Raw genomic sequence first — 62,950 nt, 5'->3', positions numbered from 1 at the left:
CCCCAATATGGTGTGGAATATGGTGTCTATTTGTTTGCAATAAGAGAACTTCAAATTGTGAGGTTTGAACCGTATGAGAAGGAAACAGCATATTTGGTGAGAACCACAACATAGGGTACAAAATAATTTCTAGCTCTTAAAGGGCCAGTAGCCTATTCTAGCTCTTAAAGGGCCAGTAGCCTATTCTAGCTCTTAAAAAGGGCCAGTAGCCTATTCTAGCTCTTAAAGGGCCAGTAGCCTATTCTGGCTCTTAAAGGGCCAGTAGCCTAGTCTAGCTCTTAAAGGGCCAATAGCCTATTATAGCTCTTAAAGGGCCAGGTGCCTACATTGGGTGTATCATTTTCAATTAAAGCATCATTTAATCTCCAGTTATTATTCTGCTATTTATACTGTCCAACTTTTTGGCAACAGTTTGGGAAAGGCCATTTCTTGTTTCAGCATGACAATGGCCCCCTTGCACATAGCGAGGTCCATACAGAAATGGTTTGTCAAGATCGGTGTGAAAGAACTTGAAATGCCAGTAGAGCCTTGACTTCAACCCCATCAAACACCTTCGGGATGAATTGGAAAACCGACTGTGAGCCAGGCCGAATCACCCAACATCAGTGCATGACCTCACTAATGCTCTTGTGGCTGAATGGAAGCAAGTCCCCGCAGCAATGTTCCAACATCTAGTGGAAAGCCTTCCCAGAAGAGTGGAGGCTGTTATAGCAGCAACGGGGGGGCCCAACTCCATATTAATGCCCATGATTTTGGAATGAGATGTTCAACGAGCAGGTGTCCACATACTTTTGGTCATGTAGTGCATGTCTAGCTGTCCGATAACACGTTCTGATGAAATGGCTTGTCCTGCACTTTATAAAAACCCAAGAGTGCATTGAGTGAATGTTATAAAAAAAAAATCTGGGTTCCTTTCTAAACATAGCAATGCGAATGCAAAGAGGATTAGGACCCACAAAATAGGTGAAGTGAACTGGCAAATAGATTTGAATCCTCATCCAAAGGGAAGAGCATTCATTGTGAACACAAAAAATATGTGGCGCAGTGGTTAAGGGCGCTGTACTGCAGTGCAGTGCAGCTGTGCATCAGAGACTCTGGGTTCGCGCCCAGGCTCTGTAGTAACCGACCGGGAGGTCCGTGGGGCGACACACAATCAGGGTTAGGGAGGGCTTGGCCGGTAGGGATGCGGGCTGTGTTAAGAAGCAGTTCGGTTGTGTATCGGAAGACGCGTGACTTTCAACCTTCGTCTCTCCCGAGCCCGTACGGGAGTTTTAGCGATGAGACAAGATAGTAGCTACGAAAAAAAAACTATTGGATACCACGAAATTGGGGGGAAAAATATAATAATTTACTCGAGTTCACTTTAATGAGGACAGATCGGATCTTTTATAAGAGGACAGATCAAATATTTTATGAGAGGACAGATCTTTTTATGAGAGGACAGATCGGATCTTTTATAAGAGGACAGATCAGACCTTCTACAGGAGGACAGATCAGACCTTCTACAGGAGGACAGATCAGACCTTCTACAGGAGGACAGATCAGACAGGAGGACAGATCAGACCTTCTACAGGAGGACAGATCAGACAGGAGGACAGATCAGACCTTCTACAGGAGGACAGATCAGACCTTCTACAGGAGGACAGATCAGACCTTCTATAGGAGGACAGATCAGACAGGAGGACAGATCAGACCTTCTACAGGAGGACAGATCAGACCTTCTATAGGAGGACTATATGTGAAAACACCCTGTCTCAGCATTACTGGAACATATGTAATTAAATGGATAAATTAAAGGGGAGAATGAACGGATTAATGAATCCTGTGGCCTAGTGTAGTAGTGTGAGTACCTACCGGTCCCCTCCGGGGTTGGGTTCCCCTACTATAGTGATCAGTAGCCTGGGCATTATGCCAGCAGGGAGAGGCAGTTCGTAGGGCACTGGCTGAAGCTGATGGTGCATAAACAGTACAGGTTCTGGAAGGACAATAGTAAAGGGCTTACATGTGTTACATATATATATATATATATATACTGTATGTTTCATTAAAAAGACAAAACTAATAGAAATTGCCTTTCTCAACAACAGATCCAATAGAAGTACACATTAAAATATTAATAAGTACACATTTCCATATTAATAAGTACACATTTCAATATTAATAAAAGAGGTTTGGATAAAGAATTGGTAAGAATATTGAATATATGAGCTTTATTAAGTGACATTGTATCAGGTTTCAAGAGAAATTGACCACTATCCAGTGTTGCCACTAACACTGTCACTTAGTTATAATTAAGACATAGTAGATACATCCTTAAGGAAGAAATACAAATCAAGCTTCCTGACAAATTCAAAACATTTCCTTATTGATAAAAAAATAATAATAAATTCTCTCATGATGAGTAATGAAACGACTATGTTGGCTAACTCTAGAACCTCGCCTACATTCCAAACGCCACTGGAAAAATGAGTCACCCCCCCCCCCCCCTCCCTCCCTTAAGAAGTCTCCACTACGCCCTACACCAAACAAAACAGAACCTGACACTCTACATGAGCCTAATAGTGCCGAGTCTCAACAGGATTAACTGGATGAGTTGAAACGTCATTTCCTTCAACCAGTGGTACCACCTGTGTATATATATATATATATATTAAATTAAATATATATATATATATATAGCATCACCTCTTGATTAATTTAACTTAACCGGCCATACATCCCAAACTACTTCTTTAAACACTGCGATGCAAAAGAGAAAAAAAAATTATAATCAGAACACAAGTGATAGAATTCTTTATTTCAAATATTTAACACAATTGGACATTTTATCAACGTTGGCAAAACACACAAGTACAGGACGATTACTACCCAAATGATGTTTGGCTTTTTTTTTTTTTAGAAAGTAGAAAATAAATGTTATTATAAAAGATAAGTGTGACTTTGATGAAAGTTTAAGAGTGAACTAATATAAAATGTGATGTTTCACAAAAAGCCGAGGCTATGTATTGCACTTGAATGACAGCAAACATTATTGCCCCCCCCCCCCCCCCCCCCCCCCCCCCCCCTCCTCCCTTCCCCCCCCCCCCTCCCCCAGGTATTAGCTAGTAAAAACCTCTTCAACTGAATACATGATGCTGCTGCTTTCTTGTAGTTCTTAAACCAAACCACAAGGTGATTTTTTTCTGTGGCTGGTGTCCTCATCTGACTGAAAATCTGAAGAGTTCAGTGCTTTCAAAAATGTGGTGGATATGGTATATTATGTCTGGGCTGAAAGACAAGAATACATACGATATTACTGTAAATGATACATTGCGATATTACTGTAAATGATACATTACGATATTACTGTAAATGATACATTACGATATTACTGTAAATTATACTACGATATTACTGTAAATGATACATTACGATATTACTGTAAATGATACATTACGATATTACTGTAAATGATACATTACGATATTACTGTAAATGATACATTACGATATTACTGTAAATGATACATTACGATATTACTGTAAATGTTCTGTTGTTTTGCCTTGCCTTGTCTTTTGCGGTTTGCGCCCTGCAGAAAACACCTCAGACCAGTATAATGTTATTGCAGTGCTGTTTTTAGGAGACAAACACCATTTTTACAGCCCTGCAGCAAATCTCTGATCCACCATCCTGACTGCTGCGCTTAATGTAAGCTTGCGAAATCAGGAAGGTAAAACGAGGCAAGAACCCCCCCCCCCCAAAAAAAAAGAGCCACACCACGTATACACAGATCCTCCGGTCAAGACTAGGACAGAAGTGCACCAGGAAGGAAGCAAGCAAGCAAGCAGCAACGTGTGGTATTTTAAAAGCATGTATTTACTCACCAGCATGCCTCCTGGAGCTGCTTGCCCCCCGTATGGTCCCATGGGCCCTGGGTGGCCGGGCTGGGAAGGGAAGCCTCCACCACCGCGAGGACCCCATGATCCAGGGGGGATGGGAGGGAAGGCTCCACCAGGGAAGGTGCCTCCTGCAGGAGAGAAGGCAGCTCCTGGACCTCCAGGCCCATACATCCCCCCACCAGGCTGGGCTCCTGGGTAAGGCACATTGGGGTAGGGTCCTGTTGGTGCTCCGGGGCTAGTTTGGAAGGGTCCAGACGGGTACTGCATGGGGGCTCCAGGGAACTGTCCAGGTGCTCCAGGCCCGGGTGGGTATTGCCCCGGAGCTCCTGGCCCAGCTGGGTATTGCCCCGGAGCTCCTGGTCCAGCTGGGTACTGTCCTGGGGCTCCAGGTCCAGCTGGGTACTGTCCTGGGGCTCCAGGTCCAGCTGGGTACTGTCCCGGAGCTCCTGGTCCAGCTGGGTACTGTCCTGGGGCTCCAGGTCCAGCTGGGTACTGTCCTGGGGCTCCAGGCCCAGCTGGGTACTGCCCCGGAGCTCCTGGTCCAGCTGGGTACTGTCCCGGGGCTCCAGGTCCAGTTGGGTACTGTCCCGGGGCTCCAGGTCCAGCTGGGTACTGTCCCGGGGCTCCAGGTCCAGCTGGGTACTGTCCCGGGGCTCCAGGCCCAGCTGGGTACTGTCCCGGGGTTCCAGGCCCAGCTGGGTACTGTCCCGGGGCTCCAGGCCCAGCTGGGCACTGTCCCGGGGCTCCAGGCCCAGCTGGGTACTGTGCCGGTACCCCTGGGCCGGGTGGGAACCCACCAGGGGCAGAGGGAGCTCCAGGATACTGCCCTGGTGCTCCGGGACCGGAAGAGAAGGGTCCTTGACTTCCAGGGAACTGCCCTGGGGCCCTTGGACCAGACTGTGGCCCCCCAGGGAATCCCCCAGGAGCAGAGGGCTGTGTGGGGGCTCCGGGGGCCGCACCAGGCCATCCTGGGTTAGTGGGCGGAGGGGCGTTGGGGGCGGCTGGGTTGGGGTTAGCCGCTTTCTCAGCTTGGCCCGGGACATCGTCAGCTATGGCATCTGCCAGCTACATACAAGACAAAAAGGGAGGTTGCTACCATGATCTACACCAACACATTTACCATCTTAAAACAGGCATACCTTGATAATAAACGTGATTAATAAAAGTAGCTAACTCACCGAGAAATCCATGTCCTGAAAGGTAATGGGGGGGTAAAGTTGTTAGGTCTGAAGCATAACCTATTATAGCCTATTAGCTACTTTAGTTATAACAGCCTGAAGTAAATAGCAACATAGTTAAGATATCACAAGCTACCTATAAACTTTAAATTAAACTGGATTGCAGGCTGGTTAGTGTTGTTCACATGTAGAAAGCTAGATGGCTCGATGTACAGCTAACATTATCTAACATTAGCTAGCAAACATTAGCCAGCTACCAACTGATTCTACATGTTTATGCTGCTCAAACGATCAAAGTACAATAAAGAAATGTTTTTAAAGTATGTTAGGCTTTTCAACATTACCTCGACAAAAGAGGGACGTCTTTAACTAATTCTAAAGTTAGAAACAACAAGAATTTGCCAGTTGAGAGATAAAAATTACAAATAATACTGTACAAAAAACTCCTGGAATAAAGGAAGTGTACCGTCTGCACTCACGCCTAGAATATGACGTCAACATGGGGCGGAAGGAAACGGGGTTGGAACCGAATGGGTGCGTTCCAGAGTCACAGACATTTTTCTTAGATTGCAGTCGGGCAAAGGAAGATGACAAAACATTTTTTCATTTTTTTTTAAAATAAAAGAACATCTTACCCTTTCTCTCTCAAATTTGTATGAGTAAAAATTCAACTAGTACTAGTATGATGTGATACGAAAAAATATTCCCAAATAAATTATTTTAAATTGGTGTGGGGGCGGGGATTGGTCAGATCAGAGTCACAAGATTATGTGGGGGCGAAAAAAAATACTGTTCTGCACTGCCCTCCTCCGGTCTAGACAGATCAATTGAGTCTGCGCTTCAGGGAAAAATGGTAAGTTGTTCCTGAGATGGGTTGAAAAACCTTACTAAAATGTATTTAGCCAGAGATTATTTTCAAGTTGCAGCCGTTTGAGATCCTCTGTCTGCATAATCGCCTCTTTTTAATTCGAAATGAGTTTCGCTTGTTTTTAATTAAATATGCAGTTGTTCCACCCAGCTCGATGTGATATACTGCAACATGTCACGATATGGAGCATAGATAGCTAGCTAGCTAGCTAGCTAGCTGGTTAACGGATAACTCCATGCATTGTCTGAGAAAGTTAGCCACATCAAATTCCCGTGTAATTACCCTAGCTACTCGATGAAACTAGCTCATTTCAGATCGTCAAAGTGCCTTGACTATTCTATCAGATTTTATGCTCTTTGTGTACAAAATGCATGCCAGCCAGCTATCTAGCTAGATTCGCATTTCCTGTAGTTTTCGAGACCTATCTAGTTAGCTAGCTAAACTTGGCTTCAAGACAAATTAAACTCGGCATTGTCAGGGATGCGCATCTCTCATATTTGAGAGTACTAAAATATTTGTATAACCCTGTAGTTGCTCAATCGGTGCACGTCGTTATTTCCTGTTACCTGTCAAATCACATCCAGAGTAGGCCATTGAACAAAGGAATTTAACCCATCATGAATAATGATTCAGAAATGTTACGTAAATGAAGATCCCTGCTCATTCCAAGACACATCAATTATCAGGTGTGGCTGGTGGTCAGATCATTGATCGCAAAAATGTATCACAAGTTAATAGAATTTGCAAGTTCAGAGATATATCTTTATATCTAATGACCATCTCAATAATTATTCTGTAGGCTGTCATTAAAAGTTCCCAATCATGTGTTAGAGGGATCTGATCTCCTTTGAAATGAGACATGACAATTCTTATTCCTGGCCCCCATATTCATTGAGCATCTCTGAGTAGGAGTGCTGATCTAGAATCAGGTCTCCCCTGTCTACGTAATCAAATTTTATTATCATCAAAAGCATAACTGATTCTAGATCAGCACTCTCAACTCTTGAGAGGCTTTATGAAGGCTTTCCTTTCCTTCTATCCATTACTTCTAGAGTGAATCACTGGTTGTGTGTGACGTTGATGGAGACCTAGTTAAAAAGCTACGGGAATTCCGCTTCCGGAAGGAGACTAACAATGCTGCTATCATCAGTAAGTATCCTATTAATCACAACTCAGTAAGTATCCTATTAATCACAACTCAGTAAGTATCCTCTTAATCATAAATCAGTATCCTTTGACCATAAATCAGTCAGTATCCTCCTAATCATAAATCAGTCAGTATCCTCCTAATCATAAATCAGTCAGTATCCTCCTAATCATAAATCAGTCAGTATCCTCCTAATCATAAATCAGTCAGTATCCTCCTAATCATAAATCAGTCAGTATCCTCCTAATCATAAATCAGTCAGTATCCTCCTAATCATAAATCAGTCAGTATCCTCCTAATCATAAATCAGTCAGTATCCTCCTAATCATAAATCAGTCAGTATCCTCCTAATCATAAATCAGTCAGTATCCTCCTAATCATAAATCAGTCAGTATCCTCCTAATCATAAATCAGTCAGTATCCTCCTAATCATAAATCAGTCAGTATCCTCCTAATCATAAATCAGTCAGTATCCTCCTAATCATAAATCAGTCAGTATCCTCCTAATCATAAATCAGTCAGTATCCTCCTAATCATAAATCAGTCAGTATCCTCCTAATCATAAATCAGTCAGTATCCTCCTAATCATAAAGAATCTAAAGTTGACAATGTTGTTTTTTTTGTTGCTTCTACATACATCCCAAGTGCTTGGGAAGGACCAACATATTGACTGTTGAGGAACATTTTTCCTAAAAAAAAATTTGTTGGGGGGGTGTGTTTTCTCTTTCTCAGTGAAGATTGACAAGGACAAGCAGCTTGTCATCCTTGATGAAGAACATGAGGTAAGTTTCCAGATTGGTTATTGTTAGGATGACGTCAGTGTTGATACGTGTCTTTATCCACACACCTCTCATAGTGTCTCGTATGATGTAGCGTGAACCTACAGTACATATTTAACCTTGAATACCTTCTCTCTCTCATTCTAGGATATTTCTCCTGATGATCTGAAGGATGAGCTGCCTGAAAGACAGCCCAGATATCCTTTGATCTATACTGAACAAAAAAATATGAACGCAAACATTTCAACCATTTTACTGAGTTACAGTTCATATAAGGAAATCAGTCAATTGAAATACATTCATTAGGCCCTTTTTATTTTTATTTAATTTGGCAAGTCAGTTAAGAACAAATTCTTATTTTCAATGACGGCCTAGGAACAGTGGGTTAACTGCCTTGTTCAGGGGAACAGTGGGTTAACTGCCTGTTCAGGGGCAGAACGACAGATTTGTACCTTGTCAGCTCGGGGGTTTGAACTTGCAACCTTCCGGTTACTAGTCCAATGCTCTAACCACTTGGCTACCCTGCCGCCCAAATGTATGGACTTCACATGACTCGGTAGGGGCACCACCATGGGTGGGCCTAGGAGGGCATAGGCCTACCCACTTGGGAGCCAGGCCCAGCCAATCAGAATGAGTTTTTCCCCACAAAAGGGCTTTATTACAGACAGAAATACGCCTCAATTTCATCAGCTGTCCAGGTGGCTGGTCTCAGATTATCCCCCAGGTTAAGAAGCCGGATGTGGAGGTCCTGGGCTGGCGTGGTTACACCTGGTCTGGGGTTGTGAGGCCGGTTGGACGTTCTGTCAAATTCTCTAAAACAACGTTGGAAGCGGCTTATGGTAGAGAAATGAACATTAAATTCTCTGGCAACTGCTCTGGTGGAAATTCCTGCAATCAGCATGCCATCTCCCTCAAAATGTAGACTAGTGGCATTGTGTTGTGTGACAACTGCTCATTTAAGAGTGGCCTTTTATTGTCCCTGGCACAAGGTGCACCTGTGTAAAAAAAAATCATGATGTTTAAATAGCTTCTTGATATGCCACACCTGTCAGATGGATTGAATTATCTTGGTAAAGGAGAAATGCACACTAACAGGGACGTAAACACATTCTCCCATTTGACATGAATGTGTGATTTTAAGTGAAATTAAAATTTGTACCTTTATTTAACTAGGCAAGTCAGTTAAGAACAAATTGTTATTTTCAATGCCGGCCTAGGAACAGTGGGTTAACTGAACGACAGATGTGTACTTTGTCAGCTCGGGGGTTTGAACTTGCAACCTTCCGGTTACTAGTCCAATGCTCTTAACCACTAGGCTACCCTGCTGCCCCAAAGGGCTGAGCACAGTCAAATCTCTCTTATTTTAAAAGTTCTCTTTAACCTTCTGCACATTTGTGGTGTACAGCTACAAGTACGAACATGATGACGGGAGAGTCTCTTACCCTCTCTGTTTCATCTTCTCCAGTCCAGTGGGTAAGATCAGATCTGGTCCTCAACATCCCTGTAGCGACTATACCTGTAACAACAGGTGTTGGCCCATTCTTGTAAAAATAAAGATGAATTCAGTCAGCCATTTTAACCAATGAGGGCATGGTAACTAAGATTACCTTACTATTATTGGATAGTAAAATATGTTTAATTTAATACTTTAAAAAATAACTTTATTTAACCAGGTAGGCTATTTGAGAACAAGTTCTCATTTACAATTGCGACCTGGCCAAGATAAAGCACAGCAGTTCAACACATACAACAACAACAGAGTTACACATGGGATAAACAAAACATACAGTCAATAATACAGTAGAAAAAAAGTCTATATACAGTGTGTGCAAATGAGGTAAGATAAGGGAGGTAAAGGCAATAAAATAGGCCAATACATGCATATAACGGGTATTATTTTTCCCCGTAGAGAAACATATCATTGTACTTCCTCGTTCTATTTCTCTGGTTTTATAGTATTATTATTTTTCTGTCAGGATGTAAACCCGAGCAACAGATGATGTACGCCGGAAGCAAAAACAAACTGGTGCAAACTGTCCAGTTGACCAAGGTTAGTGTTTTAACTGTTTCATTTATTTATTCGTCTTTGGGAGCTCCATGCCATCTGTATTTATTTAATCAACTAGTACTGAAACACAGCTGCATCCATAAAGATATTACTATGTGTTTTACATGAAATTGGTTTCAAGATGTTGACTTATTTCTTGTGTAAAAAGAAAGAAAAAATAGTGGGCAGTTATCAATCTTCTATCGGCTCTTCCTCGTTTCTTCCTCAGGTGTTTGAGATCAGGAACACGGAGGACCTGACAGAGGAATGGCTGAGAGAGAAGCTGGGCTTCTTCGGTTAAGACCAGGCCGTTTTTGGTGATCTAATGGACTGAAGGGTTTAGAGGTGGAACGAGACACTTGGAAAGAAAAACTACATCATTCCTTACGTTTCCCTCCTCCGATGTACCTATTCCCATACACCCCCCTCCACTCCTCAACATGTGCCAGTTTCCTGTGTCCTTAATGAAATTAGCACTACCACTCCTTCTGAGATGGACAGAGCTTTCCTTGTCCTACACAAGCAAAATTCAAGGGAAATTGAAAGGAATTGTCACGGTGGCCATTTTATTTGAGTTTTGCTCGTTTAGTAATAATTAATAATGACATAATTATGACCTGATAGATTAGATTCTAACCACTTTTTTTATTTTTTTTTACTGGAACCAAAAGGATAGTTCTGATAGTAAGAGGTGATCTGTGATTTGGGGAGCTGTTTTAATTTGTTTATTAAGGCATAAATATATGACTTAATAGGAGGACGCTGGGTTGTGAAGATACAATATTGCTTTGATTCTTCTTTGTACATTTTCAAGATGGAAGTGCCTCCAGGCTTGACGCACTTTTGACCTTAAAATCACACAATCATAGCCATGAATTTGTACATCCAAATTCAATGGAGCTTTGACTGTGTTGTGTGTACTTTCTCCCTCTGCTTGGAAAGGTAGATCAGTATAAAGAAATACATTCATTTATTACAACATTCACTCACTGATTGAAGTTTATATGACACCATATGACAACAAAGAATATGAACCGAAATTACAATACTCAAAAAAAGGACAGCTTAAAATACAATTCACCATCTTGTTTCTGGATCTATATATTCTTATTGCAGTTGATCCCCCTGGGAAAAGGAATCATTGATGCTCTTGGTCGATAAGTAACATTTTAAGAGCCTGCAGCTAACGTCCTTGAGAGTGGCAGACTGTTTCTGAGTGACACAAAGGACAGTTGGTTATCTCTGTTCATCTTTTTTTTTATAGAGTAGAATCGTTGTGATTCTCAGTGAGACTTTGCAGTGATGTCATGGTACACTATTCCCTACATAGTGCACTACTTTTGGTCATGCACTATATATGGAATAGGGTGCCATTTGGGACAAGAGTTTTACCATTGAACTGTGTCCTTCAAAGTGGAGCACCTGTTTCGCTTACAAAGATTTTCATTGATACATTCATGAAAGAAACCTCGTGTTTTGATTTATACCCTGATGAAGACAGCTTGTCTGTTGGACATAAAACATTTTTTTGCATCTGAGCTGGAGTTTGTTATCCTATTTATAGTGTTCCACTCCGCGAGCCAGCACCTCGCCTAAATAGGTGTGCGTTACTTTCGCGGCGAGAACATTCTTGAAAGAAACCTCGCGTTTGATTTAGGACCAGTTTGTCAAGACGTAGCTGAATAATCCTAGTCCTGAACTAGAAAGCGATTTTTCAATAGAGACTCAGTTAATGTGTGTCTGGGGAAACCGACCCTAGAAACATCCGTCTGTGTCCCAACCTTGGACAGATGTGAATACACTGGGAGATTAGAGAATCATATTTTTGCCTTTTTTAAATCTTTTATTTTAGCAAGCGTTAAAAAAACTAAAACTTGAAGGACCAGTTTCCTGGGCACAAGGAAGACTAGTCCTGGACATTTAAAAAAAACAACAACACTTTTGCCCATTGAACATGCCTGTTAGTCCAGGACAAGTCTTAATCTACAGTATGATTGAGAAACCACCCTAAAAATATAGTGTATTGCATCTAAACTGATAATATGCCTTAAGGCTGTCTCTCTTTCCATCAGAGTATTCTTCTGAAGAACAGATTTAAAATGTAAACAAACAATGTGTACATCCCAAGTTACACTCTTTTTTTTTCCCCCCTCCCCCCTGTATAGTGCACTATGGGTCCATGGGACTGTGGTCAAAAGTAGTGCACTATAAGAAGGGAATAGGGTGCCATTTGGGATGTACATTATGACATGTCTTCCCATCTGCTGAAACGTGACATTGAAAAGCAAAAATAAGACTACAGCTTTAAACATCGCCTCATAGTCCGTATATCTGAACTGTACTGGAACATTCCTGTTTTTACTCTGAATTGTGCAATCGGCTAGTGTCGATGTGAAAAATGAAAATGCTTAATAATCTGTTCTAAAAAAAAATATATATATATATATAACTTTGATGTGGTAAGCTACTTTCATATACAAGTGCATGCTTTCGTCAGTGTGTCTTTTGTCCCGACAGTTTGCGTTATGACAACAACAACAACAATCCCAAACAAACCTTCAATAGTGTGTCAGTATGTACTGCATGTTCTTTGTTTTACACCGTGAATGTATCCTCCAATAATGAATTTTAAAAATTGCCGTACTTTAGTTGACACAAGCAATAATATAGAGAACATGCATGCAAATGGCAATCCAAGGGGGAAATTGCTGACAGTGTGTTAAGGTTAAACACTACAGTAGTTTGATAATTATCAACATGTTGTTGTTTTTTTTGATAATATGGAATGTATTCCAAATGGCACACTATTCCCTTTTATAGTGCACTTCTTAGTCCTATGGTTTTATAGTGCACTTCTTAGTCCTATGCTTTTATAGTGCACTTCTTAGTCCTATGCTTTTATAGTGCACTTCTTAGTCCTATGCTTTTATAGTGCACTATGAAGGGAATAGGCTGCCATTTGGAACTGATACATGGAGATAATCAGCCTTGGGAAGAATTCTTCAACCTGCATTCATGAATAAGATATAGCTATATCCTTGTAAAATCATGTGGCTTATTAAGTGTCTTGATCGCTCTGAATTGATGTATTTTTCCTATAATAGTTCTGTACTTTCTCAGATCAACAGCTTTTATTAATTGTTTTCTTAACCAAAACAGCGTCTCAAACATGTAACATATTCAGCTACCCCAATGGTGTGAGTGAAACTTGTGAAATAATTGTATTTTTCCATGCTTTATACACTTGTCCCAATAAAACAAAACAAAAATAAGTTTAATGTTGTTGCCTGCATTAATATCCAAAATCACCTTGTTGAATCTCTTACGTGTGTCTAGTTATAATATATGTCCGATTATAATATGGCAATTAATTACATAAAACTGTTTTTCAGGGTGAGGGGGTCTCAAATGCTTATTCTTTCGTGAAACTCCTATGGGCTGCCAAAATCGCGCCTGTCGCGACACTGTGGAACGCATCCGGAAGTAGGGGAAATATGTGCGCATACTCTGTTTCCTCTTCCTTCCTGTCTGAAGTTCCTCTGCAGTCGCAGCGTTCTGTAGTTTCTGTGTCAAGCTACACAACACAAAAATGGCGTTCACATTCGCGGCCTTTTGTTACATGCTTGCTCTATTGCTTACGGCCGCTCTTATTTTCTTCGCCATTTGGCACGTAAGTATAATGATGTCTTAATCAAACGGTATGATTTTAAAGTGAATGTAGGTATTATATAGAGAGAATGTTTTCTTCTAAACTAGTGGCAAACGGGCTTTTGGCACCCGTTAACCAACCAAGAATGAATGGCACACACACCAATTCGTGTTGTTGGACCGAACATACTCATTCGTTTATGTCCACGACCAGAATATGTGTCCTAACTAGCTATCCAGAAACAAATGGTTAACTATTTATTTTACATACAATACGTAGCTAGCCACCCGTTAGCATTTAGCTAACTTTGAATGGTAACATCAGCGTATGATTGCCATAGTTAACGGTAGCTTCCTAGCTATATGGAGGTATCTAAAATAGGGTGTAACACAGTAACATTAGTTGGCGAAATAAGATAAGCTAATACACTAATTAACCGGGGGCCTCGTCGAAACATGACAATCCTCTGACTTGATTACTGCCATTTTCCATGTTTTCTGTTTGTCCCAGTCTTCCAGATTCTATACTTTCTATTTCTTCTCGGATAAAAACTCACTTTCGATGCCTCTGAAGTCTCCTGAGTTAGACTGTTATTGGGATACCAGTTATTAATCCACATGCCTGCATAATGTATTAGTCCCTGTGCTGGCTGTTGTTGTAGCTATTAACGTTAGCTAGTGCTTGAGGACGTTGTAAACAAACACTGTAGTACAACAGTATCCTCCTGGGGATATTTGTTCTCTAATTTCTACAAAGCTAATTTCTCCTCACTGCTAATGACCACAGTGGACGTGTCCTAATACCCATAAAACCTAGCGGTCGAACAGGGAAATGGTTCCAATCGTTTTTCCACGATTCATTTTTCCCCTTTGGGAATTTTTTAGAAACATTTAAAATAAGGCCTGTGTTTCATATTGGCTTACTTTTGCGTGATGTATTGATAACCGTGTAAAACTCTCTCGGACAATGTTGATTTAAAAAAAAACTATATTCGACTATTTACGTTCACATTTAAAAAAAAATGCCAATCTTGATGATTTGCAATCGTTGTTTATGTTCAATGATGCAGTTGTCTCTGTCATACAAGATGTGGGATGAAGTCGTTTGCTTAAACATACATTCTCTTTCTCTACAGATAATTGCATTTGATGAACTGAAGACTGATTACAAGAATCCTATTGATCAATGTAACACATTGAATCCGGTGAGTAAAACATGTATGGTTGTAGGTGACATCTTTCTCCTAGCTTCTTTGACCCAATACTGATTTGCTTTCTATAATGTATGTATGTAGTAGGATGGATGAGGTTACGGCCTAGTAGTCACACTAAGGAGGGATGAGGTTATGGCCTAGTAGTCACACTAAGGAGGGATGAAGTTACTACGGCCTAGTAGTCACACTAAGGGGGGATGAGGTTATAGCCTACTAGTCACACTAAGGAGGGATGAGGTTACTACGGCCTAGTAGTCACACTAAGGATGGATGAGGTTACGGCCTAGTAGTCACACTGAGGAGGGATGAGATTACTACGGCCTAGTATTCACACTGAGGAGGGATGAGGTTACGGCCTAGTGGTCACACTGAGGATGGATGAGGTTGCGGCCTAGTAGTCACACTGAGGAGGGATGAGGTTACTACGGCCTAGTAGTCACACTGAGGATGGATGAGGTTACGGCCTAGTAGTCACACTAAGGATTCACACTAAGGAGGGATGAGGTTATGGCCTAGTAGTCACACTAAGGAGGGATGAGGTTACGGCCTAGTGGTCACACTGAGGATGGATGAGGTTGCGGCCTAGTAGTCACACTGAGGAGGGATGAGGTTACTACGGCCTAGTAGTCACACTAAGGATGGATGAGGTTACGGCCTAGTAGTCACACTAAGGAGGGATGAGGTTATGGCCTAGTAGTCACACTAAGGAGGGATGAGGTTATGGCCTAGTAGTCACACTAAGGAGGGATGAGGTTATGGCCTAGTAGTCACACTAAGGAGGGATGAGGTTATGGCCTAGTAGTCACACTAAGGAGGGATGAGGTTATGGCCTAGTAGTCACACTAAGGAGGGATGAGGTTATGGCCTAGTAGTCACACTAAGGAGGGATGAGGTTATGGCCTAGTAGTCACACTGAGGGATTTCTCTGCTGTTATGCTTAATTCCAACCTGAGTATCTGACTGTTAATCTACAGTGATCTTGTCAGTTGTCAAACTCTAACACATTTTTTTTTATCTACAATTTTTTATCGGCATAAAGACAGTTGAAAAGGTCAAAAAGATTAAAAGAGTCAAAATTGCGTTGAAGGTTTGTACCGATCTTCGATATAAAATGCCAGTTCAAGTTCAGTCTCCAGTCTGTCATTCTGCACGGGGGGGGGGGTGTTTGCAAACGTCTTTTCAGTGAACAATTCTCAGAATAGTTGCCCTCATTGGACTAATTTACATCAGGGTTATGGATTGGAGTCTCAGCTTTCTGTGCTGATTGATATTACAAAATGACTTAGCATAGCCAAACCGGCTCTACGCAGTTTATAGGATGTTGTTAGACCCTGACTCGGTCGAACATCCTCAAGAGTTGAGTCCTATGATGAAGTTCAACTGCCAGTTTCCATTTCTCCTTTTTTTTTGTTGTTTTGGTTCTTTCTCGTGCCTGAGCCACTAGCATAGCAGTCATGTACACATGTTACTACGTTGCATTGCTTCCTGAGTTGTGTGCCTTCTGTATCACCCAGCCCATTTCCCCCTGTGAGATATATAGATCCTTCGTGATTGGAGAGTACAGTAGCTCATAGCATAGACTTCATTTCAACCACTTTTAACAGGCTGCTATGTTTCTATGTCTGTCACTGGCTCTTCAGTGCTTCAGATTTCATATATCAAAGTGTAAGGAAATGGGGGGGGGGGGTAAAAACTGGTCCAAAATGTGTTTGTGTACCCTTTTATTTATAATCATTTTAAAGCTTGTATCCCAAAACAGGCACCCTATTCCCTATTTTAGTGGTGCACTACTTTTGACCAGGGCCACCATAGGGATTAGGGATGCCATTCGGGACGCTCACCAAGAGGGGTCTTTGGTCTGTAGGAGGTGTAGTTGTTGTTGTATTACACTGGACGAGGTGTTCCTCAAAAGCATTGGGATGTGTGGAAGACTGCATCAATGCAGACACCAATGTTATTGACCTGTGTAGCACTACGTACAAACGTTAACTGAAAAGACTTGCAAATGCTCAGAACATGCATGAATCTATACAACCTACCCTTTGTTTCCACATAGTGCTGTGATAAGGACACGTCTGTAATATCCCTAATATTAAAATGACCTATTTATTCACTAGTTGGCTGAGGATTTAATGGGAATACTATTTTATTTTTTATTTTTTTTCCCCCCAAGGAGATATTTTAAGTAGGGCCAAGCCTACATTTTAATAGGTTAGGCTATAATTCAATATTTAAAGAGTGAGTATTATAGTTCCACTGACGGGTCTCCGACAGTTTAACATGGATTTTGTGTGGACAGTGACAGGAGACTCCTTAAACCAGGCGGTTAATCTGTGTTTTATTACTGTGGATCTCTGGACTGGTTAATCTGTGTTGTATTACTGTGGATCTCTGGACTGGTTAATCTGTGTTGTGTTACTGTGGATCTCTGGACTGGTTAATCTGTGTTGTGTTACTGTGGATCTCTGGACTGGTTAATCTATGTTGTGTTACTGTGGATCTCTGGACTGGTTAATCTATGTTGTGTTACTGTGGATCTCTGGACTGGTTAATCTATGTTGCGTTACTGTGGATCTCTGGACTGGTTAATCTATGTTGTGTTACTGTGGATCTCTGGACTGGTTAATCTATGTTGTGTTACTGTGGATCTCTGGACTGGTTAATCTATGTTGTGTTACTGTGGATCTCTGGACTGGTTAATCTATGTTGCGTTACTGTGGATCTCTGGACTGGTTAATCTATGTTGTGTTACTGTGGATCTCTGGACTGGTTAATCTATGTTGTGTTACTGTGGATCTCTGGACTGGTTAATCTATGTTGCGTTACTGTGGATCTCTGGACTGGTTAATCTATGTTGTGTTACTGTGGATCTCTGGACTGGTTAATCTATGTTGTGTTACTGTGGATCTCTGGACTGGTTAATCTATGTTGTGTTACTGTGGATCTCTGGACTGGTTAATCTATGTTGCGTTACTGTGGATCTCTGGACTGGTTAATCTATGTTGTGTTACTGTGGATCTCTGGACTGGTTAATCTATGTTGTGTTACTGTGGTTCTCTGGACTGGTTAATCTGTGTTGTATTGCTGTGGATCTCTGGACTGGTTAATCTGTGTTGTTACTGTGGATCTCTGGACTGGTTAATCTATGTTGTGTTACTGTGGATCTCTGGACTGGTTAATCTGTGTCGTATTACTGTGGATCTCTGGACTGGTTAATCTATGTTGTGTTACTGTGGTTCTCTGGACTGGTTAATCTATGTTGTGTTACTGTGGATCTCTGGACTGGTTAATCTGTGTTGTGTTACTGTGGATCTCTGGACTGGTTAATCTGTGTCGTATTACTGTGGATCTCTGGACTGGTTTATCTGTGTCGTATTACTGTGGATCTCTGGACTGGTTAATCTGTGTCGTGTTACTGTGGATCTCTGGACTGGTTAATCTGTGTTGTGTTACTGTGGATCTCTGGACTGGTTAATCTGTGTCGTATTACTGTGGATCTCTGGACTGGTTAATCTATGTTGTGTTACTGTGGTTCTCTGGACTGGTTAATCTATGTTGTGTTACTGTGGATCTCTGGACTGGTTAATCTATGTTGTGTTACTGTGGATCTCTGGACTGGTTAATCTATGTTGTGTTACTGTGGATCTCTGGACTGGTTCATCTGTGTTGTGTTACTGTGGATCTCTGGACTGGTTCATCTGTGTCGTATTACTGTGGATCTCTGGACTGGTTAATCTATGTTGTGTTACTGTGGTTCTCTGGACTGGTTAATCTGTGTTGTGTTACTGTGGATCTCTGGACTGGTTCATCTGTGTTGTATTACTCTGGCCTGGATCATTCAGACCTGTTGTTGTACCACAACCCTACTGCCTTTGTATGTCTTAACTAGTCCAAGGTTGCCAGTTTTTTTTTTTTTTTAACACCGGTGTAAGAATCAATTCTAAATTGTCAAAATAAAGTAGTGCTGTAAAATGCTGAGATTTTTTTTTTTTATATCCCCAATTGCTTGACCGTCATGCTTTCTAGACTAGCGTTTTGAGTTTAATAGTTGTTTGTAAACACAACGACAGTAGATTTTTACTAGACTTTGGCTCAAGCCTATATATGGTCACCTGGGGGGGGTTTGGAACAGATGGCTGTAGAATCTAACACCCTCTAGATCAACATTTTGTAGGAATCACTGATTGAATAGTAAAGATGGGTGGAGTTAATTTACATGAAACATGAATTCATCTAGGTATAGTGTGAATCCAAAATGGAACCCTATTCCCCATGTAGTGCACGACTTTAGACCAGGGCCCTCGTCAAAAGTAAGGCACTATGTAGGGAATTAGAGTGCGATTTTGGGTTTTCATCCTAATCTCTAGTTCTGTTCAAGATGGGCGCCGCATCACAGACCTGCAGATTTGAGTTTCACAGGTTTAATCTTAAGTAATCAAATTTGCCCTTAATAGTTTCGTTTTCTCTTATGGGCAACGTCATATAGCTTGTGTCCCAAGGGGGGCACCCTATTCCCTATGTAGTGCACTACTTTTGACCAGTGTCCCTATAGGAAATAGGGTTCCGTCTCCTTCCACATGTAGCAGTGCAGGGATAAAACCCACTGTGTCCACCCCCTCCCACCCCACCCCCCTTCCATCTGTGGGCAGTGGCGGGTCATCCTGAACCACCCCTCCCACCCCACCCCCCTTCCATCTGTGGGCAGTGGTGGGTCATCCTGAACCACCCCTCCCACCCCACCCCCCCTTCCATCTGTGGGCAGTGGCGGGTCATCCTGAACCACCCCTCCTTGATCAAATGCATGGCTTCCATGTAGTGATTCCATCTGCCCCCCCCTCCCTCCCTCCCTCCTCCTCCTCACAAGCCAGAGCCTACACCAGATGACATCACAGTAGCCCTGTCCTGCCCTATGGGACAGACAGACAGGATCACTCACCCCTGCGTCCCCAAAAAGGCACCCTATTCCCTACATTGTGCGCTACTTTTGACCAGGCCAGGGCCCATAGATTAACCATAGGGCTTTGTTCAAAAAGTAGTGCACTTATTTTTTTGTTAAATAGGGAATAGAGTGCCATTTGGACGCAGCCTAGGTGTGAGTTGATTCCTCCGGCACTGGTGTCCTCTCTCTGGTCCAAACGTATATGATATGATGCATGTTTCACGTCGTATGTCTCTTGGTAGTGCATGAATGGTGAAAGGTGCGTTCTGTTCTCTGCCCTGCCAACCACCCCCAAGGTCTTGTGCAATGAGCATCTACTGTATGACGTAATGTCAACGTGTGTTAAAATCATCAACAATGTGTGTGTGCTGAGGGGGGGGGGGCTGTTTCTTCAAAATGTTGATGAAATCTGACTGTTAGTTCCATTATCTATTTAATTCCTGTTCATGGTGTCCTGTGTACTTTATTGTTATGTTCTAATTATTAACATAAAGTCTAAAACAATCTGAGAGATTTTGAGATGTCTATTTCCTGATTTATAGGTGTATTCTACAGTCTATTTCAGTTTGAGTCAGTTTAATTTCTGAAATCTGAAGACCGGTCTGAGGCAGCCTTCAGAGACTCCTCCTGACTCTTGTCCAGTCTGTAGAATGGTCTGAGGCAGCCTTCAGAGACTCCTCCTGACTCTTGTCTTGTTCATATGACTCCCTCCTTATAAGGCTAATAATGTGTTGTTTACTAATGTTGTTTACATGCTCCTCCCAGCTTGTGCTCCCGGAGTATCTCATCCATGTGTTCTTCTGTGTGATGTTCCTGTGTGCTGCTGAGTGGCTCACCCTAGGCCTCAACATGCCACTGCTGGCCTACCACGTCTGGAGGTACGTACACATCTAGAACAACCTTGACTTTGACCGGGATTCAACCCTTGGAGTGCTGTCGATCAATGTGCTTTTTTTTTAAAGGCAATGTTTCCGCGTTAGCATATATCACGTTAATGGTAAATGCTGCAGATGTCAACTCAATCTGAAATTCACCTTTAAACGTCGAGCGCGATATAACGCTGGATCAGATTGAGTCTAAGCCTTACATTAAAACATTCTAACCCAGGGGCCTCCCGGGTGGCGCAGTGGTTAAGGGCTCTGTACTATCAGAGTCCCTGGGTTCGCGCCCAGGCTCTGTCGTAACCGGCCGCGACCGGGAGGTCCGTGGGGCGACGCACAATTGGCCTAGCGTCGTCCGGGTTAGGGAGGGATTGGTCGGTAGGGATCTCCTTGTCTACATCGCGCACCAGCAACTCCTGTGGCGGGCCGGGCGCAGTGCGCGCTAGCCAAGGTTGCCAGGGGCACGGTGTTAAGAAGCAGTACGTCTGGTTGGGTTGTGTATTGGAGGACGCATGACCTTCAGCCTTCGTCTCTCCCGAGCCCGTACGGGAGTTGTAGCAATGAGACAAGATAGTAGCTACTACAACAATTGGATACCACGAAATTGGGGCGCTATTCCCGCTGCAACGTTGACCCTTACAACTGCTTTTTTTTTTTTTTAACGATTTGTTGAAAACAACTTGATTTAATCTCGACCTGGGTGACGGATTTCTGCTTGGTTAATGCTCCCGTTTGTAATGCTGCCTTTCGGTGTTTAGTAATGTTTCTACAGAAACCAGTGTAGTTGACTTAGAAACCAAGCTGAACACAGCTATGTGTCCTGTCTTAATGCTGGAATGCAGAAATACTTTATTTTTCCCCCCTATAAGTACATGTTTAATGTGTTATGAATAAATAGCTGTGTTTGAATACTGTTATTCGAATCTGGTATCAGGATAAATATAACAATGAGTCACCGATTTTATACTATGTATTTTTTATTAGCTAAGTAATAAATGGCAAAAGCAACTTTCGTATATACGGGCTCTCTGTCCCACCTCGCAGGGCAGAACAGAGAACTGACAAGACGTATGTAAAACAGTATTCTTTATACTGTGATAGACAGTTCCAACCCGTCTGTTGGCCTATCACAGTAGAGACTGGGCGTGTTTTAAACTTGCTCAGCCTATTGCAGGCGCTCAGGCGGGTCCCCGCCTCTTGGCGCTTCTGTTGATAGATGTAACTGTTGCTTGTGAAGAACATCCAGGCTCTCATGCTCCATACCGTTATCTCGCACCTGGCTCCGTTATCTAACAAAAGACTGCTTGTTCTCGCAACACCCCGCTCTGAATGTGCCCCCCTCCCAACTAATTTGAACAGTTCCTGTCTTCATGCTTCTCTGTATTTTTCCATCATGAGAAAGTCCCCTGGCCCTGACACTTTTAACAATGTTTCAAGTCAGCTATGTTGCTTAACACATACATCCACACAAGCCAACAGCAGATAATATTCAATCATATACATGGTAATGGCTATAATGTAAAACACAGGATCCAACAATACCCAAACTAACATACTGTATACTACACACTTAATGAGTAGTTCATTTTAGTATACTGTAAACAAACAGTATCCATTCAGTTGAGTATACTAGCACTAAGTCTGTCTACCGGAAGTTGATACTGTTGCTATGCAACCTCTTGCTAGCTTTTTAGCATCAAATTACTAGCTATACATTTTATGACTTTGGGTGTGTTTGTAAATTCAGTCTGAAGTGCCAGAGTGTGCTCTGGGCATTTGTAAATTCAGTTTGTCCGTTCCTTCTAGGCGAGAGACTAGTTACTTCCAGACACAAATGACAATTTTACACTCTCTAGCAGAGCTGGTTAGGCTGTTTCAATGTCATCCAGATCGTTGGTGACGATTTGCTGCTGCAGGCAACAATTTAATTCAGCTTTTTTTGTTGACGTTTGCCGACACCGGCCATTCAACTGGTGTTGCACGTTCGTAAATTCGTCAGTTATTCTGCGTTCTGGCACACTAAGGCGAAAGTGGTCTGAAATCAGAGTAGATAGCCAGAGCTAATTTATGTCCATTGAGAAAGCACAACGACTATACCACTTAGCCTAGAATGACTTGAATAATCACGTCAATGAACTTTGTGTAGTTAGTTAGGTATCATCTAGTTAATATACGGGCAAGTTCCATCTTTTAGTAGCTTTTACACCTGCATTGCTTGCTGTTTGCGGTTTTAGGCACTTTGAGATATCAGCTGATGTTAGAAGGGCTATATTAACACATTTGATTTGGATTTAGTAGCCAATTAGCGTTAGCTAGCTGCTGTAATGATATGCTACGCGTAAGGATAGCGTAGGCAACAAAAAAATGTCCGCCAACATAACGTGTAGCTTAACTTATTTGAAAAGTCATTACTTTATTACACTGCTTAACCTTTGTCATTAGTTAAAGCAATTAATTTGTATCCGCTCTCGTCGGACTTCGGCTTCATATTTTCCGCCATTTTCTTCAATTCTGAAACACTATGAAGCCACGCCCATTTTCTGAAGAATTGCATTATGGGCCCTAAAAGCATGGAAATCGTGTCCACTGCTTGTATACTTCGTATTTTGGCGAATGTAGTACGACATCTGGGAACTTTTAGCATACTATCTATACCATACCATGACCAAAAAAGCATACTACGTACTCAAATTACATCACAAATAGTGCTGTTTGTATAAGTATTCGAACACGGCTAATGTCTTGTGTTTTCATGCAGGTATATGAGTAAATGTTTCATATGTTTCTAAAGGGTAATCATACATTTTTGTCTCATATGTTTTTCTGCAGGTATATGAGCAGGCCGGTGATGAGTGGTCCAGGCCTCTATGATCCAACTACGATCATGAACGCTGACATCCTGGCCTTCTGTCAAAAGGAGGGCTGGTGCAAACTGGCCTTCTACCTCCTCTCCTTCTTCTACTATCTCTATGGGTATGTTATTATCTCTACCTCCTCTCCTTCTTTTACTATCTCTATGGGTATGTTATTATCTCTACCTCCTCTCCTTCTACTATCTCTATGGGTATGTTATTATCTCTACCTCTACTATCTCTATGGGTATGTTATTATCTCTACCTCCTCTCCTTCTACTATCTCTATGGGTATGTTATTATCTCTACCTCTACAATCTCTATGGATATGTTATTATCTCTACCTTCTCTATGGGTATGTTGTTATGTCTACCTCTACTATCTCTATGGATATGTTATTATCTCTACCTCCTCTACTATCTCTATGGGTATGTTATTATCTCTACCTCCTCTACTATCTCTATGGGTATGTTATGTCTACCTCTACTATCTCTACGGGTATGTTATTATCTCTACCTCTATCTCTATGGGTATGTCATTATCTCTACCACCTCTACTATCTCTATGGGTATGTTATTATCTCTACCTCTACGGGTTTGTTATTATCTCTACCTCTACTATCTCTATGGGTATGTTATTATCTCTACCACCTCTACTATCTCTATGGGTATGTTATTATCTCTACCTCTACTATCTCTATGGGTATGTTATTATCTCTACCTCTACTATCTCTATGGGTATGTTATTATCTCTACCTCTACTATCTCTACGGATTTGTTATTATCTCTACCTCTACTATCTCTATGGGTATGTTATTATCTCTACCACCTCTACTATCTCTATGGGTATGTTATTATCTCTACCTCTACTATCTCTATGGGTATGTTATTATCTCTACCTCTACTATCTCTATGGGTTTGTTATTATCTCTACCTCTACTATCTCTATGGGTATGTTATTATCTCTACCACCTCTACTATCTCTATGGGTATGTTATTATCTCTACCTCTACTATCTCTATGGGTATGTTATTATCTCTACCTCTACTATCTCTATGGGTATGTTATTATCTCTACCTCTACTATCTCTACGGGTTTGTTATTATCTCTACCTCTACTATCTCTATGGGTATGTTATTATCTCTACCACCTCTACTATCTCTATGGGTATGTTATTATCTCTACCTCTACTATCTCTATGGGTATGTTATTATCTCTATGGGTATGTAATATCATCTGCCTATTCAAGGCTCTGGTTTTCCTTTGTTTTCAAGTGTTACTTGCCATTTATAGTAAATACACGGAAGATCTTCTCTGGCTCAAATAATTATCCTAACGAATATCACACCATTAGTCATTTTTGTGTATTTTTTTTAATCCAGTCTTCACTCCAGACGATATGCCAGAGAATCGATTTAAACATCGCCACCCTAAACAAATTATCTTTATTTTCCTGATTTTATTTTTTTCTCCCTCTCTAACAGGATGATCTACGTGTTGGTGAGCTCTTAAGAGTGGTCAGAGGAATGATCTGCATGTACGAGATGAAACGCTGTGGTTTCAGTGGAGAAGCTGAAACCGGGACCTGCAGGAAGACTGATTATTTACCACAGAGTGATACAAGATGTCTGCCGTTTCAACAGGATGGACTAACCTAACCTCCCCTACCCAGAGCAGACATTACAAACAACATTTCTCCCTTTTTTTTATTTTTATCTTCAAATTGGGTCACAGCTTTCCTCTCGTTCATAGTTTTAGTCAGTCCACTGAATGCTTTCTGAGAGGAAGACTAACAACGACAGACATTTGGACCCCCCCCACCCCCCCTCATTAGGTGGTTATCTGATGCTTTAAAATTGATTTCAAATAGTTTTTTTGGACCCCCACCCCTCCCTACTGTTTACAAATTAGAAGAGATTCTGTTGTGATCAACACCGTCAGTTATATTCAGAGCTGTGTTGCTTATTATCTAATAAATACTGTATTAAGGATGTGAATTATATGCCAAGCTTGTGAACATTTTATTTTGTGTTGGGGTTGTCATAATTACATGCTTATTCAATTGTAGAATATTGAAAACTCGAACTCACCTAAATAGGTGAATAAAGGGTTGAATGAGTCTTATCTTGATCACCTGATGGGAAATGTGTTGCACAGACAGGGACAATCAGTACGGTTGTCTTATATCAAACTATTTGATACATTTATTTTAGGTTTACTATGCTTTCTGAAAACGTATCATTCTACTTTTGTGGCCCCTCGTTATACATACTTGCTTTTAAGGGGCGTTTTTGTTTGTAGATGCTAATAGGCTATTTTGATGTGACGCTACAGCAATCCCGAGTAGACATTTCTGAAATGTGTGATCATAAAAACGTTCCTACTGAGGCATGTGTGTAACCATTTGAACCTGCTATGTACTCAAAAACAACCAATTCCATCATGTACCTGTTTAGATTTGACTTTACTGCATTGGTTTAAAAATGTATATTTCAATTTTGGCTACCAAAAAAAATATCAATTTTTATTTATTTGAGAATGTGTCTTTTGCCAAGTTTCACACTCCTATTACATTGTGACAATTTCAGGATTTTTAATCAGGTTGTCTTGATTTGATTTCCATTTGCAGGAATTTGACTACTTTCTAAAAAGATAAAGAATATTTATCCCAATGTCTTCTGTAATTGACTTTTTAATCCAACCTGTAAAGTCATCAGGAAGTAAATTGTTTCTTCACTTCCCACATGTTCATACTAGAGAAGCTAATTTCACCAAGGAAAATATTCAAATCTGAACACATTCATGGTAAGTGCTGCATAGAATCGGCCCAATCGGGGGGGGGGAAAGTCTTTAAAGCGGATTTTCCACAGTACAGATTGAATCTAGACCCAAAATCACAACTAGACTCCAAATAAACCTACACTAATGTGCACCAGATTGGTTTAATTTCCTGGCTCAATGGACAGAGCTGATCTACCATTATGCTGTACAAACATGGCGCTCACGCCTCAGACAACAGTCCCACGTAATAGAAGCCACTGTATTGGGATTCAAATAGTTCTTTCATAATGGAAAGCAGATATCAGAGCATGGCAACACGATGATCTCTTAAACTTTTAGTTTAAGAACAATAGGGCTTTAAAAACAAACATTCTTTAAAAAAAAAGTGCTTTAAGAGAACACATACAATCATGTCAAACCATCTCTTCTTGAGAGCGGTTAATATTCAATGCTTTTATTACTCCCAATTAATTTAAAAAGGACAGAGTTCAGTTGATGTTGAAGGGGAATGGTATCACCGCGACACCGATCGCTCTGTTGAGACTGCCTTGGTTTCTTGGTAGGCAGAGTATTTTTCCCGGAACTCATGCAGGAAGTTGTATTGCTGAAGGAGGAAAGAGGAAGTTACAGCAACATTATAGAGAATCTGGACAGACAATACATTAGTGGCTCCAAATCTGTTTCTGCTCTCTTGACAACAATGAATTTATGGCTCAGCAATGGAGCTGGCAAGAGCAAAAACAGATCTGGGACCAGGCTTCTACAATAAGAGATTTTTGATAAAGATTAGAAGTGTCTCCTCACCTTGACTGTCTGAATGGCCCCACCCCCTCTGTGCTCTCTTAGGATCTCGATGGCTTTGTTGGGAGTCATGGAGACGGACAGTTGAAGCAGCAGACAGGCAGCAACTGTTGAAGACAGAGACACCCGTTCAGAGTCATGTTGTTGAGGCAAAATGACTGACTAGCAAAACATTTTTTATAATAATAATAATTCGTACTTAGTCCAGAGCGACCCAGACCTCCATAACAACTGGCGAGAGAAGCACAGAATATATTAGTAGTTAAAACACGTGCTCGTTTTGTGAAGACAGGAACGTGCTACCGGCACTTTAAAACGACCCCCATCTCAAATATTTTGAGATTGCACTAATAGGGGCTAAAAATTAATGCATCAAGTCAAACGACGAACTTGTCAAAAGCACGATTTTATTGCATGACACCGTCAGTAATCCAAACTAACACTTTCCTACTCACTGGATGACAGTCTTCCGGTTGTTGTGTAGGTTGGCTTGCAGTCCCTCCAGTATCTGGCAGCACTGCTGCAGATCAGGGGTGCCCCCATCAGGGAAGGGCAGGTGGTGCACCACGAGCCCCTGCTGCCTGTAGGTCTCCAGCAGGCTAGGCACACGGTACTTATGGAGCTCTCCTCTGGTACAGAACACAAACACATCCTGCACCCCCTGGTTCTGCAGCTCACCTGGACAAAGAAGATGTGAAGATACTGTAGGCATGTGGACCAAATGTCCCCCTATTCCCTTATAAAAAGAGCACCCATAGGTAACAGGATGCCGTTTGGGACACAATGTCAACAAGCGGATTCAGAACAACACTACAGTCACGTCGGCCTTGACTGCACCGAAAGACAGAGAGAAGATCCCCCCCCCCCCCCCCCCCTCTCCTCCCGCTGACAATGATTACCCATGATGACAAAGACATAACAGTTCACAACCCATCCAATCTCACCATAGCCCTCTCAGGGCAATTAGCCTACTATTAGGACACTTGATTTCACAGAAATAGGTCAACTTACCAACATCTCTCAGTAAATTTCTTCTGATATCTTTGAATTTGCACCCTGGCAAAGGACATATTCCAAGAAACAGAGAACAGTCCACTATGGACAAGGGCAACCTGTCAGGGAGAATGGTTGATCAATGTACTACCAGGTCCGCTAGGCTATGTATAGATACATGGGTCACCTACTTGAGCAGTGACATGTGTAACCAGGCCAGTGACCTTTGCCCTGAGTCATGTGTCAGTTAGCAACTTGCCAGGAGATCTGGAAAGGTGTCAGATGCTCTTCACAAACTTCCTCTTCATCCGAGGATGAATCAAACTCACTGGTGGTCCTCATTGTTTCTGGCTGAGGCGGGGTTGGAAGGAAGCTATGTCAGTCACACACATTTTTAAACGACATTAACCGATAGCTAGCTAGTTACTGTAATGACAGAACAAGTAGGTGCACTGGTCCACTGGCGACCAAACACACACACTCCATGTCTACATGACCGTCTTGGTCAAGTGCTGTTTCAAGTTAACGTTAACACCTGTAAGATCTCTCATATCTGTGTTAATATGGAATCGGTGTTAGACATTAATTGTTAGCTAGCTAAATAATACTTTGATCTGAATGATACACAAGCTAACGAGCGTTAGCTGTCTGACCTAGCTATGGAGTTACCATCGTGCTAGCTAACTAATGGAAAGCAAATTATTATTATTTTTTAATAGCATCGTGAGAACATTGCCTGAAGTTAATCAGAAGCTAAAAAAATAAATAAGACTTTCTTACCAAATACACAATGAATTGACGTTTTTTTGTGTACAAATTTTGACAGAGAGTTCATGAACGCTTGTCAGCTACGATTTAAAAAAAACACCGAGTGTCCAAACCAGCCAATCAGATCCAGGCTCGACTCGTCCACGCCCAAGAGTGCACTCGATTTAAGGCTCGGAGTAGCCCGGCAGGTCAAAACTACTTATTCACATGATTTAACGCAGGCTGCTCGTCTTGCGTGGACGCACCCAGGTAACGAACTGCATCAGGTATCCGTCGGTGCATCCCTTGCACAAATGCACCTGCTTTCAAAGGTTCAGGGCGCCGCCACGAGTGCAGTGGCAATGAATGAAATGTCAGTTTTTGCTCAAATAAGTGGATTTGGATGGAGAAAATTTCACTTGATGAGATATTTCTTGATGATCTGAATGGCGGTGGCAAATAACGGTAAGATAACATGTATAGTTTCATCAAATTGTTGGTAGAATTTCATATGAAGATGTTTCATCATTTAATATGGGTAGGTTGCCTTGATTTTAGATGTTTCATCATTTAATATGGGTAGGTTGCCTTGATTTTAGATGTTTCATCATTTAATATGGGTAGGTTGCCTTGATTTTAGATGTTTCATCATTTAATATGGGTAGGTTGCCTTGATTTTAGATGTTTCATCATTTAATATGGGTAGGTTGCCTTGATTTTAGATGTTTCATCATTTAATATGGGTAGGTTGCCTTGATTTTAGATGTTTCATCATTTAATATGGGTAGGTTGCCTTGATTTTAGATGTTTCATCATTTAATATGGGTAGGTTGCCTTGATTTTAGATGTTTCATCATTTAATATGGGTAGGTTGCCTTGATTTTAGATGTTTCATCATTTAATATGGGTAGGTTGCCTTGATTTTAGACTACAGTTATTATTATAACTTTTAGATGTAACTGTTATTTTTAAAGAACAAATGGGATATATTGTAATTTCATATTAATCAGATTTCACTTTTCTTTCCAGTGAACCTAATATATTAAAATAGAATAGAGAATATAATTACTTATCAACTTATCAATCATCTGAAGACTTGTAGGAATGAACTGGTGTATGGGCTGTCTTTATGTTTTAATACTGTATCTGATCTGTCCTTCTGCTGTTAGGCTTAGAAGGAGGTAGTTTGGCCTCTGTCTTTCGCCCCTGCAGTGTAGAGCTGTTTGGCAGGTTAGTCACTTCCCCCTCACCAGGGGAATTGCTGGCAGGGGCAGTTCTAGCTTGGGTACTATAAACAGACACTGTCAGACCACTGACTATAGTACAATAAGTATACTACATTTATGATTTGGTGCAGGTTTCCTTGAAAAATATTTATCAAGACAGGACAGCCGGACATAACATTCAGTCAGGTTGTCAGGACTAACAACTTGTTAATGTTTCACTTCGTATTTTATAAGGAAATACAAAACTTTCGATCTATGTTTTATTGGGTCAGTCAGTGACTAGGTGAGTCAGGAGCATAGAAACTATTGAAAGAGCTTTTAAACCCTGGCCATTTGAGTGGTACACTCATTCTATAGATGATTTTTCTATGGTTAGGAAGAGGTTACCATGACTACAGAGAGAAAGGAGGTTAAATGCCGAGTCTTTGTCACCATTGTCTGCCTTCCTGATATCCAATCTGGTTTGGAGGATAGGAAAGATTCCTTCCCAGAGGAATTATGGAGCTCTGCTCTCTGTGCCAACCTGTGATCTGAGAGGTAAAGCCATGACGAAGAGGGTAAAACCTCTGATTATGTATTACTGGTGTGAAAGACATGGAGATTGTACTCTGGGTAGAGGGACACTTGGAGAGAGACTGTTCCTCGGTTTACTGATCTTTAATCTTGATGGTAGGTTTAACATAACGTTCGGGCTTTCATTAGGCTGCAGTTGTCCAATGTTGTGTGTCCATACACGGTGGTCTGAAAGTGAAACGATTAAATAGAATCAATGCAATGGTTTGACATCTTAGAATAAGGCACATATTATTTAGCAAATAGCAAGCACTAGAGCTAAACAATTATCCTCTGCTAGGATAATACAGACAGACAGACAGACAGACAGACAGACAGACAGACAGACAGACAGACAGACAGACAGACAGACAGAACCAGTCAGAACCAGTCAGAACCAGACACACCTGCTCATTCAAGGGTTTTTCTTTATTTTTACTATTTTCTACATTGTAGAATAATAGTGAAGAAATCAAAACTATTAAATAACACATATGGAATCATGTAGTAACCAAAAAAGTGTTAAACAAATCTAAATATATTTTATATTTAAGATTCTTCAAAGTAGCAACCCTTGATGACAGCTTTGCAAACTCTTGGCATTCTCTCAACCAGCCTCATGAGGTAGTCACCTGGAATCCATTTCAATTAACAGGTGTGCCTTGTTAAGTTAATTTGTGGAATTTCTTTCCATCTTAATGTGTTTGAGCCAATCAGTTGTGTTGTGACAAGGTAGGGGTGGTATACAGAAGATAGCCCTATTTGGTAAAATACAAAGTCCATGTTGTGGCAAGAACAGCTCAAATAAGCAAAGAGAAATGACAGTCCACCATTACTTTAAGACATGAAGGTCAGTCAATCCGAAAAATGTCAATAACTTTGAAAGTTTCTTCAAGTGCAGTCACAAAAACCATCAAGCGCTATGATGAAACTGGCTCTCATGAGGACTGCCACAGGAAAGGAAGACCCGGAGTTACCTCTGCTGTAGAGGATAAGTTCATTAGAGTTACCAGTCTCTCATGAGGACCACCACAGGAAAGGAAGACCCAGAGTTACCTCTGCTGCAGAGGATATGTTCATTAGAGTTACCAGTCTCTCATGAGGACCACCACAGGAAAGGAAGACCCAGAGTTACCTCTGCTGCAGAGGATATGTTCATTAGAGTTACCAGCCTCAGAAATTGCAGCCCAACTAAATGCTTCACAGAGATCAAGCAACATCAACTGTTCAGAGGAGACTGCGTGAATCAGGACTTCATGGTCGAATTGCTGCAAACAAACCACTACTAAAGGACACCAATAAGAAGAGGAGACTTGCTTGGGCCAAGTAACACGAGCAATGGACATTAGACCAGTGGACATCTGTCCTTTGGTCTGATGAGTCCAAATGTGAGATTTTTGGTTCCAACCGCTGTGTCTTTGTGAGATGCAGAGTGGGTGAACGGATAATCTCTGCATGTATGGTTCCCACTGTGAAGCATGGAGGCAGAGGTGTGATGGTGTTTTGTTGGTGACACTGTCAGTGATTTATTTAGAATTCAAGGCACACTTAACCAGCATGACAACCACAGCATTCTGCAGCGATATGCCATCCCATCTGGTTTGCGCTTAGTGGGACTATCATTTGTTTTTCAACAGGACAATGACCCAACACACCTCCAGGCTGTGTAAGGGCTATTTGACCAAGAAGGAGAGTGATGGAGTGCTGCATCAAATGACCTGTTCTCCATAATCACCTGACCTCAACCCAATTGAGATGGTTTGGGATGAGTTGGACCGCAGAGTGAAGGAAAAGAAGCTCAGTATATGAGGGAACTCCTTCAAGACTGTTGGAAAAGCATTCCAGGTGAAGCTGGTTGAGAGAATGCCAAGAGTGTGCAAAGCTGTCATCAAGGCAAAGGGTGGCTACTTTGAAGAATCTAAAATATATTTTTATTTGTTTAACTCTTTTTTGGTTACTACATGATTCCATATGTGTTATTTCATAGTTTTGATTTCTTCACTATTATTCTACAATGTAGAAAATAGTAAAAAGAAAGAAAAACACTTGAATGAGTAGGTGTCCAAACTTTTAACTGGTACTATATATATATATATATATATATATATATATATGATTCAAAACGAGACACAAAATGGAAACAACTTAGTTAGCTAGCCAGCTAATATGACAGGAAAAGTTACTTAGCAGGCATAAAAACAAGCGCATAAAATAGCACATGACTAGAAAATGACCAAAATAATGACTTCTCTGTTCAGAAAACATGAGGAAACAAATGCTGTACTCACAGTTGTTGCATTCACGCACAGGGAAGGGTTAAACAGTTGGAAATAAATCTGAGATTCCTCTCCACAGCCGCAGCCCTTAAGAAAAAAAGATTGCAGTTATAGTGTAGTATACAGTGCCTTGCGAAAGTATTCGGCCCCCTTGAACTTTGCGACCTTTTGCCACATTTCAGGCTTCAAACATAAAGATATAAAACTGTATTTTTTTGTGAAGAATCAACAACAAGTGGGACACAATCATGAAGTGGAACAACATTTATTGGATATTTCAAACTTTTTTAACAAATCAAAAACTGAAAAATTGGGCGTGCAAAATTATTCAGCCCCTTTACTTTCAGTGCAGCAAACTCTCTCCAGAAGTTCAGTGAGGATCTCTGAATGAGCCAATGTTGACCTAAATGACTAATGATGATAAATACAATCCACCTGTGTGTAATCAAGTCTCCGTATAAATGCACCGGCACTGTGATAGTCTCAGAGGTCCGTTAAAAGCGCAGAGAGCATCATGAAGAACAAGGAACACACCAGGCAGGTCCGAGATACTGTTGTGAAGAAGTTTAAAGCCGGATTTGGATACAAAAAGATTTCCCAAGCTTTAAACATCCCAAAGAGCACTGTGCAAGCGATAATATTGAAATGGAAGGAGTATCAGACCACTGCAAATCTACCAAGACCTGGCCGTCCCTCTAAACTTTCAGCTCATACAAGGAGAAGACTGATCAGAGATGCAGCCAAGAGGCCCATGATCACTCTGGATGAACTGCAGAGATCTACAGCTGAGGTGGGAGACTCTGTCCATTGGACAACAATCAGTCGAATATTGCACAAATCTGGCCTTTATGGAAGAGTGGCAAGAAGAAAGCCATTTCTTAAAGATATCCATAAAAAGTGTTGTTTAAAGTTTGCCACAAGCCACCTGGGAGACACACCAAACATGTGGAAGAAGGTGCTCTGGTCAGATGAAACCAAAATTGAACTTTTTGGCAACAATGCAAAACGTTATGTTTGGCGTAAAAGCAACACAGCTGAACACACCATCCCCACTGACCCCACATTGATGGGAAGATGGATGGAGCCAAATACAGGACCATTCTGGAAGAAAACCTGATGGAGTCTGCAAAAGACCTGAGACTGGGATGGAGATTTGTCTTCCAACAAGACAATGATCCAAAACATAAAGCAAAATCTACAATGGAATGGTTCAAAAATAAACATATCCAGGTGTTAGAATGGCCAAGTCAAAGTCCAGACCTGAATCCAATCGAGAATCTGTGGAAAGAATTGAAAACTGCTGTTCACAAATGCTCTCCATCCAACCTCACTGAGCTCGAGCTGTTTTGCAAGGAGGAATGGGGAAAAAATGTCAGTCTCTCGATGTGCAAAACTGATAGAGACATACCCCAAGCGACTTACAGCTGTAATCGCAGCAAAAGGTGGCGCTACAAAGTATTAACTTAAGGGGGCTGAATAATTTTGCACGCCCAATTTTTCAGTTTTTGATTTGTTAAAAAAGTTTGAAATATCCAATAAATGTCGTTCCACTTAATGATTGTGTCCCACTTGTTGTTGATTCTTCACAAAAAAATACAGTTTTATATCTTTATGTTTGAAGCCTGAAATGTGGCAAAAGGTCGCAAAGTTCAAGGGGGCCGAATACTTTCGCAAGGCACTGTAACTCCAGTATGCTGTAAATACTGAATCCAAAATATATATCTTTTTTTTTACTGCAGTAATTTTGCAGTGTAACTGCAGTTAGAGTGCAGTATAACTGCAGTAATTTTGCAGTATAACTGCAGTAATTGTACAGTATAACTGCAGTAATTGTACAGTATAACTGCAGTTAGAGTGCAGTATAACTGCAGTAATTTTACAGTATAACTGCAGTAATTTTGCAATTTCTGCGTCCAAAATACCACAGTTACTGCACTTTCAAAAATGTCAATCTTGTTTTTTGTTAAGGGCTGCTGAACTTAGGGATGAGTGAACACATCTGCTGAGCTGACAGAGGGGTTGTTTATAAATGTTTGCTCTTCTTCCCACAGAGGTTATGAAGCCTCAGGAGGGAGAGCTAGTCAGTGAGATCTCCAAGGTAAACCTGTTTACTCCCTGATTATCCTCTCTCACACATTAACTACCTCGGTGTATTCCCCATGTTTAAAACACACCCAAAGTCTGGCTTGTGTCCCAAATAACACCATATTCACTATGTAGTGCACTACTTTTGACCAGGGCCCTTATAGGGACTAGTGCACTATATTGGTAATAGGGAGCCATTTGGGATACTAACTTCCCTGTTACATTATAGACCCTCTCTGATGTAGCTGCCTCTGATCGTTTCCTCGGCTTCATGTTGTAGCCTACACTGTATTGTGTTGTTTGTTTGTTGTTGTTGTGTGTTATCTAATTGAATGTTGATCTTTATGTTGACAGGCTGTGGAAATACTTTTCCTTTCTGAGGACAATGGCCACCTACACACCCAGGTTGTACAACTGATGTATAACACACAATTTGACACGATGGCTGTAATACAACTGGATAAATGTGTTTTGTTGTTGTGAAACAATAGAAAGAGTTTGTCTGCACAATTATCTCTTCTTTTTTTTTACTCAACCATTCTGTAGTGTCTCCACAACCCTTGTGTGGTTACTTGTGTGTGCAGTAAAACTCTCCGTTTGTGTCACAACGATTCGTTTACAAATGTGTTGTAAAATCAGTTGTACAACTTGAGTGTGTACAGGGCCAATAAAGTATGCATTGGGGTTGATACAACGATTTATGATTGTGCAATGGAGAGTTTGTCTGTTACACAAATCTTTACACAACCGTTGTGTAGCCCACCGTCTCTCTTTATTTATACAGAACAACAACAAAAAAATATATAAAACGCAACATGTAAGAATTTCAAATATTTTACTGAGTTACAGACAAGTCATAGAAGGAAATCAGTCAACTGAAATACATGAATTAGGTCCTAATCTAAGGAATTTCACATGACTGGGAATACAGATGTGCATCTGTTGGTCAGAACAACGTTGGAGGCGGTAAAGAAATGAACATTCGTTCAACATGGGCTCCCGAGTGGCGCAGCGGTCTAAGGCACTGCATCTCAGCGCAAGAGGTGTCACGACAGTACCTGGTTCAAATCCAGGCTGTATCACATCCGGCTGTGATTTGGAGTCCCGTAGGGCGGCGCACAATTGGCCCAGCGTCTTCCAGGTTTGGCCAGAGTAGGCCGTCATTGTAAATAAAAATGTGTTCTTAACTGACTTGCCTAGATTAAATAAAGGTTCCACATTCAACTCTCTGGCAACAGCTCTGGTGGACGTTCCTGCAGTCAGCACGCTCCCTCAAAACTGTGGCGTTGTGTGACAAAACTGCACATCTTTAGAGTTTCCTTTTGTTGTCCCCCAGCACAAGGTGCACCTGTGTAATAATCATGCTTCTTGATATGCCACACCTGTCAGGTGGATGGATTATCTTGGCAAAGGAGAAATGCTCACTAACAGGGATGTAAACTAAATTGTGCCCAAACATTGAAGAGAAATAAAATGTTTGTGCGTCTGGAACATTTCTGGGATCTTTTATTTCAGATCATGAAACGTGGGACCAACACTTTACATGTTGCATTTATATTTTTGTTCAGTGTAATGTTATTTTGCCTTTAATTAACCAAGGAAAAACGGGTTTCGATCCGATCGCGCCTAACCGACAACGTCGCTTTTAAAGTTCCCTCGTGCGCGGAGACTGTATTCACGGTAAACACTGTAGATGTCGTCTCAATTAGAAATTAGCCTACATTTAAAAGCCGCGTTGTCGCGAACCCACAATCTGATTGAATCCTGGCCGAAGTAATTGAGAACATATAACTCTTTACCTATAACAATCTGACACTATCTATCCATGTCCTGTATCTGTTCATCCATCATCCATCCATCCATGTATCCATCCATCCATGTATCCATCAATGTATACCTCCATTCATGTATCCATTCATGTATCCATCCATCCTTCCATCAATGTATCCATCCATCCATCCATGTTCCATCCATGTATCCATCCATCCATCCTTCCATCAATGTATCCATCCATCCATGTATCCATCAATGTATACCTCCATCCATGTTCCATCCATGTATCCATCCATCCATCCTTCCATCAATGTATCCATCCATCCATCCATGTTCCATCCATGTATCCATCCATCCATCCTTCCATCAATGTATCCATCCATCCATGTATCCATCAATGTTCCATCCATGTATCCATTCATGTATCCATCCATCCATCCTTCCATCAATGTATCCATCCATCCATGTATCCATCCATCCATCCATGTATCCATCCATCCATCCTTCCATCAATGTATCCATCCATCCATCCTTCCATCAATGTATCCATCCATCCATCCATGTATCCATCAATGTATACCTCCATTCATGTATCCATTCATGTATCCATCCATCCATCCTTCCATCAATGTATCCATCCATCCATGTATCCATCCATCCATCCATGTATCCATCCATCCATCCATGCACCCCCCTTCCATCTCTCTCTCCCTCCTCCAGCTCCAGGGTCTGGTGTCAGAGCTGAAGGTGGGCTTCTCCAGTGCTCTGTATGAGCTGAGTCAGATCCAGCATGGAGACAGCGATATCAGGGAGGAGGTAGGAGAAGCCCGGAGGAGCTGTGAGAGAAAGGCCTTGCGCATGGAGACCCTGGTTGAATCTCTCAGGGTGAGATGGAGTTCAAGCAGGTCATGATACCAGAGAGATGGGTCCCCAGGAACATTGGCTTTAAATGGTCGACAACGCTCTAGAAAGTGTGAGCGGATTTAATCTCGGCCGAGGCTTTTATAAAGAGCATAGAGACTGGGGATCCCGATCATGATGTTTTGAATCAATAATTTGCTAAAACAGCAACCCAGAGAAGATGAAGTTAACATTGAACAATTGTTTACCCCACAGGATGAACTGGGAGAGATGCGTTGCCAGATCCTGCAACTCTGTGGTAGCAACAGGCAGAGGTCTCCAATACAGCAGGAGGTAAAGGTGACACAATCAGCTCTGGCAACCCAGAGAGACAGGTAATCAGTAAACATCCACTAAAATAGACACCAATAAATAATGTGTAGATAGTAATGATTGATTAATATGCTGGTCTTTTAGAAAATATTGGACTGTTGTTGTCATTATTGCATTAGATCAATAGTGTCCAGTAGCTATCTAGCATGGGTACCAGTCTGTTTCTGCTATCATTCCACTCCTTGTCGTCCCAAATGTTTGGCAATGACACGGAGTACAGAGAGTGGAATGGTACAACACACAACAGGTTCTAGATTTCAGACTAGCAGCTATCTCCTTGTCTTGCCAAAGTGCGTTTTAGGAGAATCCGGGCACCCAGATTGATTTCTGATTAACTTTTTATTTAGTATCTGTAAGTAATACAGGTCTGTACTCTCTGGTCTGTACTCTCTGGTCTGTACTCTCTGGTCTGTACTCTCTGGTGGTAATACAGGTCTGTACTCTGGTCTGTACTCTCTGGTCTGTACTCTCTGGTGGTAATACAGGTCTGTACTCTGGTCTGTACTCTCTGGTCTGTACTATCTGGTCTGTACTCTCTGGTGGTAATACAGGTCTGTACTCTCTGGTCTGTACTCTCTGGTGGTAATACAGGTCTGTACTCTCTGGTCTGTACTCTCTGGTCTGTACTCTCCGGTGGTAATACAGGTCTGTACTCTCTGGTCTGTACTCTCTGGTAGTGATACAGGTCTTGTGGTGAATGGGAGGAGCCACTGTGAGTGCAGTGCCAGCAGCAGCACATCCTCCTCTTCGAACCGGGGCAGAGTCCTGCTCCACTGCTACCTGCAGGGGCTCAAAGCAGGGATGTATGAGGGGACAGGTAGGTCCACACTGTACAAATACACTCTTTCTGTAAATCCTTTACTCAACGTTCCCCAACCAAGGGGCTGCATGTCACGTTCGTCATAATGTCTTTAGACCAAGGTGCAGCGTGAGTAGAGTTCCACATCATTTTAATAAACTGAAACTCACCAAAACAACAAACGAACCGTGAAGCTATACAAATAGTGCAGACAGGCAACTATACATAGACAAGATCCCACACCAGAAAGTGGGAAACAGGGCTGCCTAAATATGATCCCCAATCAGAGACAACGATAATCAGCTGTCTCTGATTGGGAACCATATCAGGCCAACATAGAAATACAAAAATCCCTAGACATACAAAACCCTAGACATACAACACTAGAGTACCCACCCTAGTCACACCCTGACCTAACCAAAATATATAGAAAACAGAGATATCTAAGGTCAGCCCCCCCCAACCCTCCCGCCCAAAAGGTGCGGACTCTTGGCTGCAGACCTGAACTTATAGGGGAGGGTCCGGGTGGGCATCTACCCTCGGTGGCGACTCCAGTTCTGGACGCAGCCCCCCCTCCTTACGCTGATCCCTCCGCCTTTGTGGAACCGGACTGCGGATCATCGCCGGAGGCCCCGGACTGGGGACCGTCGCTGGAGACCCCGGACTGGGGACCGTCGCTGGAGGTTCCGAACTTATTGGACTGTGGAGGCGCACTGGAGGCCTGATGCGTGGGACCGGTACAGGTGGCACCGGGCTGATGACACGCACCTCAGGGAGAGTGCGAGGAGCAGCAACAGGACGTGCTGGACTGGGGAGGTGCACTGGAGGCCTGATGCGTGGGACCGGTACAGGTGGCCCCGGGCTGATGACACGCACCTCAGGGCGAGTGCGAGGAGCAGGAACAGGATCCTAACCTTCACAGGCATTTGGAGAAATGTTGAATCCTAACTATCACAGGCTGTTGGAGAAGGTTTGAATCGTAAGCAACCTGCCTATACATAGTTTGAAGTACAATACCAACATAACTACTGTAGTAGGTCAAAGCTGTGTGCTGTAAAACCTTGGTGGAGCATGGGTGGAGTAGGCGTTGTGGTGCTCGTGAATTTCCTTTATTTTTCAGCTTCAGACCAATGCCTACTTCTCACTTAAAACGTTTTTATTTTTATTTTTAATTTCCATGGTTTTTACGCTGGCAGGTAATGAATGTTCTGTTAAAAGTGCATCGTACATTTCCACATACAAAGACAGATGTGTTTTGATCAATCAAAAGTTTGCTATTGGCAGTGCTATTGTAACCTTTAATTTGGCCTCTGACAAAAAGGTCTGGGCCTTAATAGCACAGGTGGTGTGCTGGCATAACTACAAGGGTTGCTGGTTTAAACCCTGCTGACTGTTGCCTTCTAACAACTGTACATACAGTTGAAGTCGGAAGTTTACATACACCTTAGCCAACTACATTTAAACTTAGTTTTTCACAATTCCTGACATTTGATCCTAGTAAAAATCCCCTGTCTTAGGTCAGTTGAGATCACCACTTTATTTTAAGATTGTTAAATGTCAGAATAACAGTAGAGATAATTATTTATTTCAGATTTGATTTCTTTCATCACATTCCCAGTGGGTCAGAAGTGTACATACACTCAATTTGTATTTGGTAGAATTTCTTTCAAATTTCCATCTGTTTTGTGAAGTGCACCAGTCCCAACCTGCAGCAAAGCACCCCCACAACATGATGCTGCCACCCCCTTGCTTCACGGTTGGGATGGTGTTCTTCAGCTTGCAAGTCTCCCTCTTTTTCCTCCAAACATAACGATGTTCATTATGGCCATACAGTTCTATTTTTGATTCATCAGACCAGAGGACATTTCTCCAAAAAGTACGATCTTTGTCCCCATGTGCAGTTGCAAACCGTAGTCTGGCTTTTTTATGACGGTTTTGGAGCAGTGGCTTCTTCCTTGCAGAGTGGCCTTTCAGGTTATGTCGATATAGGACTCATTTTACTGTGGATATACAGTGCCTTGCGAAAGTATTCGGCCCCCTTGAACTTTGCGACCTTTTGCCACATTTCAGGCTTCAAACATAAAGATATAAAACTGTATTTTTTTGTGAAGAATCAACAACAAGTGGGACACAATCATGAAGTGGAACGACATTTATTGGATATTTCAAACTTTTTTAACAAATCAAAAACTGAAAAATTGGGCGTGCAAAATTATTCAGCCCCTTTACTTTCAGTGCAGCAAACTCTCTCCAGAAGTTCAGTGAGGATCTCTGAATGATCCAATGTTGACCTAAATGACTAATGATGATAAATACAATCCACCTGTGTGTAATCAGGTCTCCGTATAAATGCACCTGCACTGTGATAGTCTCAGAGGTCCGTTAAAAGCGCAGAGAGCATCATGAAGAACAAGGAACACACCAGGCAGGTCCGAGATACTGTTGTGAAGAAGTTTAAAGCCGGATTTGGATACAATAAGATTTCCTAAGCTTTAAACATCCCAAGGAGCACTGTGCAAGCGATAATATTGAAATGGAAGGAGTATCAGACCACTGCAAATCTACCAAGACCTGGCCGTCCCTCTAAACTTTCAGCTCATACAAGGAGAAGACTGATCAGAGATGCAGCCAAGAGGCCCATGATCACTCTGGATGAACTGCAGAGATCTACAGCTGAGGTGGGAGACTGTCCATAGGACAACAATCAGTCGTATATTGCACAAATCTGGCCTTTATGGAAGAGTGGCAAGAAAGCCATTTCTTAAAGATATCCATAAAAAGTGCCGTTTAAAGTTTGCCACAAGCCACCTGGGAGACACACCAAACACGTGGAAGAAGGTGCTCGCTCTGGTCAGATGAAACCAAAATGGAACTTTTTGGCAACAATGCAAAACGTTATGTTTGGCGTAAAAGCAACACAGCTGAACACACCATCCCCACTGTCAAACATGGTGGTGGCAGCATCATGGTTTGGGCCTGCTTTTCTTCAGCAGGGACAGGGAAGATGGTTAAAATTGATGGGAAGATGGATGGAGCCAAATACAGGACCATTCTGGAAGAAAACCTGATGGAGTCTGCAAAAGACCTGAGACTGGGACGGAGATTTGTCTTCCAACAAGACAATGATCCAAAACATAAAGCAAAATCTACAATGGAATGGTTCAAAAATAAACATATCCAGGTGTTAGAATGGCCAAGTCAAAGTCCAGACCTGAATCCAATCGAGAATCTGTGGAAAGAACTGAAAACTGCTGTTCACAAATGCTCTCCATCCAACCTCACTGAGCTCGAGCTGTTTTGCAAGGAGGAATGGGAAAAAATGTCAGTCTCTCGATGTGCAAAACTGATAACATACCCCAAGCGACTTACAGCTGTAATCGCAGCAAAAGGTGGCGCTACAAAGTATTAACTTAAGGGGGCTGAATAATTTTGCACGCCCAATTTTTCAGTTTTTGATTTGTTAAAAAAGTTTGAAATATCCAATGATATCTTCATGATTGTGTCCCACTTGTTGTTGATTCTTCAAAAAAAATAGTTTTTAATACAAAGTTAAGAACATTTGTTCAGACCTCAATTGTTCAAATTTTCCTCGACATTGGCATCATGTTGGTAGGGAGATCAGAATTGTACATTGAGCTTCAACCAAAGCCTATATTGTCGTGATGACCCGTGTTGTGCCGAAAATCTCCACCTGACAGAATTCTCCCCTCTTTGCGTTCTTCATTGCTGCAACTTGCTTGCTAGTTGAGATGTCTGCTTTTCACTCCGTTGTCAGTTTAGCCTACGTTTCACTCATTTTAGTAGCAGAAAACAATGTTTTGTCTGCAGTTTTCGGTTTGGCTATTTGTTTCAAATGTATGTCTCGGTTCTAGCTTGTATGGCGTCTTGGGCGAACACCCCCTTCACCCCCTTCTGCCCAAGTCGTGGGTCGTACCGTACCTAAATCCGCTACTGATTTTTGTATTAGTCTATAAATACATCTCTTTGCCAAAATTCGTGATCTCTCGCATGTCTTATTCGACTAGTATTTTTGAAAGTGTAAGGATAATAATTCAGCTATAGTTGTTCTGAAATGTTTATTGCTTGCCAACATTATACTCCCTCCTCTATGTTTAAATATAACACACATATACATGTATTATTCATGTCGGTTGCCTGTCCCTCCTGACGATGTCTGTTCTATAGAAAGTATTTGACTCTGATGTGTGTCACAGAAAGTAATTGACACTTTTCGGCACAACACCGGCGCGACAATAATTTTACACCAGCTTCTCTTCCATAGATGCAAGGCACCAAGTGACGATGCAGCTTCTCCACTCAGAATGGGAATACGTGTCGACCTTAAACCAGCTCTACGACAAGTACAGAACACCTCCTGCTCTGCAGATGGACCTGGAGCCATAGTAAGGACAAACCCAACTAGTACCCTATTTCCTATATATATATACCCAAAAGTAGTGCACTGTATATGGAATAGTGTGCCATTTGGGACAGAACCAATGCTATCATGCTACCACAGTCCAGTGTGGATTATTATGGGGATTATAATCTATCATGCTACCACAGTCCAGTGTGAATTATTATGGGGATTATAAACTATCATGCTACCACAGTCCAGTGTGAATTATTATGGGGATTATAAACTATCATGCTACCACAGTCCAGTGTGGATTATTATGGGGATTATAATCTATCATGCTACCACAGTCCAGTGTGGATTATTATGGGGATTATAAACTATCATGCTACCACAGTCCAGTGTGGATTAATATGGGGATTATAATCTATCATGCTACCAAAGTCCAGTGTGAATTATTATGGGGATTATAATCTATCATGCTACCACAGTCCAGTGTGGATTATTATGGGGATTATAATCTATCATGCTACCACAGTCCAGTGTGGATTATTATGGGGATTATAATCTATCATGCTACCACAGTCCAGTGTGGATTATTATGGGGATTATAATCTATCATGCTACCACAGTCCAGTGTGGATTATTATGGGGATTATAAACTATCATGCTACCACAGTCCAGTGTGGATTATTATGGGGATTATAATCTATCATGCTACCACAGTCCAGTGTGGATTATTATGGGGATTATAATCTATCATGCTACCACAGTCCAGTGTGGATTATTATGGGGATTATAATCTATCATGCTACCACAGTCCAGTGTGGATTATTATGGGGATTATAAACTATCATGCTACCACAGTCCAGTGTGGATTATTATGGGGATTATAAACTATCATGCTACCACAGTCCAGTGTGGATTATTATGGGGATTATAATCTATCATGCTACCACAGTCCAGTGTGGATTATTATGGGGATTATAAACTATCATGCTACCACAGTCCAGTGTGGATTATTATGGGGATTACAAACTATCATGCTACCACAGTCCAGTGTGGATTATTATGGGGATTATAAACTATCATGCTACCACAGTCCAGTGTGGATTATTATGGGGATTACAAACTATCATGCTACCACAGTCCAGTGTGGATTATTATGGGGATTATAATTAATGGACATTTTTGTAGGGCTTGATAAATTTTTCGCAAGGAAAAATCAAGTCTGAAATTTCAATGTGGAAATTACAAACTTCAGAAGCCTTTTTAAACCTCAAATGCACTACAAGTTTTACATTTCCTGCTTTGCAGGAAAGGTCTCCTGTAACAGAGTGATCAAATTAAGATCCTACATCTGTAGGCTGTGTACCAAATGGCGCCCTATTCACTAGCCCTATGGGCTCCAGCTATAGAAAATAGGGTGCCAGCCTCCCGAGTGGTGCAGCGGTCTAAGGCACTCCATCTCAGTGCTAGTGGCGTCACTACAGACCCATGGTCGATCCCAGGCTGTGTCACAGCCGGCCGTGACCGGGAGACCCATGAGGCGGCGCACAATTTGCCCAGCGTCGTCCGGGTAACGGGAGGGTTTGGCTGGCCGGGATTTCTTTGTACCACCGCGCTCTAGCGGAGTTGCAGCGACGGGACAAGACTGTAACTACCAATTGGAAACCACAACATTGGGTAGAGAAACGGGGTATAAGTAAAAAAAAAACAATGTGGTGGCCACTGGGATGCAGACACCCTGGTAATCACCTGTCAATCAATAGTCAGGCCATATTGACAGTATTTCTCATTGTGTTTTCTCATTGTGTTCTCATTGTGTTTTCTCTCTGTTTTCTCTTGTTTTCTCTCTGTTTTCTCTCTGTTTTCTCTCTGTTTTCTCTCTGTTTTCTCTCTGTTTTCTCTCTGTTTTCTCTCTGTTTTCTCATTGTGTTTTCTCTCTGTTTTCTCCTTGTTTTCTCTTTGTTTTCCCTCTGTTTTCTCTCTGTTTTCTCTGTTTTCTCATTGTGTTTTCTCATTGTGTTTTCTCTCTGTTTTCTCCTTGTTTTCTCTTTGTTTTCCCTCTGTTTTCTCATTGTGTTCTCATTGTGTTTTCTCATTGTTTTCTCTCTGTTTTCTCATTGTTTTCTCTCTGTTTTCTCCTTGTTTTCTCTGTTTTCTCCTTTTCTCTCTGTTTTCTCCTGGTTTTCTCACTGTTTTCTCCTCTAGTCAGAATTACCTGAAGTTTGTGGAGGAGTTGCTGCAGCGCCACCTTCTGTTCAGAAACACTCTGGAGCAGAGGTTGTCTGCTCACGACTGGAAAGGCCTTGTGGGAGACATCTTTGTCCAACTCGTAGGCCACAATGACGTAAGTACGGAAACATACAGAAATCCCATCTTGACTATCGTACTGTTGTCTCTACCTTCTTGCCCTTTGTGCTGTTATCTGTGCCCAATAATGTTTGTACCATGTTTTCTGCTGCTACCATGTTGTTATGTGTTGCTACCATGTTGTTATGTGTTGCTACCATGTTGTTATGTGTTGCTACCATGTTGTTACGTGTTGCTACCATGTTGTTACGTGTTTCTACCATGTTGTTACGTGTTGCTACCATGTGTGTTACGTGTTGCTACCATGTTGTTATGTGTTGCTACCATGTTGTTACGTGTTGCTACCATGTTGTTACGTGTTTCTACCATGTTGTTACGTGTTTCTACCATGTTGTTACGTGTTACTACCATGTTGTTACGTGTTGCTACCATGTGTGTTACGTGTTGCTACCATGTTGTTATGTGTTGCTACCATGTTGTTACGTGTTGCTACCATGTTGTTACGTGTTTCTACCATGTTGTTACGTGTTTCTACCATGTTGTTACGTGTTACTACCATGTTGTTACGTGTTGCTACCATGTTGTTATGTGTTGCTACCATGCTGTTTTTCATGTGTTGCTACCATGTAATGTTGTGTTAGGTCTCTCTTCATGTAGTGTTGTCTCTCTTGTCGTGATGAGTGTTTTGTCCTATATTTTGATTTTATTTAGTTGTTTTTAATCCCAGGCCCCGCCCCCGTAGGAGGCCTTTTGTCTTCTGGTAGGCCGTCATTGTAAATAAGAATTTGTTCTTAACTGACTTACCTGGTTAAATAAAATAAATAAATAAAACTATTTTTGGTTGTTCTTTCAAACTGTAGAGATTATAATACATATCTATCTACATCTATCTATCTCATCTTCATCTATATCCTCATCACAACTATTCCTGTTTGTCTCCTCAAGTCATCTTTCTTGGACATATACCACGGATACACGACAGCGCTGGCCACGTTTCTTTCTATAGAATTCAACAGAATAATGCTCAATGGGAAAATACAAAGCACACAGGTAGGTAAATCCCGTAGGTTGTTACTGGATCTTTAATGTACAGGTCTTATCTTTCAAAATGGTGGTAGTGAGTGAGGGGATTTGAATATCTCCACGTTCACGTTGTTTACAGAGCTATACGAAGGAAAGAGAGGAAGTTCAACTGTTCTCTCTGCTGTTGGCGCCAGTCTCTCGAATCCACAGCTACCTAACCCTCATTCAGGTTGGTCCACCTCTCCTTCTCCTTCTTCTTTTTTGGAGTGTCTCGCTATGATAGCCAATCTAGTGAGGATAATCTCAAATGGACCAGTGACACTAAGAAGAAGTATGACTCAGTTAATTGAACATGGCCCTTGCAACAACAGGGTCATGGGCTCATTTCTTACTGGGGCCAACCATATGAATCTGTATACACTACTGTAAATCACTTTGGATAAAAGCGTCTGCTAAATGGAATATATTTTTATAATTTGCGGTTCTCTGACTGGATCCTGTTCCCCTGTAGAGTCTGTTTGTCTACAGGCAGTGATCACCCATAATGCAACTCTAGTATATATTGGTTTCTCTGAGTATAATCCTGTTCCCCTGTAGAGTCTGTTGCAGTGGACTGACAGCGATCACCCAGACTGCAGCCTCCTCCAGGGGTCAGAGAGGGTCCTGAGGAGCATCCTTTCCCGCTGTCACCTCATCCTGGAGGACGATGTTCGATGGGGAGACGGAGGAAGAATGGCCGGGCCCAGGTTAGTAAGAGACACTCCCTGGCTGTGTCCCGGGCCCAGGTTAGTAAGAGACACTCCCTGGCTGTGTCCCGGGCCCAGGTTAGTAAGAGACACTCCCTGGCTGTGTCCCGGGCCCTATGGGTTGGTCTCTGTGGTCCAGGTTAGTAAGAGACACTCTCTGGATGTGTCCCGGGCCCTATGGGTTGGTCTCTGTGGTCCAGGTTAGTGAGAGACACTCCCTGGATGTGTCCCGGGCCCTATGGGTTGGTCTCTGTGGTCCAGGTTAGTAAGAGACACTCCTTGGCTGTGTCCCGGTCCCTATGGGTTGGTCTCTGTGGCCCAGGTTAGTAAGAGACACTCCCTGGCTGTGTCCCGGGCCCTATGGGTTGGTCTCTGTGGCCCAGGTTAGTAAGAGACACTCCCTGGCTGTGTCCCGGGCCCTATGGGTTGGTCTCTGTGGTCCAGGTTAGTAAGAGACACTCCCTGGCTGTGTCCCATGCCCTATGGGTTGATCTCTGTGGCCCTGGTCTAAAGCAGTAAACCCTATAGTGACCAGGGCCCTATGGGTTGGTCTCTGTGGCCCTGGTCTAAAGCAGTAAACCCTATAGTGACCAGGACCCTATGGGTTGGTCTCTGTGGCCCTGGTCTAAAGCAGTAAACCCTATAGTGACCAGGGCCCTATGGGTTGGTCTCTGTGGCCCTGGTCTAAAGCAGTAAACCCTATAGTGACCAGGGCCCTATGGGTTGGTCTCTGTGGCCCTGGTCTAAAGCAGTAAACCCTATAGTGACCAGGGCCCTATGGGTTGGTCTCTGTGGCCCTGGTCTAAAGCAGTAAACCCTATAGTGACCAGGGCCCTATGGGTTGGTCTCTGTGGCCCTGGTCTAAAGCAGTAAACCCTATAGTGACCAGGGCCCTATGGGTTGTCCTCTGTGGCCCTGGTCTAAAGCAGTAAACCCTATAGTGACCAGGGCCCTATGGGTTAGTCTCTGTGGCCCTGGTCTAAAGCAGTAAACCCTATAGTGACCAGGGCCCTATGGGTTAGTCTCTGTGGCCCTGGTCTAAAGCAGTAAACCCTATAGTGACCAGGGCCCTATGGGTTAGTCTCTGTGGCCCTGGTCTAAAGCAGTAAACCCTATAGTGACCAGGGTTCCATTTCACACAGAATCACGGAATCCATTCAGAACTAAATCACAATGTGCACGCTGGGCAGCTACTCAATTTGACAGTTAATGGTCTGTCAAACAGACCATTCCCTGAATAATCATGGAATTTAGTCGTTTACAAGCCATTAAACAGGCCAAACATTTCAGAAACAAAATAATCAGACACCCATATAAAATGTATATATATATATTTGAAATTCAATATAATTCCAAAAATGTTCTCCAAATCCAAGATCCATCACGGGATCCTGTGGGAGAGATTTCAATCATCATACAGACGGTCATATAGACAGATGGTCACATAGACAGGCGGTCATATAGACAGTCATGCTTATTTTAAGATCTGCCTGAAGCACGACATATTGGAGTGTCCAGACCGTCCCCCACTCAGCAGTTCCTCTGTGTTTCAGTGGCAGCTGCTCTGCCTGCCCCTGTGCCAAGTCGTGCGATCACAGAAGCCAGCTCTGCCCTGCCACGGACACACAGAAACACAGACAGGAGTCCCGTGACGCTGCTGGGAAACGGTGAGTGTGTTTTTGTCGCCATCTGGTGCCCTGCGAGGGTAAGAGGCCTCTAGAGGCACAATGCAGAACATACACCAAAGTCATGTTCAGCAGTGAAACGTTGTCAAAAGTCGCAGATAGAAAATGCCACAAATATGTTTGCTAAAAAGGCATAGTACGCAACAAAACGTCTGCTGAAATGGCAGAGTATGTGTAACAGTATAGACTTTACGTCCGTCCCCTCGCCCCGGCCCGGGGCGCGAACCAGGGACCCTCTGCACACATCAACAACAGTCACCCCTCGAAGCATCGTTACCCATCGCTCCACAAAAGCCGCGGCCCTCGCAGAGCAAAGGGGGAACCACGACTTCAAGGTCTCAGAGCGAGTGACGTCACCGATTGAAACGCGACCAGCGCGCACCACCGCTAACTAGCTCGCCGTTTTGCATCGGCTACATTTGCAACAAAATGTCTGCATGTACTCTCTGCAGTTACTGGATAACAGTGTCTGTCTGCTACCTGTAAGTGGTGTTATAATTGACGTGAAGCTATTTCATGTGATCTCTCCCTAGAGAGGAACAACAGCCACGTCTATCTAACTGTGCCGCTGGCTGCCAGAGCATGCCTGTTGCCCGTTGGTCTACCGGTACTGTACGGAAGAAGAGCTGTTACAGAGACAGGACAGGGGGGACCTTCCAGTCTCATCTTCATGACTCCTGCGGCCTGGCCGGACTGGTCTACGGTGGGGACATCAGCGCCTTCCTCCATACGGCACCCCCTGGGTGGGGGGACAGCGACTCTGGACAGGAGTCTCCTAGCCAGGCTACGGGGGTTAAGGTACACGGACACGGCCCCCAGACCCCTGGTCCTCACATGGTCCAGAGAAGCACTGATGACTGTGACACGGAGGAGGACGTTGGGGACACCTCCGTGTTCGACTACTCCTCCGTCACCACCTGTAGCCCAGACGGGACCCTGAGGAGGGAGGGGGAAGCGAGTAATACCGAGGAGGAGGACGAGGAAGAGGATACAGACAGTCAGGTGCCTGTTCTGTTGAAGCCCTCGTACACACAGCAGCAGCAGTCGCTGAGTGATTCGCCCAGAGAACGGACGGTATGTCTGAGGTGGCAGATACCCAGGCTGCCGTACCCTTCTCCTCGAAGTCCTCGACACCACGCAGGACCAGCGGGCCTGGAGGGACAGGGTCAGACACCAGGGCCAGCAGGACCCTATGGGAACAGAGTCATCAACATCACTAAGGGACCACCTCCTCTCATCCCCACCAGTGTCTTCAGACCCATCTGGGATGAACCACCAAAACAGGTATTTTTTCCATCTTTATACAACCTTGGCTGTGTTCAATCAATGGCACGTTGTCGTCAAGCGCAATGCACTCTCGATCGACAGCACGTCTTTTAAAGGCTCCCAGAGATCGCACTCATGGTGAACGCTACGGATGTCGGCCCAAGCGTAAATTACGTTTAAAAAGTCAAAGTGCTGTGGTTGTCGACACTGACCTTTGACTTGAACTCTGACCACTGTCTAGTAATGTATGCACACATGACTGTAAGTCCCTTTGGATGAAAGCGTCTGCTAACTGGCAGATATTACATCACTATATAAACACATACAGTACCATTATATAAATATATACAGTACCATTATATCAATATATAAACACATACAGTGGGGCAAAAAAGTATTTAGTCAGCCACCAATTGTGCAAGTTCTCTCACTTAAAAAGATGAGAGAGGCCTGTAATTTTTATCATTGGTACACTTCAACTATGACAGACAAAATAAGAAAAAAAAATCCAGAAAATCAAATTGTAGGATTTTTTATGAATTTGCAAATTATGGTGGAAAATAAGTATTTGGTCACCTACAAACAAGCAAGATTTCTTGCTCTCACAGACCTGTAACTTCTTCTTTAAGAGGCTCCTTCGGCTTGCAAGCATCCCCCTTTTTCCTCCAAACATAACAATGGTCATTATGGCCAAACAGTTCTATTTTTGATTCATCAGACCAGAGGACATTTCTCCAAAAAGTACGATCTTTGTCTCCATGTGCAGCTGCAAACCGTAGTCTGGCTTTTTTTTAATGGAGAAGTGGCTTCTTCCTTGCAGAGTGGTCCTTCAGGTTATGTCGATATATGGACTTGTTTTAATGTGGATATAGATACTTTTGTACCTGTTTCCTCCAGCATCTTAACAAGGTCCTTTGCTGTTGTTCTGGGATTGATTTGCACTTTTCGCACCAAAGTACGTTCATCTCTAGGAGACAGAACGCGTCTCCTTCCTGAGCGGTATGACGGCTGCGTGGTCCCATGGTGTTTATACTTGCGTACTATTGTTTGTACAGATGAACGTGGTACCTTCAGGCTAAGGTGTATGTAAACTTCCAATGTCAACTGTATATACAGTACCATTATATCAATATATACGGTACTATTATATCAATATATACAGTACCATTATATCAATATATACAGTACCATTATATCAATATATACGGTACCATTATATCAATATATACGGTACCATTATATCAATATATACGGTACCATTATATCAATATATACAGTATCAATATATACAGTACTATTATCAATATATACAGTACTATTATCAATATATACACTACTATTATATCAATATATACACTACTCATTCAAAAGTTTCTTTATTTTTACTATTTTCTACATTGTAGAATAGTTGTTACGAATCCCTTTTGGCCCGACAGTCTAGGGGGGGGGATGGTAATGAGACCCGTAACATAACTCATGCAAATTATAATAGTGACAAAGTAAAAGTGTGAACGAAATAACCAGGACAACTGAAATCTACCGTCAAACTCAGGGTTTATTAATAAACACACGGTAATGGGGGGAGCAGGAAAAGGGGCTGAGCTGGACCCAAGGAAAGAAACAATAAGTAAGCAAAAACACCCCTAAACTAGACTAGCCTACTTTAACAACAGCTAACTAACTAACCAAAAACACCCCTAAGCTAGACTAGCCTACTTTAACAACAGCTAACTAACTAACCCAAAACACCCCTAAGCTAGACTAGCCTACTTTAACAACAGCTAACTAACCAAAAATACAGTGGGTGGTCCGCCCAGTTCTAACTAGTGTATTTAACAAAGTCTACCTACGGGTAGTGTATGCCCATGGGCGACTTGTCTTGGTTTCCCCTTTTCCCACCAGCAAACAAACACAAACACCATAACCAAAAACAATACTCACAGGTGATGACAAAGTGCTATGGAGGTGCTCAAACAAAAGATAGGTTAAGACACAAAGAGAGAGTGAAACACAGAGATCTACAGACATGGCATTTACAGAGAGATTGAGCTCTAGAGCAAACAACTGACAGGGTTTTTAAACCAAGGGAAAGGAACTGTGATTGGGTAGGAAACAGGAGGAGGTGTGTCTTCTGATTGATGATTGGTGACTGATTGGGAAGTGATGATTTTCACCTGTGAGGGGAGAAGGAGAGAAAAGAAACACACACACAGGATACTTGTATCCGTAACAATAGTGAAGACATCAAAACTATGAAATAACACATATGGAATCATGTAGTAACCAAAAAAGTGTTAAACACATCAAAATATTTTTTAAATCTGAGATTCTTCAAAGTAGCAACCCTTTACCTTGATAACAGCTTTGCATTCTCTCAACCAGCTTCATGAGGTAGTCACCTGGAATTCATTTCAATTAACAGGGTGTGCCTTGTTAAAAGTTAATTTGTGGAATTTTTGTCTTTTTTAATGCGTTTGAGCCAATCAGTTGTGTTGTGAGAATGTAGGGGTGGTATACAGAAGTCACCCTATTTGGTTAAAGACCAAGTCCATATTATGTTAAGAACAGCTCCAAGAAGCAAAGCGAAATGACAGTCTATCAGTTCATCATCATTAAAGACGAAGGTCAGTCAATACAGAACATTTCAAGAACTTTGAAAGTTTCTTCAAGTGTAGTCGCAAAAACCATCCAGTGCTATGATGAAACTGTCTCTCATGAGGACCGCCACAGGAAAGGAAGACCCAGAGTTACCTTTGCTGTAGAGGATATGTTAATTAGAGGTAAATGCACCTCAGATTGCAGCCCAAATAAATGCTTCACAGAGTTCAAGTAACAGACACATCTCAACATCAACTGTTCAGAGGAGACTGCATGAATCAGGCCTTCATGGTCGAGTTGCTGCGAAGAAGGCACTTCTAAAGGACACCAATAAGAAGAAGATACTTTCTTGGGCCAAGAAACACAAGCAATGGACATTAGACCGGTGGAAATCTGTCCTTTGGTCTGATGAGTCCAAATTTTAGATTTTTGGTTCCAGCCGTGGTGTCTTTGTGAGACGCAGAGTAGGTGAATGGATGACCTCTGCCTGTGTGGTTCCCACCGTGAAGCATGGAGGAGGAGGTGTGATGGTGTGCGGATGCTTTGCTGGTGACACTGTATGATTTATTTAGAATTCAAGGCACACTTAACCAGCATGGCTACCACAGCATTCTGCAGCGATACGCCATCCTATGTGGTTTGTGCTTAGTGGGACTATCATTTGTTTTGTCAACAGGACAATGACCCAACACACCTCCAGGGTGGGTAAGGGCTATTTGACCAAAGAGAGTGATTGATGGAGTGCTGCATCAGATGACCTGGCCTCCACAATCACCCGACCTCAACCCAACTGAGATGGTTTGGGATGAGTTGGACTGCAGTGTGAAGGAACAGCAGCCAACTAGTGCTCAGTATATGTGGGAACTCCTTCAAGACTGTTGGAAAAGCATTCCAGGTGAAGCAGGTTGAGAGAATTCCAATAATGTGTAAAGCTGTCATCAAGGCAAAGGGTGAATACTTGTCTTGTCATTGCAAAAAGAACAGGGACCAGGCTAGGATCTGGCCAGGACAGATATGATCTCTGCTACAATGTTCTCTACAGTATCTACATCTAATCTTATTCCCTTATCACGGTGTGAACTAGGTAGATATCTAATCCTGTTCTATTATCACGGCATGAGCAAGGGAGACATCTAATCTTATTTCAGTACCACTGTGTGAACTGGAGAGACATCTAATCCTGTTCCCTTTACACTGTATGAACTGGAGACATCTAATCCTGTTCCCTTATCACATTGTGAACTGGAGACATCTAATCCTGTTCCCTTTACACTGTATGAACTGGAAACATCTAATCCTGTTCCCTTTACACTGTATGAACTGGAAACATCTAATCCTGTTCCCTTATCACAGTGTGAACTGGAGACACATCTAATCCCGTTCCCTTTACACTGTGTGAACTGGAGACACATCTAATCCCGTTCCCTTTACACTGTGTGAACTGGAGACACATCTAATCCCGTTCCCTTTACACTGTGTGAACTGGAGACACATCTAATCCCGTTCCCTTTACACTGTGTGAACTGGAGACACATCTAATCCCATTCCCTTTACACTGTGTGAACTGGAGACACATCTAATCCCGTTCCCTTTACACTGTGTGAACTGGAGACACATCTAATCCCGTTCCCTTTACACTGTGTGAACTGGAGACACATCTAATCCCGTTCCCTTTACACTGTGTGAACTGGAGACACATCTAATCCCGTTCCCTTTACACTGTGTGAACTGGAGACACATCTAATCCCGTTCCCTTTACACTGTGTGAACTGGAGACACATCTAATCCCGTTCCCTTTACACTGTGTGAACTGGAGACACATCTAATCCCGTTCCCTTTACACTGTGTGAACTGGAGACACATCTAATCCCATTCCCTTTACACTGTGTGAACTAGGAAGATGCAGCACCCGTAAAGGAAAATACACCACAAGGCTTCAGACCGGTTCAAGCCACTGAGAGGCAGACATTTCCTAACTTCAAAAAGCTGAGGTAAGGAATACTGGATATTTTTAACATTATAATAACAACAGGTTAAAAGAAGGGTCTCATTCCCCGTCTCCTTCCCCGTCTCCTTCCCCGTCTCCGTCTCCTAGGTTCGAAACCCAGCCGAGAGTTGGCCACGTCCAGGCAGGAGCCATGGGGGGTGTTGCAGTGTGGGATGAGAGTGAGGAGGACAGTGAGGGGCCCTGCAGCACTGTATGAGAGAGGGAGACTGTCTGTGAGACCAACTTGGGAAGTTTTCAGCACTATTTGAGAGATCAACCCGACGAAGACTACAGCCCTGTGTGAGAGAGGGATTCATCTAAGAGACCAGCCCAACAGTCTGCAGCGCCGTGTGTGAGATATAGACCATCTGAAAGACTGTCTGACAGACTAACCCAGAGGTCTACAGCACTGTGGGACACAGTGCAATCAGCAATCAGAACGAGCAATCAGAACAGCAACCAAATCTCTTGCATGCTGGCTACTTGATTAGCATTTATGGTCTGTCACGAGACCCACCCAGAGGACTAACAGCACTGTGTGAGAGAGACCATCATTTGAGAGACCAACCCATGAGGTCTGCAGTACTGTGTGAGAGAGACCCACCCAGAGGACTAACAGCACTGTGTGAGAGAGACCATCATTTGAGAGACCAACCCATGAGGTCTGCAGTACTGTGTGAGCGAGAGACTTTGTTTTATTTTTATTTTTTATTTCACCTTTATTTAACCAGGTAGGCTAGTTGAGAACAAGTTCTCATTTGCAACTGCGACCTGGCCAAGATAAGGCATAGCAGTGTGAACAGACAACACAGAGTTACACATGGAGTAAACAATTAACAAGTCAATAACACAGTAGAAAAAAAGGGGAGTCTATATATACATTGTGTGCAAAAGGCATGAGAAGGTAGGCAAATAATTACAATTATGCAGATTAACACTGGAGTGATAAATGATCAGATGGTCATGTACAGGTAGAGATTGGTGTGCAAAAGAGCAGAAAAATAAAAATAAATAAATAAAAACAGTATGGGGATGAGGTAGGTGAAAATGGGTGGGCTATTTACCAATAGACTATGTACAGCTGCAGCGATCGGTTAGCTGCTCGGATAGCAGATGTTTGAAGTTGGTGAGGGAGATAAAAGTCTCCAACTTCAGCGATTTTTGCAATTCGTTCCAGTCACAGGCAGCAGAGAACTGGAACGAAAGGCGGCCAAATGAGGTGTTGGCTTTAGGGATGATCAGTGAGATACACCTGCTGGAGCGCGTGCTACGGATGGGTGTTGCCATCGTAACCAGTGAGCTGAGATAAGGCGGAGCTTTACCTAGCATGGACTTGTAGATGACCTGGAGCCAGTGGGTCTGGCGACGAATATGTAGCGAGGGCCAGCCGACTAGAGCATACAAGTCGCAGTGGTGGGTGGTATAAGGTGCTTTAGTGACAAAACGGATGGCACTGTGATAAACTGCATCCAGTTTGCTGAGTAGAGTGTTGGAAGCAATTTTGTAGATGACGTCGCCGAAGTCGAGGATCGGTAGTATAGTCAGTTTTACTAGGGTAAGTTTGGCGGCGTGAGTGAAGGAGGCTTTGTTGCGGAATAGAAAGCCGACTCTTGATTTGATTTTCGATTGGAGATGTTTGATATGGGTCTGGAAGGAGAGTTTAGAGTCTAGCCAGACACCTAGGTACTTATAGATGTCCACATATTCAAGGTCGGAACCATCCAGGGTGGTGATGCTGGTCAGGCGTGCGGGTGCAGGCAGCGAACGGTTGAAAAGCATGCATTTGGTTTTACTAGCGTTTAAGAGCAGTTGGAGGCCACGGAAGGAGTGCTGTATGGCATTGAAGCTCGTTTGGAGGTTAGATAGCACAGTGTCCAAGGACGGGCCGGAAGTATATAGAATGGTGTCGTCTGCGTAGAGGTGGATCAGGGAATCGCCCGCAGCATGAGAAACATCATTGATATATACAGAGAAAAGAGTCGGCCCGAGAATTGAACCCTGTGGCACCCCCATAGAGACTGCCAGGGGACCGGACAGCATGCCCTCCGATTTGACACACTGAACTCTGTCTGCAAAGTAATTGGTGAACCAGGCAAGGCAGTCATCCGAAAAACCGAGGCTACTGAGTCTGCCGATAAGAATACGGTGATTGACAGAGTCGAAAGCCTTGGCAAGGTCTATGAAGACGGCTGCACAGTACTGTCTTTTATCGATGGCGGTTATGATATCGTTTAGTACCTTGAGCGTGGCTGAGGTACACCCGTGACCGGCTCGGAAACCAGATTGCACAGCGGAGAAGGTACGGTGGGATTCAAGATGGTCAGTGACCTGTTTGTTGACTTGGCTTTCGAAGACCTTAGATAGGCAGGGCAGGATGGATATAGGTCTGTAACAGTTTGGGTCCAGGGTGTCGCCCCCTTTGAAGAGGGGGATGACTGCGGCAGCTTTCCAATCCTTGGGGATCTCAGACGATATGAAAGAGAGGTTGAACAGGCTGGTAATAGGGGTTGCGACAATGGCGGCGGATAGTTTCAGGAATAGAGGGTCCAGATTGTCCAGCCCAGCTGATTTGTACGGGTCCAGGTTTTGCAGCTCTTTCCGGACATCTGCTATCTGGATTTGGGTAAAGGAGAACCTGGAGAGGCTTGGGCGAGTAGCTGCGGGGGGGGGGGGAGCTGTTGTCCGAGGTTGGAGTAGCCAGGCGGAAGGCATGGCCAGCCGTTGAGAAATGCTTGTTGAAGTTTTCGATAATCATGGATTTATCGGTGGTGACCATGTTACCTAGTCTCAGTGCAGTGGGCAGCTGGGAGGAGGTGCTCTTGTTCTCCATGGACTTCACAGTGTCCCAGAACTTTTTGGAGTTGGAGCTACAGGATGCAAACTTCTGCCTGAAGAAGTTGGTTTTAGCTTTCCTGACTGACTGTGTGTATTGGTTCCTGACTTCCCTGAACAGTTGCATATCGCGGGGACTATTCGATGTTAGCGCAGTCCGCCACAGGATGTTTTTGTGCTGGTCGAGGGCAGTCAGGTCTGGAGTGAACCAGGGGCTATATCTGTTCTTAGTTCTGCATTTTTTGAACGGAGCATGCTTATCTAAAATGGTGAGGAAGTTACTTTTAAAGAAAGACCAGGCATCCTCAACTGACGGGATGAGGTCAATGTCCTTCCAGGATACCCGGGCCAGGTCGATTAGAAAGGCCTGCTCACAGAAGTGTTTTAGGGAGCGTTTGACAGTGATGAGGGGTGGTCGTTTGACTGCGGCTCCGTAGCGGATACAGGCAATGAGGCAGTGATCGCTGAGATCCTGGTTGTAGACAGCGGAGGTGTATTTGGAGGGCCAGTTGGTCAGGATGACGTCAATGAGGGTGCCCTTGTTTACAGAGTTAGGGTTGTACCTGGTGGGTTCCTTGATGATTTGAGTGAGATTGAGGGCATCTAGCTTAGATTGTAGGACTGCCGGGGTGTTAAGCATATCCCAGTTTAGGTCACCTAACAGAACAAACTCTGAAGCTAGATGGGGGGCGATCAATTCACAAATGGTGTCCAGGGCACAGCTGGGAGCTGAGGGGGGTCGGTAGCAGGCGGCAACAGTGAGAGACTTATTTCTGGAGAGAGTAATTTTCAAAATTAGTAGTTCGAACTGTTTGGGTATGGACCTGGAGAGTATGACATTACTTTGCAGGCTATCTCTGCAGTAGACTGCAACTCCTCCCCCTTTGGCAGTTCTATCTTGACGGAAGATGTTATAGTTGGGTATGGAAATCTCAGAATTTTTGGTGGCCTTCCTGAGCCAGGATTCAGACACGGCAAGGACATCAGGGTTAGCAGAGTGTGCTAGAGCAGTGAGTAAGACACACTTAGGGAGGAGGCTTCTGATGTTGACATGCATGAAACCAAGGCTTTTTCGATCACAGAAGTCAACAAATGAGGGTGTCTGGGGACATGCAGGGCCTGGGTTTACCTCCACATCACCCGCGGAACAGAGAAGGAGTAGTATGAGGGTGCGGCTGAAGGCTATCAAAACTGGTCGCCTAGGGCGTTGGGGACAGAGAATAAGAGGAGCAGGTTTCTGGGCATGGTAGAATATATTCAGGGCATAATGCGCAAACAGGGGTATGGTGGGGTGCGGGTACAGCGGAGGTAAGCCCAGGCACTGGGTGATGATGAGAGAGGTTGTATCTCTGGGCATGCTGGTTGTAATGGGTGAGGTCACCGCATGTGTGGGGGGTGGGACAAAGGAGGTATCAGGGGTATAAAGAGTGGAACTAGGGGCTCCATTGTAAACTAAAACAATGATAACTAACCTGCACAACAGTATACAAGGCATATTGACATTTGAGAGAGACATACAGCAAGGCATACAGTAATCACAGGTGTTGAATTGGGAGAGCTAGCTAAAACAGTAGGTGAGACAACAACAGCTAATCAGCTAGCACAACAACAGCAGGTAGAATGGCGATAGATTAGGCAGAGAGGGTCGGATTAACTACACACAGAGCCTAAATGCGGCTGGGGCCGACAGATAAAACATAAACAAGCAGAATGGATTACCGTGAAATAATGGACAGTCCAGCCTGCATCAGCTATGTAGCCAAGTGATCAGTGTCCAAGGGGCAGCGGTGGATGGGGCAGGGAAGCTGGACTGGCGAGTGTTATCCAGGTTAGAAAACTAACAATGACTAAATAGCTTGTAGCCAGTTAGCTGGTTAGCTTCTGAAGGTTCTTGAGTGTGTTCTAAAAATGTAAAGATAATAGCGGTTCCGTATCACATTGGGTGAGGCAGGTTACCGGAAGGTATAAACAAATTAAAAATCGAAAAGGGATAGAAAGTAAATATGGGATTAGTGAGTGTTTGGGACGCGGCGATTCAGATGGTTAGCAGGCCTGTGCTAACAAGCTAACAGTTAGTAGACGGTGCTAAACACGGTAGCAGTTAGCGGACCGGGCTAAACAAGCTAGCAGTTAGCAGGCCGAATTTGCAAGCAAGGAGATAGCAAGGGCTAGAGAGTTAGCCTTTGGGGACGTCGCGATGGGGGGAGTCTGTTTATTCCTCTTCATGCGGTGACATCAATGGACCGGTCGTGGGTCTGGATATTGTAGCCCAGGAGCTCAAAATGTTCCGTTTGCGATGGGAATCCGGGGGTGAAAAATAAAATAAAATAATAGATAGGTCCGTTATGCTCTGGTTAGAGTCGCGTTGTTCGAACTGGCGAGAGCTTTCCGAGCTAAAGGTTAGCTGATGACCGGTTAGCTGACCGGTTAGCTGAAGACCGCTAGCAATGTTTTGCTGAAGCTGGTAGTTAGTTGGCTAGTTGGCTAGCTTCAGTTGAGGGGTTCCAGATCCGAAGTAAATATAAATACTTTTAGGAAAAAAGCTACGTTGGGTGAGGCGGGTTGCAGGAGAGTATTTAGAAGAAGTTGAGGTTCAGCAAAAAGTTTTAAAGATATGTGAAGAAAAAAAACGAAAACGAAACGAAAACAAACGATATATACAAGGAACACGACAACACGTCCTACTGCTACGCCATCTTGTACTGCATGTGTGAGAGAGAAAGAGAGAGAAAAATAGATATTGTACTGTGTGAGCGAGAGACTTTGTACTGTGTGTGTGAGAGAGATAATCCTGATCACAGACGGTCTAAGGTCTGCAACAAAAAAACAATAACAATGGTGGTGGTCAGTGTTTCCCCCCAACTGCAGATTCCATCTTTAAGGTCTTCACTGCAGCATCATCTGAAAGATTGACCAGCCTGCATGACTTAGCATTACACACTAGACATCCCTGTAACAGCACAGTGCCCCTAAAGAGAATAAAGTGGATACGAAACATTCCTGAAACAAGAAGAACACTTGAAAATCAGAAGCGATTTGGACTCGTTCCAGATCAGTCGCTCTGAACCAACACAGAGGTCCTGAAAAAAAAAGAGACATTCAGGAGAAATGAAAAGACATCTGTGTCCCAAATGGCACCTAATTCTCTGTTTACAGGAAACTGTAATTTACAGGTAATTCTCTGTTTACAGGAAACTGTAATTTACAGGTAATTCTCTATTTACAGGTAACTGTAATTTACAGGTAATTCTCTATTTACAGGTAACTGTAATTTACAGGTAATTCTCTGTTTACAGGAAACTGTAATTTACAGGTAATTCTCTGTTTACAGGTAACTGTAATTTACAGGTAATTCTCTATTTACAGGAAATTCTCTGTTTACAGGTAATTGTAATTTACAGGTAACTGTAATTTACAGGTAATTGTAATTTACAGGTAATTGTAATAACACATTCTAACGTCACATTTTATCACATAGTTTAATAAAGTTCAGCGTTTTGGAGGATTTCCTACACATGGGGGACATTTTTATGAACACATTTCATGGAAATCTACATTATTTAGGCCTACATGAAAGGAGACGTGATCAGAATATATATTTTTTTTAATTAATCTTTCTGTTAGAGCGTTGGGCCAGTAACCCAAAAGGTTGCTGGATCGAATCCCCGAGCTGACAAGGTAAAAATCTGTCATTCTGCCCCTGAGCAAGGCAGTTAACCCACTGTTCCCCTGAGCAAGGCAGTTAACCCACTGTTCCCCTGAACAAGGCAGTTAACCCACTGTTCCCCTGAGCAAGGCAGTTAACCCACTGTTCCCCTGAGCAAGGCAGTTAACCCACTGTTCCCCTGAGCAAGGCAGTTAACCCACTGTTCCCCTGAGCAAGGCAGTTAACCCACTGTTCCCCTGAACAAGGCAGTTAACCCACTGTTCCCCTGAAAAAGGCAGTTAACCCACTGTTCCCCTGAACAAGGCAGTTAACCCACTGTTCCTCTGAGCAAGGCAGTTAACCCACTGTTCCCCTGAACAAGGCAGTTAACCCACTGTTCCCCTGAGCAAGGCAGTTAACCCACTGTTCCCCTGAACAAGGCAGTTAACCCACTGTTCCCCTGAACAAGGCAGTTAACCCACTGTTCCCCTGAACAAGGCAGTTAACCCACTGTTCCTCTGAACAAGGCAGTTAACCCACTGTTCCCGGGCGCTGAAAACGTGGATGTTGATTAAGCCAGCCCCCGCAGCACCTCACTGGTTCAGAGGGGTTGGGTTAAATGAGACATTTCAGTTGAAGGCATTCTGTTGAACAACTGACTAGGAATCCCCCTTTCCCTTTCCAACTGACTAGGAATCCCCCTTTCCCTTTCCAACTGACTAGGAATCCCCCTTTCCAACTGACTAGGAATCCCCCTTTCCAACTGACTAGGAATCCCTCTTTCCCTTTCCAACTGACTAGGAATCCCTCTTTCCCTTTCCAACTAACTAGGAATCCCTCTTTCCCTTTCCAACTGACTAGGAATCCCTCTTTCCCTTTCCAACTGACTAGGAATCCCCCTTTCCAACTGACTAGGAATCCCTCTTTCCCTTTCCAACTGACTAGGAATCCCCCTTTCCCTTTACAACTGACTAGGAATCGCCCTTTACAACTGACTAGGAATTCCCCTTTCCAACTGACTAGGTATCCCTCTTTCCCTTTCCAACTGACTAGGAATCCCCCTTTCCAACTGACTAGGAATCCCTCTTTCCCTTTCCAACTGACTAGGAATCCCCCTTTCCAACTGACTAGGAATCCCTCTTTCCCTTTCCAACTGACTAGGAATCCCCCTTTCCAACAGACTAGGTATCCCTCTTTCCCTTTCCAACTGACTAGGAATCCCCCTTTCCAACTGACTAGGAATCCCCCTTTCCCTTTCCAACTGACTAGGAATCCCCCTTTCCAACTGACTAGGAATCCCCCTTTCCAACTGACTAGGAATCCCCCTTTCCAACTGACTAGGAATCCCCCTTTCCAACTGACTAGGAATCCCCCTTTCCAACTGACTAGGAATCCCCCTTTCCAACTGACTAGGAATCCCCCTTTCCAACTGACTAGATATCCCCCTTTCCAACTGACTAGGAATCCCCCTTTCCCTTTACAACTGACTAGGAATCCCCCTTTCCCTTTACAACTGACTAGGAATCCCCCTTTCCCTTTACAACTGACTAGGAATCCCCCTTTACAACTGACTAGGTATCCCCCTTTCCCTTTCCAACTGACTAGGAATCCCCCTTTCCAAATGACTAGGAATCCCCCTTTCACACTGACTAGGAATCCCCCTTTCCCTTTACAACTGACTAGGAATCCCCCTTTCCAACTGACTAGGAATCCCCCTTTCCAACTGACTAGGAATCCCCCTTTCCCTTTACAACTGACTAGGAATCCCCCTTTCCAACTGACTAGGAATCCCCCTTTA

General features: G+C 42.9%; 5 protein-coding genes across 7 annotated transcripts; 3 read left to right on the top strand and 2 right to left on the bottom strand.

Annotated features, from left to right (window-relative positions):
- Window positions 1-2,776: 2,776 nt before the first annotated feature.
- On the bottom strand, window positions 2,777-5,564 carry lgals3a (uncharacterized). Of its 2 annotated transcripts, XM_036955331.2 has the most exons (5): window positions 5,401-5,564; window positions 5,057-5,071; window positions 3,864-4,943; window positions 3,547-3,609; window positions 2,777-3,267 (listed from the first exon to the last, which is right to left on the bottom strand). In XM_036955331.2, exons 3-5 carry the CDS (start codon window positions 4,919-4,921, stop codon window positions 3,198-3,200), a joined length of 1,191 nt encoding a protein of 396 aa, XP_036811226.2. In that variant the 5' UTR covers window positions 4,922-4,943; window positions 5,057-5,071; window positions 5,401-5,564; the 3' UTR covers window positions 2,777-3,197. The 2 variants fall into 2 exon arrangements, with proteins under 2 accessions (XP_036811226.2, XP_036811225.2); XM_036955330.2 differs by lacking the exon at window positions 3,547-3,609 and having other exon boundaries at window positions 5,401-5,562.
- Window positions 5,550-13,169, top strand: gmfb (glia maturation factor, beta). The gene is made up of 7 exons (XM_090211663.1): window positions 5,550-5,909; window positions 6,977-7,073; window positions 7,804-7,853; window positions 7,998-8,049; window positions 9,243-9,323; window positions 9,827-9,900; window positions 10,127-13,169. Exons 1-7 carry the CDS (start codon window positions 5,907-5,909, stop codon window positions 10,196-10,198), a joined length of 429 nt encoding a protein of 142 aa, XP_090067789.1. The 5' UTR covers window positions 5,550-5,906; the 3' UTR covers window positions 10,199-13,169.
- Window positions 13,170-13,440: 271 nt separating this feature from the next.
- On the top strand, window positions 13,441-26,102 carry cnih1 (cornichon family member 1). Its single transcript, XM_036955329.2, has 5 exons — window positions 13,441-13,567; window positions 14,682-14,750; window positions 20,464-20,576; window positions 23,409-23,552; window positions 24,915-26,102. The coding sequence occupies exons 1-5, from the start codon at window positions 13,487-13,489 to the stop codon at window positions 24,940-24,942; spliced, it is 435 nt and encodes a 144-aa protein (XP_036811224.1). The 5' UTR covers window positions 13,441-13,486; the 3' UTR covers window positions 24,943-26,102.
- A 547-nt stretch (window positions 26,103-26,649) lies between these two features.
- Window positions 26,650-28,854, bottom strand: cdkn3 (cyclin dependent kinase inhibitor 3). Its single transcript, XM_021574895.3, has 7 exons — window positions 28,786-28,854; window positions 28,265-28,356; window positions 28,024-28,124; window positions 27,468-27,690; window positions 27,212-27,243; window positions 27,016-27,119; window positions 26,650-26,815 (listed from the first exon to the last, which is right to left on the bottom strand). Exons 2-7 carry the CDS (start codon window positions 28,345-28,347, stop codon window positions 26,726-26,728), a joined length of 633 nt encoding a protein of 210 aa, XP_021430570.2. The 5' UTR covers window positions 28,348-28,356; window positions 28,786-28,854; the 3' UTR covers window positions 26,650-26,725.
- Window positions 28,855-28,918: 64 nt separating this feature from the next.
- On the top strand, window positions 28,919-55,701 carry si:ch211-67f24.7 (uncharacterized). Of its 2 annotated transcripts, XM_036955324.2 has the most exons (15): window positions 28,983-29,217; window positions 34,858-34,904; window positions 35,246-35,296; window positions 37,385-37,549; window positions 37,781-37,899; window positions 38,575-38,714; window positions 42,979-43,099; window positions 45,268-45,406; window positions 46,315-46,419; window positions 46,532-46,621; window positions 46,990-47,138; window positions 48,692-48,805; window positions 49,357-50,107; window positions 54,584-54,678; window positions 54,783-55,701. In XM_036955324.2, exons 1-15 carry the CDS (start codon window positions 29,199-29,201, stop codon window positions 54,889-54,891), a joined length of 2,214 nt encoding a protein of 737 aa, XP_036811219.1. In that variant the 5' UTR covers window positions 28,983-29,198; the 3' UTR covers window positions 54,892-55,701. The 2 variants fall into 2 exon arrangements, with proteins under 2 accessions (XP_036811220.1, XP_036811219.1); XM_036955325.2 differs by lacking the exon at window positions 35,246-35,296 and having other exon boundaries at window positions 28,919-29,217.
- The last annotated feature ends 7,249 nt before the right edge of the window (window positions 55,702-62,950 follow it).

Source organism: Oncorhynchus mykiss, chromosome 19 (genome assembly GCF_057628025.1).
Source record: "Oncorhynchus mykiss isolate SJ-2025 chromosome 19, ASM5762802v1, whole genome shotgun sequence".
Classification (NCBI taxonomy): domain Eukaryota; kingdom Metazoa; phylum Chordata; class Actinopteri; order Salmoniformes; family Salmonidae; genus Oncorhynchus; species Oncorhynchus mykiss.
Note: the sequence above shows the minus strand (reverse complement) of the source record. Positions and strands in the feature narration are given on the sequence as shown.

Coding starts and splice junctions, on each gene's coding strand:
- lgals3a (XM_036955331.2), bottom strand. CDS start 4,921: ATGTCCCGGGCCAAGCTGAGAAAGCGGCTAACCCCAACCCAGCCGCCC. Junction 3,610..3,863: donor CAGCTCCAGGAGGCATGCTG/GTGAGTAAATAC, acceptor TCCTAAAAACAG/CACTGCAATAACATTATACT. Junction 3,268..3,546: donor CGCAAACCGCAAAAGACAAG/GCAAGGCAAAAC, acceptor CTTGTCTTTCAG/CCCAGACATAATATACCATA.
- gmfb (XM_090211663.1), top strand. Junction 9,324..9,826: donor CATCTTCTCCAGTCCAGTGG/GTAAGATCAGAT, acceptor TTTTTCTGTCAG/GATGTAAACCCGAGCAACAG. Junction 9,901..10,126: donor AAACTGTCCAGTTGACCAAG/GTTAGTGTTTTA, acceptor TTTCTTCCTCAG/GTGTTTGAGATCAGGAACAC.
- cnih1 (XM_036955329.2), top strand. CDS start 13,487: ATGGCGTTCACATTCGCGGCCTTTTGTTACATGCTTGCTCTATTGCTT. Junction 13,568..14,681: donor TTTTCTTCGCCATTTGGCAC/GTAAGTATAATG, acceptor CTTTCTCTACAG/ATAATTGCATTTGATGAACT. Junction 20,577..23,408: donor CTGGCCTACCACGTCTGGAG/GTACGTACACAT, acceptor GTTTTTCTGCAG/GTATATGAGCAGGCCGGTGA.
- cdkn3 (XM_021574895.3), bottom strand. CDS start 28,347: ATGAGGACCACCAGTGAGTTTGATTCATCCTCGGATGAAGAGGAAGTT. Junction 27,244..27,467: donor AACCGGAAGACTGTCATCCA/GTGAGTAGGAAA, acceptor TTCTCTCGCCAG/TTGTTATGGAGGTCTGGGTC. Junction 26,816..27,015: donor GGGCCATTCAGACAGTCAAG/GTGAGGAGACAC, acceptor TTCCTCCTTCAG/CAATACAACTTCCTGCATGA.
- si:ch211-67f24.7 (XM_036955324.2), top strand. Junction 35,297..37,384: donor ATGGCCACCTACACACCCAG/GTTGTACAACTG, acceptor TCCCTCCTCCAG/CTCCAGGGTCTGGTGTCAGA. Junction 43,100..45,267: donor CAGATGGACCTGGAGCCATA/GTAAGGACAAAC, acceptor TTTCTCCTCTAG/TCAGAATTACCTGAAGTTTG.